At 40.6% G+C, this 72,089-nt stretch overlaps 1 protein-coding gene and 2 pseudogenes across 1 annotated transcript; 2 read left to right on the top strand and 1 right to left on the bottom strand.

The window, feature by feature from the left end:
• Nucleotides 1-14,281: 14,281 nt before the first annotated feature.
• On the top strand, nt 14,282-16,549 carry LOC119532606 (disintegrin and metalloproteinase domain-containing protein 20-like). The gene has a single exon (XM_037835034.1). The coding sequence runs from the start codon at nt 14,282-14,284 to the stop codon at nt 16,547-16,549; it is 2,268 nt and encodes a 755-aa protein (XP_037690962.1).
• Nucleotides 16,550-30,722: 14,173 nt separating this feature from the next.
• Nucleotides 30,723-31,916, bottom strand: LOC119532607 (annotated as a pseudogene).
• Nucleotides 31,917-60,766: 28,850 nt separating this feature from the next.
• Nucleotides 60,767-62,231, top strand: LOC119533263 (annotated as a pseudogene).
• The last annotated feature ends 9,858 nt before the right edge of the window (nt 62,232-72,089 follow it).

Here is a 72,089-nt window from a genome sequence, read left to right on the forward strand (position 1 = left end):
AGGTCATGTTCTTTTAATCCATCCCTGTGGTGCAGACCTATTGTGGGTGGGACTTTTTGGTTCAATTGAGATGTGACCCTGCTCATTCAAGGTGGATCTTAATCCTTTCACTGTGGTCCTCTATGAGAGGATAAGAGAGAAACAAAAGACCCACGGAAGCTGAAAGAGCCACTGAAACCAGATGCTGAAAGCAATGAAATCTGAGAGCAAAACACCAGCAAATGCTGGCCAGGTGCCTTGCTATCTGACAGAGGAAACCTGGATGCTGGCAGCCTTTCTTCAGAGAAGGTATCCTCTTGTTGATACCTTAATGTGGACATTTTAGTAGCCTTAGAATTGTAACTTGTAACTTAATAAATCACCGTTTTTAAAAGCCACCCCATTTCTGGTATACTGCATTCCAGCAGCTTTAGTAAGCTGAAACAGACTTTGGTACCAGAAAAGCAGTGTACTGCTGAACTTGCAAATACCCAAAATGCTGGAATGACTTTATAAAAGATTCTGGAAGAATTGTGAGGAGCTTGATAGAAAAGGTCTAGATTGTTTTGAGGAGACTATTAGTAGAAATATGAACATTAGGCAAGATGGCAGACTGGTGAGCTGTATGTTTTAGTTACTCCTCCAGGAAAGTAGGTAAAAAGCCAGGAACTGCGTGGACTGGACACCACAGAGCAATCTGTCTTTGGGCATACTTCATACAACACTCATGAAAACGTGGAACTGCTGAGATCACCGAAATCTGTAAGTTTTTGCGGCCAGGGGACCCGCGCCCCTCCCTGCCAGGCTCAGTCCCGGGGGAGGAGGGGCTGTCAGCTCCAGGAAGGAGAAGGGAGAATTGCAGTGGCTGCTCTCATCGGAAACTCATTCTACTGATTCAAACTCCAACCATAGATAGACTGAGGCCAGACACCAGAGACTCTGAGAGCAGCCAGCCCAGCAGAGAGGAGACAGGCATAGAAGGAAAACAACACGAGAAGCTCCAAAGTAAAAGCAGAGGATTTTTGGAGTTCTGGTGAACACAGAAAGGGGAAGGGCGGAGATCAGGCCTTGAGGCGCATATGCAAATCCCGAAGCAAGGCTGATCTCTCTGCCCAGGGCACCTTTCCTTAATGGCCCTGGTTGCTTTGTCTATTAGCATTTCAATAACCCATTAGATCTCTGAGGAGGGCCGTTTTTTTTCTAAATCCTTTTTGCTTTTTCTAAAACAATTACTCTAAGAAGCTCAATACAGAAAGCTTCAAAGAATTGAAATTTGGGCACGTCAAGTCAAGAGCAGAAATAAGAGAGCTCTGAGACAAAAGGCAATAATCCAGTGGCTGAGAAAATTCACTAAACAACACAACTTCCCAAGAAAAGGGGGGTGTCCGCTCACAGCCACCATCCTGGTGGACAGGAAACACTCCTGCCCATCGCCAGCCCCATAGCCCAGAGCTGCCCCAGACAACCCAGTGTGACGGAAGTGCTTCAAATAACAGGCACACACCACAAAACTGGGCGTGGACATTAGCCTTCCCTGCAACCTCAGCTGAATGTCCCAGAGCTGGGAAGGGGGAGCAGTGTGAATTAACAGAGCCCCATTCAGCCATCATTTGAGCAGACTGGGAGCCTCCCAACACAGCCCAGCAGCCCAGAACTGCCCTGGGGGGACGGCACTCACCTGTGACATAGCACAGTCATCCCTCAACAGAGGACCCGGGGTGCACAGCCTGGAAGAGGGGCCCACTTGCAAGTCTCAGGAGCCATACGCCAATACCAAAGACTTGTGGGTCAGTGGCAGAGACAAACTGTGGCAGGACTGAACTGAAGGATTAGACTATTGCAGTAGCTTTAAAACTCTAGGATCATCAGGGAGATTTGATTGTTAGGGCCACCCCCCCTCCCCGACTGCCCAGAAACACGCCCCACATACAGGGCAGGCAACACCAACTACACACGCAAGCTTGGGACACCAATTGGGCCCCACAAGACTCACTCCCCCACTCACCAAAAAGGCTAAGCAGGGGAGATCTGGCTTGTGGAGAACAGGTGGCTCGTGGACGCCACCTGCTGGTTAGTTAGAGAAAGTGTACTCCACGAAGCTGTAGATCTGATAAATTAGAGATAAGGACTTCAACTGGTCTACAAACCCTAAAAGAACCCTATCAAGGACAGCAAATGCCACGAGGCCAAAAACAACAGAAAATTATAAAGCATATGAAAAAACCAGACGATATGGATAACCCAAGCCCAAGCACCCAAATCAAAAGACCAGAAGAGACACACCTAGAGCAGCTACTCAAAGAACTAAAGATGAACAATGAGACCCTAGTACGGGATATGAAGGAAATCAAGAAGACCCTAGAAGAGCATAAAGAAGACATTGCAAGACTAAATAAAAAAATGGATGATCTTATGGAAATTAAAGAAACTGTTGACCAAATTAAAAAGATTCTGGACACTCATAGTACAAGACTAGAGGAAGTTGAACAACGAATCAGTGACCTGGAAGATGACAGAATGGAAAATGAAAGCATAAAAGAAAGAATGGGGAAAAAAATTGAAAAACTCGAAATGGACCTCAGGGATATGATAGATAATATGAAGCGTCCTAATATAAGACTTATTGGTGTCCCAGAAGGGGAAGAAAAGGGTAAAGGTCTAGGAAGAGTATTCAAAGAAATTGTTGGGGAAAACTTCCCAAATCTTCTAAACAACATAAATACACAAATCATAAATGCTCAGCGAACTCCAAATAGAATAAATCCAAAAAAACCCACTCCGAGACATATACTGATCACACTGTCAAACATAGAAGAGAAGGAGCAAGTTCTGAAAGCAGCAAGAGAAAAGCAATTCACCACATACAAAGGAAACAGCATAAGACTAAGTAGTGACTACTCAGCAGCCACCATGGAGGCGAGAAGGCAATGGCACGATATATTTAAAATTCTGAGAGAGAGGAATTTCCAGCCAAGAATACTTTATCCAGCAAAGCTCTCCTTCAAATTTGAGGGAGAGCTTAAATTTTTCACAGACAAAGAAATGCTGAGAGAATTTGCTAACAAGAGACCTGCCCTACTGGAGATACTAAAGGGAGCCCTACAGACAGAGAAACAAAGACAGGACAGAGAGACTTGGAGAAAGGTTCAGTACTAAAGAGATTCGGTATGGGTACAATAAAGGATATTAATAGAGAGAGGGAAAAATATGGCAAACATAATCCAAAGGATAAGATGGCCGATTCAAGAAATGCCTTCACGGTTTTAACGTTGAATGTAAATGGATTAAACTCCCCAATTAAAAGATATAGATTCGCAGAATGGATCAAAAAAATGAACCATCAATATGTTGCATACAAGAGACTCATCTTAGACACAGGGACACAAAGAAACTGAAAGTGAAAGGATGGAAAAAAATATTTCATGCAAGCTACAGCCAAAAGAAAGCAGGTGTAGCAATATTAATCTCAGGTAAAATAGACTTCAAATGCAGGGATGTTTTGAGAGACAAAGAAGGCCACTACATACTAAAAAAGGGGCAATTCAGCAAGAAGAAATAACAATCGTAAATGTCTATGCACCCAATCAAGGTGCCACAAAATACATGAGAGAAACATTGGCAAAACTAAAGGAAGCAATTGATGTTTCCACAATAATTGTGGGAGACTTCAACACATCACTCTCTCCTATAGATAGATCAACCAGACAGAAGACCAATAAGGAAATTGAAAACCTAAACAATCTGATAAATGAATTAGATTTAACAGACATCTACAGGACATTACATCCCAAATCACCAGGATACACATACTTTTCTAGTGCTCACGGAACTTTCTCCAGAATAGATCATATGCTGGGACATAAAACAAGCCTCAATAAATTTAAAAAGATTGAAATCATTCAAAGCACATTCTCTGACCACAATGGAATACAATTAGAAGTCAATAACCATCAGAGACTTAGAAAATTCACAAATACCTGGAGGTTAAACAACACACTCCTAAACAATCAGTGGGTTAAAGAAGAAATAGCAAGAGAAATTGCTAAATATATAGAGACGAATGAAAATGAGAACACAACATACCAAAACCTATGGGATGCAGCAAAAGCAGTGCTAAGGGGGAAATTTATAGCACTAAACGCATATATTAAAAAGGAAGAAAGAGCCAAAATCAAAGAACTAATGGATCAACTGAAGAAGCTAGAAAATGAACAGCAAACCAATCCTAAACCAAGTAGAAGAAAAGAAATAACAAGGATTAAAGCAGAAATAAATGACATAGAGAACAAAAAAACAATAGAAAGGATAAATATCACCAAAAGTTGGTTCTTTGAGAAGATCAACAAGATTGACAAGCCCCTAGCTAGACTGACAAAATCAAAAAGAGAGAAGACCCATATAAACAAAATAATGAATGAAAAAGGTGACATAACTGCAGATCCTGAAGAAATTAAAAAAATTATAAGAGGATATTATGAACAACTGTATGGCAACAAACTGGATAATGTAGAAGAAATGGACAATTTCCTGGAAACATATGAACAACCTAGACTGACCAGAGAAGAAATAGAAGACCTCAACCAAACCATCACAAGCAAAGAGATCCAATCAGTCATCAAAAATCTTCCCACAAATAAATGCCCAGGGCCAGATGGCTTCACAGGGGAATTCTACCAAACTTTCCAGAAAGAACTGACACCAATCTTACTCAAACTCTTTCAAAACATTGAAAAAAATGGAACACTACCTAACTCATTTTATGAAGCTAACATCAATCTAATACCAAAACCAGGCAAAGATGCTACAAAAAAGGAAAACTACCGGCCAATCTCCCTAATGAATATAGATGCAAAAATCCTCAACAAAATACTTGCAAATCGAATCCAAAGACACATTAAAAAAATCATACACCATGACCAAGTGGGGTTCATTCCAGGCATGCAAGGATGGTTCAACATCAGAAAAACAATCAATGTATTACAACACATTAAAAACTCGAAAGGGAAAAATCAATTGATCATCTCAATAGATGCTGAAAAAGCATTTGACAAAATCCAACATCCCTTTTTGATAAAAACACTTCAAAAGGTAGGAATTGAAGGAAACTTCCTCAACATGATAAAGAGCATATATGAAAAACCCACAGCCAGCATAGTACTCAATGGTGAGAGACTGAAAGCCTTCCCTCTAAGATCAGGAACAAGACAAGGATGCCCGCTGTCACCACTGTTATTCAACATTGTGCTGGAAGTGCTAGCCAGGGCAATCCGGCAAGACAAAGAAATAAAAGGCATCCAAATTGGAAAAGAAGAAGTAAAACTGTCATTGTTTGCAGATGATATGATCTTATATCTAGAAAACCCTGAGAAATCAACGATACACCTACTAGAGCTAATAAACAAATTTAGCAAAGTAGCGGGATACAAGATTAATGCACATAAGTCAGTAATGTTTCTATATGCTAGAAATGAACAAACTGAAGAGACACTCAAGAAAAAGATACCATTTTCAATAGCAACTAAAAAAATCAAGTACCTAGGAATCAACTTAACCAAAGATGTAAAAGACCTATACAAAGAAAACTACATAACTCTACTAAAAGAAATAGAAGGGGACCTTAAAAGATGGAAAAATATTCCATGTTCATGGATAGGAAGGCTAAATGTCATTAAGATGTCAATTCTACCCAAACTCATCTACAGATTCAATGCAATCCCAATCAAAATTCCAACAACCTACTTTGCAGACTTGGAAAGCTAGTTATCAAATTTATTTGGAAAGGGAAGATGCCTCGAATTGCTAAAGACACTCTAAAAAAGAAAAACGAAGTGGGAGGACTTACACTCCCTGACTTTGAAGCTTATTATAAAGCCACAGTTGCCAAGACAGCATGGTACTGGCACAAAGATAGACATATAGATCAATGGAATCGAATTGAGAATTCAGAGATAGACCCTCAGATCTATGGCCGACTGATCTTTGATAAGGCCCCCAAAGTCACTGAACTGAGCCATAATGGTCTTTTCAACAAATGGGGCTGGGAGAGTTGGATATCCATATCCAAAAGAATGAAAGAGGACCCCTACCTCACCCCCTACACAAAAATTAACTCAAAATGGACCAAAGATCTCAATATAAAAGAAAGTACCATAAAACTCCTAGAAGATAATGTAGGAAAACATCTTCAAGACCTTGTATTAGGAGGCCACTTCCTAGACTTTACACCCAAAGCACAAGCAACAAAAGAGAAAATAGATAAATGGGAACTCCTCAAGCTTAGAAGTTTCTGCACCTCAAAGGAATTTCTCAAAAAGGTAAAGAGGCAGCCAACTCAATGGGAAAAAATTTTTGGAAACCATGTATCTGACAAAAGACTGATATCTTGCATATACAAAGAAATCCTACAACTCAATGACAATAGTACAGACAGCCCAATTATAAAATGGGCAAAAGATATGAAAAGACAGTTCTCTGAAGAGGAAATACAAATGACCAAGAAACACATGAAAAAATGTTCAGCTTCACTAGCTATTAGAGAGATGCAAATTAAGACCACAATGAGATACCATCTAACACCGGTTAGAATGGCTGCCATTAAACAAACAGGAAACTACAACTGCTGGAGGGGATGTGGAGAAATTGGAACTCTTATTCATTGTTGGTGGGACTGTATAATGGTTCAGCCACTCTGGAAGTCAGTCTGGCAGTTCCTTAGAAAACTAGATATAGAGCTACCATTCGATCCAGCGATTGCACTCCTCGGTATATACCCGGAAGATCGGAAAGCAGTGACACGAACAGATATCTGCACGCCAATGTTCATAGCAGCATTATTCACAATTGCCAAGAGATGGAAACAACCCAAATGTCCTTCAACAGATGAGTGGATAAATAAAATGTGGTATATACACACGATGGAATACTACGCGGCAGTAAGAAGGAACGATCTGGTGAAACATATGACAACATGGATGAACCTTGAAGACATAATGCTGAGCGAAATAAGCCAGGCACAAAAGAGAAATATTATATGCTACCACTAATGTGAACTTTGAAAAATGTAAAACAAATGGTTTATAATGTAGAATGTAGGGGAACTAGCAGTAGAGAGCAATTAAGGAAGGGGGAACAATAATCCAGGAAGAACAGATAAGCTATTTAACGTTCTGGGGATGCCCAGAAATGATTATGGTCTGTTAATTTCTGATGGTTGTAGTAGGAACAAGTTCACTGAAATGTTGCTATATTATGTAACTTTCTTGGGGTAAAGTAGGAACATGTTGGAAGTTAAGCAGTTATCTTAGGTTAGTTGTCTTTTTCTTACTCCCTTGCTATGGTCTCTTTGAAATGCTCTTTTATTGTATGTTTGTTTTCTTTTTAACTTTTTTTTTCATACAGGTGATTTGAAAAAAGAAGGGAAAGTTAAAAAAAAAAAAAAAAATGAAAAAAGACAAACAAGGGGAAAAAAAAAAAAAAAAAGATGTAGTGCCCCCTTGAGGAGCCTGTGGAGAATGCAGGGGTATTCGCCTACCCCACCTCCATGGTTGCTAACATGACCACAGACATAGGGGACTGGTGGTTTGATGGGTTGAGCCCTCTACCATAAGTTTTACCCTTGGGAAGACGGTTTGCTGCAAAGGAGAGGCTAGGCCTCCCTGTATTTGTGCCTAAGAGTCTCCTCCTGAATGCCTCTTTGTTGCTCAGATGTGGCCCTCTCTCTCTGGCTAAGCCAACTTGAAAGGTGAAATCACTGCCCTCCCCCCTACGTGGGATCAGACACCCAGGGAAGTGAATCTCCCTGGCAACGTGGAATATGACTCCCAGGGAGGAATGTAGACCTGGCACCGTGGGACGGAGAACATCTTCTTGACCAAAAGGGGGATGTGAAAGGAAATGAAATAAGCTTCAGTGGCAGAGAGATTCCAAAAGGAGCCGAGAGGTCACTCTGGTGGGCACTCTTATGCACACTTTAGACAACCCTTTTTAGGTTCTAAAGAATTGGGGTAGCTGGTGGTGGATACCTGAAACTATCAAACTACAACCCAGAACCCATGAATCTCGAAGACAGTTGTATAAAAATGTAGCTTATGAGGGGTGACAATGGGATTGGGAAAGCCATAAGGACCAAACACCACTTTGTCTAGTTTATGGATGGATGTGTAGAAAAGTAGGGGAGGGAAACAGACAGACAAAGGTACCCAGTGTTCTTTTTTACTTCAATTGCTCTTTTTCACTCTAATTATTATTCTTGTTATTTTTGTGTGTGTGCTAATGAAGGTGTCAGGGATTGATTTAGGTGATGAATGTACAACTATGTAATGGTACTGTAAACAATCGAAAGTACAATTTGTTTTGTATGACTGCATGGTATGTGAATATATCTCAATAAAATGATGATTAAAAAAAAAAAAAAAAAAAAAAAAAAAAGTAAATGACCAGTGGGGGTGGGGGAAGGAAAGGGATGTGTTGGAAATTCTTTTTATTTTAATTTCTTTTTTATTTTTTGGAGCAATGAAAATGTTCAAAGATTGATTGTGGCGACGAATACACAACTATATGACAATACTGTGAACAAATGATTGTACCCTTTGAATGGTTGTGTTATGTGAATATAGCTCAATAAAACTGCATTTAAAAAAAATAAAAAAAAAAAAATAATAAAAAAAAAAAAAAAAAAAAAAAAAAAAAAAAAAGAAATATGAACATTAAATGTACTTCCCGTGAGGTCTGTTCTAGTTTGCCAATGCTGCTGGGATGCAAAATACCAGAAATGGATTGGCTTTTATAAAAGGGGGTTTATTTGGTTATACTGTTACAGTCTTAAGGCCATAAAGCGTCCAGCAACAAAGTGTACCTTCACTGGAGGATGGCCCATGGCATCCGGAAAACCTCTGTTAGCACGTGGCTGGCATCTGCTCCAAGTTCTGATTCCAAAATGGCTTTCTCCAGGACGTTCCTCTCTAGGCCACAGCTCCTCTTCAAAATGTCACTCTTGGTTACTCTTGGGGCATTTTGTCTTCTCTTGGCTTCCCCGGAGCAAGAGTCTGGTTTCAACGGCCGTCTTCACACTGTCTCTCATCTGCAGCTACCCTCTCAGCTTCTGTGCATTCTTCAAAGTGCCCCTCTTGGCCATAGCAAGCTCGCTCCTTCTGTCTGAGCTTATATAGTGCTCCAGTGAACTAATTCAGATGCATGCTGAATGGGTGGGGCCACACTTCCATGGAAATTATCCAATCAGAGTTATCACCCACAGTTGGGTGGGGCACATTTCCATAGAAACAGTCTAATCAAAACATTCCAACTTAATCCCCACTAATATGTCTGCCCCCACAAGATTGCATCAAAGAATATAGCTTTTTTGGGGGGATATAATACATTCAAACTGGCATGAGGCCTTAGACAGAAATGATGAATGGGCCATTGTCAACTGGAAGAAAGGTGATCTTTGTTTTAAAGTAGCAGAGAATTTGGCAAAATTGAGTCCTGGAGTTGGATAGAATATAGAATTTGAAAGCAATTTAGCTTGGATAGTTAGTTGAGGAAATTTCCAAACTAACAGTGGAAAATGCAGCATGGCTTCTCCTTGCAGCTTATAGTAAAATGTGAGAGGAAAGGGATAAGCTGAGAACTGAATTCTTGGGTACAAAGAAACAAGAAATTGATGGTTTGGGAAATTCTGGGCTTCCAGAAAGTGAGTCCTCAGAGAATTGTGCTCCATGTGAGGACTTAAAAGAACATGGAACTAGTCAGCCATTTCAAGACAAGTCAGGATTGGAGATGGAGTTATCCAGAAAGAATTTGTGGAAAATCCTATTGTCTGACATTTGGGACCCCTGTGTGCTGCATGCTAAACCAACAAGTTTGTTATACTAGTCTGTATAAATTCCACCCTTTGAACCCCAAAATACATGTTCTTTCCAAATGCAATATGTGTTCATTCCATCACAATATCACAAAAGCTTAAATCATTTCAGCAACATAAATAAGTATAAAGTCTCATCAAAATCAGTTACAGGAGTGATCTGGCCTAAGGCAAAATTCTTCTCCAGCTGTAAACCTGTGAAACTTAGAACAAGTTACCTGCTTCCTATGTACAAAGGAAGGACAGTCATAGGATAAACATTCACATTTCCATAGGGAGAAATTGAAAGGAAAACAGGGGTCAAATTCCCAAACAGTTCCAAAAAAACTGCAGTGCATGCTTCATCAGATTTCAAAGTCTGTCATCTACAGAAAGACATTTTATCTTCAGGGCTTGAGAGAGCAGCAGTCCCACACCTTCCAAGTGCTTGTGCAGCAGCCTTGCTCTCTTCAAACACTGATGTGGGGACTCCAATATCTCCAAGCATTGAGGAGACCTCCTTGTTCTCTGTTTCACCCTCTTCAAGCATCTGGGTGGCACCCAGGTTTTCTGCCATCTCTGGAGCATAGTTTCAAACCCCTCAGAACAATGAGGTGTTGGCCAGGCTCTCCCCAATCCCCAGGGAATATGCTCCACCCTCTCTGAGGCCTGGGGCAGGAGCACTCTTCCTAAACAATGGGACAGCCAAGCTCACCTCAATCCTCAAGGCATCTGAGAACCCTGGTGGTAACACTTTTCCTGAACAATGGGGAAAATGGCCTGCCCTCCCCAAACTCTGGAGCAAGCTCACCCTCTCCACATGCATGGATGGGTCTGCTCTCCTGGCCTGAAGTTTCTTGATTTCAGACCTCAGCTTCCATGGTTCAGCTTTTGAAGTCATTTTTCCTTCAATCTGTCCCTTTTCTGTCCCTTTTAGTCCAGGCACCCTTTCTTCAGAGAAGGTATCCTCTAGTTGATGTCTTAATTTGGGCATTTTCACAGACTTAGAATTGTAACTTGTAACTTAATAAATCCCCATTTTTGAAAGACCCGTTTCTGGTATATTGCTTTCAGGCAGCTTTAGCAAACCAAAACACCCCATATCCTATAAAAGATTAATATCCAGAATATATAAAAAATCCTCAAACTTAACAATTAAAAGATAAAGAACCCAATTTTAAAAAGGGCAAAAGATATTAACAGAAACCTCTGACAGGAGATATACAAATAGCTATAAAGCACATGAAAAGGTGCTTGTTCTGGTTTGCTAATCCTGCCATTATGCAAAATACCAGAAAAGGATTGGATTTTATAATGGAGGGTTATTTGGTTACAAATTTACAGTCTGAAGGCCATGAAAATGTCCAAATTAAGTCATCAGCACTAGTATACCTTCACCGAAGGAAGGCCAATGGCATCCAGAAAACCTCTGTTAGCTGGGAAGGCACATGGCTGACATCTGCTGATCCCATGTTGTGTTCCAGCTCCTCTCTCATCTCCTGTGCATTCTTCAAAATGTTGCTCTTGGGGCATTTTGTCCTCTCCTAGCTTCTCCGGAGCAAACACTGTCAGCTGCTCTGAGCTCCTTCTGTTTGTGAGCTCTTTTATAGGACTTCAGTGATTAAATCAAGACCCACCCTGAATAGTCAGGGTCCATATCACCACAGAAATAATTTACTCAAGTGTTTCACCCACGGTTGATTGAATCACATCTCCATGGAAACAATCAAAAGATTCCAACCTAATCAACACTAATACATCTGCCCTCACAACATTGCATCAAAGAACATGGTGTTTTGGGGGACACAATACATCCAAACTGGCACAGTGCTCAATATCTTCAGCCATTAGGGAAATGCAAATCAAAACCACAACAAGGTACCATTTCATGTCCATTAGAAGGGGTGCTATAAAAAAAGCTGAAATTCACAAGTGTTGGAGAGGATGTGGAGAATTAGGAACACTTTTTCATTGTTGGTGACAAGGTAAAATAGTGCAGTTCACTGTGGAAGATAGTTTAACAGTTCCTCAGAAAGTTAAGTATAGGACAACCATATGACCCAGCAATCCAACTATTAGGGATATACCCAAAAGGATAAAAAGTACGGACTTGAACAAGTATTTTCACACGAACATTCATAGCAGCATTATTCCCAGCTGCCAAAAGATAGAAGCAACTCAGTGTCCATCAGGTGATGAATGGATAAATAAAATGTGGTATAAACATGCAATGGAATTTCATTCATCCATAAAGTGGAAGAAGTCCTGATAAATGTGACAACATAGCTGAACATTGAAGATATCATTTTGGGTGAAATAAGTCAGATGCAGAAGGACAAACAATGAATAATCTCACTGATATGAAATAATTAGAAGAAACAAATTCATAGGATCAGAAATTTGAATACAGGCTACCAGAGGCCCCAAAGGGAGTACAGAGAAGAGAGTTAATACTTAACTGGTACAGAATTTGTTTGACATTTGTGCCAGTTTGGATATATGATATCCCACCAAAAGCCATATTCTTTAATGCAATCTTCTGGGGGCAGACATATTAGTGTTGATTAGGTTGAAATTCTTTCAGTGTTTCCATGGAGATATGACTCAATCAATTGTGGATGAACCATTTGATTAAATTAGTTCCATGGCGATATGGACTCCAACCCCTCAGGGTGGGTCTTGATTTAATCACTGGCATCCTATAAAAGAGCTCACAAACAGAAGGACCTCAGAGCAGCTGTGCGTGACATTTTGGAGAGCAACTGAGAGAGATATTTTGGAGACGGCCATTGAAAGCAGACTTGTACTAGCCCGGAGTTTGCTCTGGAGAATCTAAGAAAGGACAAAATGCCCCAAGAGAAACATTTTGAAGAACACACAGGAGCTGAGAGAGGAGCTGGAACACAACCTGGGATCAGCAGATGCCAGCCACGTGCCTTCCCAGCTAACAGAGGTTTTCAAAAAGCCATTGGCCTTCCTTTGGTGAAGGTATACTTGTGTTGATGCCTTAATTTGGACATTTTTATGGCCTTCAGTCTGTAAATTTGTAACCAACTAAACCCCCTTTATAAAAGGCACTGCATTTCTGGTATTTTGCGTGACAGCAGCATTAGCAAACCAGAACAACATTATAGAAAAGTTTTGATCATGGATGGTAGTGATGGGAGCACATTGTGCATGTGATTGACATCACTGAATTATATATTTGAATGTGGTTAAAAGTGGAAATTTTGGGTTGCATCTGTTACTAGAATAAAATTTAAAAGAGAAAAAAACATAGGAATGTATGGCACAGCGAACTGTAACGTAAACTATAGACTGTAGTTAATAGCGTAATTATAGTAATATTCTTTTTCATTTGTAACAAAGTTACCACACTCACATTCATAACAGTAGGTAGAACTGGGGAGGGGGGACAGATATATTGAAACTCTATATTTTCTGCAGAGTTTCCTGGAAGCCTCCAATATCAATAAAAAAAACTAGGGAAGCTGTCAGTTAACCAGTTGATCAACTCCTGGTTATTTTATGTTGATGGTTACAGGAATTGTGGTTTGCCTTCCTGGGATGTTTGGTGTGGGTAATGGCCAGCTTCCTAGTTCAATTGTTGCAGGTAGCAGGCCAGACTATCCTAGTCTAGTTACTGCTAATAAGGCTCAGAGTTTCCTGGTCATTGCCCATTTGAATATTCAGTTTCTTATATTACTGAGGGTTATTCCATTGGATGAATAAACCACCAGGTTTTTATCCATTGCCTATAGAGGACAAGTTGTTTATTTCCAGGTCTTATAATAAATTTATGAGTAATGCTGCTATGAATATTCATATACAAAACTATTTGAGCAAATCCTAGGAGTGCATTTCTGGATCCTAAAGTAGGATTAAATATAGCTGCATTAAGAAACTCTTAAATAATTATACATCCATTTTTTTCAATTCATTATGTCTATTTGTATTATTTTTCTATCAATCTCTCTAACTCCACTCTATTTCTATAAGTGTGAGTCAGGCTAACTCTACCTTCAAAACTCCTGCAAGAAGAAGCTTCCTCTCTCCTCACCATTGTTTATATTCCCTTGATTTAATTAGATGCAAACCCATTGCCTCATTATGATTTGAGAAAAAACTCATTATAACTGTCCTAAAATTGCACCAAACACATTTATTCTTCATCGGTGATTTCCCCAAGAGAACATGGGACTTTTTAGCTCCCCTTGTTTTCCATCTTCTCTAGGTCTCTTGCCCTAGGGTCCTCAGCTCACTAAACCTCCCCTAGTGAGCCCTCCATTGTTATGTAATAACCTCACTCCCCCTCCCCCACCCCTGCCCCTTCCCCACTCAGTGGAGGCCAGCACCACTGAAATCCCCTCATGACTGCCCTGCTGGGAAAGATGCTGTTTCAGACTGTCTAGCTTGCCTCCCACTTGATTGCATTTTCTCTGGTCTCAGGCCCCCACACCCATGGGGCCTGCCCGGGCCCGGGCCCGGGCCCTCCTGAGAAGTGTTCCCTTGCTGTGTATATTCTGGGCCCTCCTGTGCTCTGTTTGCTGCTCCAGTGACCCACCAACATGGCGATTCACATCCTCTGAAGTTGTGATCCCCAGGAAGATGCCCCGCAGGGTGGGTGGAGCTGAGATGCCAGGCCAGCTCTCCTACAGCATGCGCTTCCATGGCCGAAGACATGTGGTTCATATGAAGGTAAAAAAGAGACTGCTGCCCAGACATTTTCCTGTTATTACCAATAGTGATCAAGGCACCCTGCAAGAGGACTACCCCTATATCCCCCGAGATTGCTACTACTACAGCTTCCTGGAAGGGGTTCCTGGGTCCATGGCCACACTGGACACCTGCTATGGGGGTCTGCGTGGCATGCTGCAGGTGGATGATTTTACTTATGAAATCAAACCTCTGGAGTCTTCTTCCAAATTTGAGCATGTGGTTTCTCTGCTTGTGTCAGAAGGAACAACAGGACAGGTTGAAAGGTGTAAGAATGAATGGGAAGAAGTAAATCAAGCATTTGAAGAGGCAAACTTTGCTGAAACTCCTAGAGCAGCCCCCGTTTCTCTGTGGTGGCCACATAGGAAATACCTGAACATTCACTATACAGTTTCCAACTCCTTATATCATCAAAACACTAACCAGACCAGTATAGTAGAGAGGGTAATGCTCATAAACAACATAATTCATACCATTTATGGACAAGGTCATCTAGATGTCATGGTACGTATGATGTGCATATGGGCTGACCACGATGCTTATGACCTAACTCGACGCCACAGTGCAGCTGATATTATAAGTGAGTTTGGTTTGTGGAAATATTATGGATTTTGGTCACAATTGATGCATGATGTGTCAATTCTTCTAACAGGACATAAATTAGGAGGAAGCACATATTTTTCAAACCACGAAAGCATGTGCAATCCCAACTGGGGAGCGTTATTTGTACATGTAGCAAGGTATCACATATTTCTGGCTGCAACTATTGCAGCACATGCACTAGGTCATGCGCATGGCTTGCACCATGATAAAGAAAGTTGTCACTGTTTTCGAAGAACCTACTGTATGATGTCGCCTGTGCCTGGTCTTCTAGATATGATGAGCAACTGTTCTTATGAAAACCTGCATAACCGGTTTAATAGCTGGGATCCTTGTCAGAGTATAAGACTTCCTCCATACAATAACTTTCCTTATATAGCTCCTCGTTGTGGAGACAAGATTGTCAATATGCAGGAAGAATGTGACTGTGGCTCCTTAAAAGAGTGTGCTGCAGATAGATGCTGTGGGACCAATTGTGCCCTCAGCCTTGGCAGTGTTTGTGATACAGGAAAGTGCTGCCATAGATGTAAATATGATCCTCCTGGAAGAATTTGCAGAAATATACTTGGTATTTGTGATCTACCAGAATACTGTGATGGGAAAACGTCTGCATGCCCACTTGATTTTTATGTCCAAGATGGAACCCCATGTTCACCATCAGCTGTTTGCATGAAAGGAAACTGCAGTGATCGTGATTTGCAGTGTCAAGCCCTTTTCGGCTATCAGATGAAAGATGCTGTACCATCATGCTATAATAGGTTGAATATAATAGGTGACCGTTTTGGAAACTGTGGGGTGAGGGTGACACAAGGGGGAGGAAAACCTGTTCAATGTGAAGAAGATGATGTTTTTTGTGGAATGCTGCATTGTAGTGGTGTCGACCATTTCCCTGGTGGAGGTGAGCACAGTACATTTCGTCAAATAATAGTGCCAGGTACTAAACAAGACAAATGCACCGGATATGAGGCACACTTTGGAGCAGAGCGGCCTGAAATGGGGCTTGTGGTGGATGGGGCCACATGTGGTCCAGGAAGATACTGTTTAAGACAGAACTGTACTTATTATCAAGACTTGGGTTTTGACTGTGATGTGAAGAAATGCAATTTCAGAGGGGTATGCAACAACAGGAAAAATTGCCACTGTCTGCGTGGTTGGAAACCACCCCTTTGTGATAGTAGAGGAGGAGGTGGCAGTGTAGATAGTGGCCCTCCACCTGACATAGAACGTGGTATTCGAGCCAGAATACTTATTAATATAAACAAGGCACTAGCTGCAATAATGGTTCGCATAAGTCTTTTTCTGTTTGTATTGATCATTGGTGCCCTTTCACAAGTACAAAAATATACACAAAAGTTGATGAAGACAAAAACTGATGATAAAACCAAACCAGCACCCCCAAAACCCAAGACATAACTTTGGCACTTACAAGAAAGTGATCAATAATCACTTTGACGATTACATGATCCTTTAGCTATTCTGACATGCTGATCTTGAAATAAAATAACTTGGCAATTTAAAAAAGGTGTGTGTGATTAAATGTGTCTGGTTTAATCATGTCTGGTCATATTCTGAATACTTTTATAGGTGATAGCAGAAATTCTTGGATTCAGTAAAAAGAGGACCTGTACTTATTTAAGATTTGAATCCTAATTTTTACAAATGTTCTGCTGGCAAATCATATATTCTATGCAATTATTCCAAAAGTTTCCAGGACTTTTTTTTTAATCTCAATTGGTTATGAACTAGATTTTTGTTGGCTTAATTTATTAATAGTGTAACAAATGCACATAAAAATAATACTCGGCAGTGATATCGTAGGAAGATCAAAAGTTTTTGTGTCATGTGGATGTGAATTTAACAGTGGTTCTGCCACCTGCTAACTGTGTGATCTTGGTCAAGTCAATATTTTATATTTGGCAATGAAGTACACTTTTTCAGGGTTTAGTAATAATCAAAAGAAAGCACCTGAAGAGGGCCAGGACCATTTTAGGCATTTAATACATGCCAGATGCTATCGTTCCCCTTATTGGCATTACTGTCCTTGAGTTGTGCTAATCCACAGGAATTGCACATATAATTCTTTGGCCTTTTATCTTTACTCTACTACCATCACATAAGGATACATTGATCACTGCTATATCACTTCTTACTGCCTCTGATTGAGTCATATTATCTCACACTAAAAATCTTGGGAATTAATAATAATTTCAGGGTTCAGCTGACTGATATGTGTACAGAGACAAAAATTCAGGTAAAAGAAATAGGAAGTGATCACATCAGAAACACTGTACTGGAACATGATCTGACCTGCCATTAGACTTATATTTGTGCTGCTTTAAAGCCTCATATCAAATCTCTTTGATCTCAGATCAAATTTGAAGTCAGACTGAGGGTACCAACCAAGGGTAGAAGAAGAATGTAGAAGAAGAGAAACAACAGTATTGCATCGTACAACACTGTAATTTGTCCATATTTTATATAGCTCTCTTGGCCAGCACTTCTTGTCTAGGTGGCTTATTCAATAGAGTAACCCAGATCTTCATCTATGATGATTCTGAGCCCTCTTTACTGCTACTGTGTCTTTGTTGAACCATGGTTGCTGCATTTGCACTTGGCACCAGTGTCTACTAAAATGAGATTGAATGACCATTTACTAATACTGTTATAATTCCTTGCTGATCCAAAGGCATTTGTGGAAGCTGGAATGTGCCTTCCTTGGGGGGGGGGTCATTTTGTTACTGTTTGGGCATCCTGTTAACCAAAGCATGCTAATTGTGGATCCAGTAGCCTTTTTTCTGTTTTTTATTACATTCAATTCCTGCATGTATCCTTTTTGATCTGTTTTGTATTTGCTAAGGATCTTTTGTTTCCCTAGAGCTGTCTAATCTGTAGTATCGTAAGTGTGAGTGTGTGTGGTTTTCTCTTTATCATCTGTCTTCAAAATGTTGAACTAAGTATTGTATCTTGAGGATGACTGTGGTCTTCCACCTATTTATTGCTTCTGAACATCTGATATTTCAGATTTTAGACCATAAATAAAAACAAGTGTGGTTATCAGTATTAAGGCCTAACTCTGAACATTCCTTAAAGTGGTTTCTAATCTGTGCCAGACATCTGAGACAGGTTCACCACGCCCTTGACAACAGGAGTGGATTATTCCTAGTCAACATGAGAGCTGAAATCTGCATGGTTAACTTTTAAAAGTTTTTCTTTTTTTTTTTTTTTTTTTCCCAATCTCTAGGCCCTTAAAAAGTCCAGAGGGATGAAGCTCCAGGTCAAATGGTGAGCAGGACCTGGATAGGGGAGGAGGAGAGGCAAGGGGGAAGAGGAGAAGATAGGAACATAGGTTGGGATCAGGAAAGAGGGAGGTGAGAAAGGAGTGGGTTATAAGAAGCAGAAATAGGGTAGACTGAACAGATAAGGTCTTTGGAAGAGGAAGAATGCTGCAGTTGTTTCAAAGAGGCCTCAAAAGATTAGAGTCTGTTGCAATCATTCTTCTTGGCTTCTTTGAAGTATTGAAAGAAGGTATTTACACTGTGTTAGCTAATTTATTCTTGTTTTCTCCTCTGGTGAGTCACAAATGCACAAGTTTGCCATGCACCAAGCATCCCAGGAGGCCACTGTAATTCAAGATTGTGTTTACTGAAATCATGGCACATAGAAAATTAACAGTTACAACCACTGGGCCATCAAAATATTTAGTGCAGATCTGGCCAAGGGTTTGGGTAGATTGGGAGTTTCCCATAGTAAAAGAAGTCTGATATAGAAGAAAAGAGGAGGGTCTCATCCTACCTTAGGAAAATCACTTAAATCTCTGCATTCATCCTAAGAACTGTAGAAGACAAAAAGAAAATTCTTACTTGAGTCTGACAAAGATCAGCCTAAAAAAGCTTAAAACCCAGGAACAAAGGCTCAAAAGGGCGTTATTGGGACAGGAGAATATTGGAACAAAGACTGTAAGCTTTATATCGATGTAAATGTTCTTGAACATGATAATGGTGCTTGTAGTTGCATAAGTGAATATCCTTGCTCTTAGGAAATGGAGCATGATGTCTATAAACTATTCTCAAATATTTATAAAATAGAAAATAGATAGATAGATGATGGATAGATAGATAGGCAGGCACAAATAGAAAGATGGATGAAAACATATATGAAGGGATGGAAAGTACGATGGATAGATAGAATAATATGTCAAAAATGGCAAAATGTTAAAATTGGTGGACTATGCTGGAGTACTCTGTATAGTTTTTGTGGGGGCTTTTTGCAACTTTTCTGTAAATATGAAATTATTTCAAGATAAAACGTTTAAGAAAAAAAAAATCAAAGCCTGCAATCTCCATTCTACTACAAAAATCAGAGCAGAGGAGCTGCTCAGAACCAAAGGAAGCTTGGGTTTTTGATATGTACTGTCCTTGACCAGAAACACAACAGTGTTCAACATTTGTCCAAATCTGTTCCAAGTCATGGCACCAAAGTGTAAAATAATAATAATAACAGTAATAATAATAGTTAAGTGACTCACAGACATTTCATAGGTTTTATTCAGTTGATGCATATGACTTCACAACTGAATCAGGATCCAGGTTTTTAAAAGACAGGAAGAATCTAAGGGTTCTTTCAGTTTTAGTTTAGGGTGCAGTTTTCAATTTTAAATAAAACTCATGTTTGGAAGTTATTCCCATTTTGCTTCTCCTTGTTTGGAATCCCAATAACTAATAGAACAAATTGTTTTTGCAAGCCTTCCAGTTCATTGTATAGTCCTGAAGTAGTGGAGGTATACAGCAAAAAAGAAAGAGAAGGGGCAAAGTAGATGGTTTGTGATAGCAGTTCTACAGCTTCATTCCTGAGGGCTTTGAGACCATCTGAAGTAAGGATTGCTGCATATGTCTCTTGCACAAGAGAGTTACAAGCGGGTCCCAAGTGCATCACCTAGCTTCCACATATAAACTTCCCTGCCTCTATTAAGGTGCAGCAACCGTAGTTCCTACTGATCAGCCCCAATTAACCGGTCAAAATGGGGACTCCTCAACTGCTAGTCCTTGGTTAAAAAAGTCCAAGGTGCCCTGAGAGCAGCCATAGCTTGCATTTTAAAGGGACTCAAGACTTACAAACCCAGAGATCACAGGTTTGCAGGCAAGGGAAGCAAAAAGCCACCAGTGCAGTAATGACAGTGATGGTAGGTAGAGCCACCCCCTGCCTCTACTCCTTGAATCCAAGACCCATATATTCTAACTATTTCATATACAGCACCATATAGGAGACTCTGTCTAACATATACACTGCATCCTGATGGGTGGCACTCTACCATTTGAGATTACTGCCTCCAAGCTGGTGCTTTGGGTGTGCTTTAATTAGGCCATTTCAGCACTCTTTGAAGACAGCTCCTTCTGGATGTTGTGATACAGGAGGTAAACAATGGGTTACATGGTCATGGGCCCATTCTTGCCCCTCATTCACAGAGAAGTCCTCCAGTCAGATGCTAAGTCATGAGCCATTTCATGCTTGAAGAATAGGCATTTCACAGACCCACAATAGTCATACTAGTTGAGGCTATGCCAGCTGAGGCAGAAAAACCAAACTCAAACACAGAATAGGGATCTATTCTTATGAGGATGAATTGCTGGCCCTTCCAGAATGAAGAGGCCAAGTGTAGTGGACCTTCCACAAAGTAGCTGTTTGGTTTCCTTGAGGGATACTGCCTTATCAAGGATTCAACATTGATTTTTTGGCTGAGAGTGGGACTTCAGAGGCACCAATGTCCACAGTAGCCTTGGCAGGTTGGAGTTGATGTGATTGAGCCCATGTGTACCCTCTACCTCTGCACTATAGCCACTCTGCTCATATGTCCATCATGCTAGTTCCATGGTTGTCAGTGATGAAGTTTCGCTAATTGACTGACCATGTCATTTTGTCTACTTGGTTGTTCATGGCCTTTTCCAGGGTGGATGCTTCTTAGTGGGCATGAATCTATGAAAAATATCTTCACACATCCTGTCCACTGCAATATGCAGTAACGCATCTTTACCATAGACCACATTTTCTTTAATTTTCCAGCCTTTTATTTTCCAGGCCCGACCAGTTGGTGAGACCATTGGCCAGTGAAGTGGTTATTTCATTGGGTAGTTCATTGGAAACCTACCATGGACCAATTAACTTTTCACACAAATTAGATAACCAAGTGTACTGGTCATAGTTCTGCCCACTATGAAGATATTTCCCTTTCCCTTCTTTTTTTAAAGTCACCCATGAATGGGACTTTGTTAGTCAGGGTTCTCCAGGGAAGCAAAACTGTAAATATTATGAGATTTTTTATATGAATTGGCTCACACGATTGTGGGGACAGGCAAGTCCAAATTCTGTATGTCAGGCCACAAGGTGGGAACTCTGATGAAGGCTGTAGATGAATTTTGCAGTAGACATGGATATTCTCTCTTCTGACTGCTGAAATCATTACTTCTTTTAAAGCCTTCAATTGATTGGATGATACTTCTCTCATTGTTGAAGGCAATTTCCACAACTGATTGCAGAAGTAATCAGCCATAGATGCAATCAACTTCTGGATGATTTGAGTCCACAAAATATCCTCACAGTAGCAATCAGGCCCCTGTTTGCTTGACCAAAAACTGGACACCAAAACCTGGCTGTGCTGGTTTGTATATTTATGCCCTCCAGAAAAAAGCCATATTCTTTAATTCATTCTTGTGGGGGCAGACATCTCAGTGTGGATTGGGTTGAAACCTACTGGTTCAGTGTCTGTGGAGATATGATCCACCGAACTGTAGGTGATAACTCTGATTGGATAATTTCCATGGAGGTGTGGCCCTGCCCATTCAGCATGGGCCTTGTTTAGTTTACTGGAGCACTATATAAGCTCAGACAGAAGGAGCTCAGAGCTAGCTGGAGCTGAGACAGACATTTTGAAGACGGCTGTTGGAAGCTGATGCAGACATTTTGGAGAACGCCATTTTGAAACACGACCTGGGATCAAGCAGATGCCAGCCATGTGCCTTCCCACCTTACAGAGGTTTTCCAGATGCCAATGGCCTTTCTCCAGTGAAGGTACCCTCTGTTGATGGACACTTTATGGCCTTAAGACTATAGCTTTGTAACCAAATAAACCCCCTTTATAAAAGCCAGTCCATCTCTGGTGTTTTGCATTCTGGCAGCATTAGCAAACTAGAATACTAGAAACTTAACTGCCACAGGAATAATCATGCTGCCACCATCCATTTTGGGTTTTCACCTACATTCCAAGCCTACCCATCCCTAAACCAAGTTTGAGCATTTTTTCCCTCTCTAAGATGGTCGAACAATACACCATAGGACCACAGATGCAAGCTGGGTGAGGGGCACCATGGTAAGTGACATGATCACCTCAAGTAACTGCTCATACAGCTTACACTTGCCTTCTACTCTTGTATGGTCTTGCAATGGATATACTGTTTTTATCTTACTGAGGACTGACATAAGACTCATCTGACTTTGTAACTTGGCATGTCCAATAGAAGCAATCTTATGCCAGGAAATTCAGGAAACATGCTCATTTGGAGTCCCACGGTCAAAAATTCTATTTCTCCCCAGGATCAAGTAACACATCAGGAACAAATAGGCAGGTGGCATGGCCTTGCTTCAAATCTCCAAAATCCTCTCCATGTTTCTTCATTTTAGGGTTGACACTGAATCCACAGTGCATCTTTTCCCACCGTTAATACCTCTGCAGGGTTAAAGACATAGGTTGTACCTGACATGATGACCTGAATGGTGGCTTATGCTTGCACCACAGGCTGAACCTGCAGCAAGATCATTTCTTGGCTTTGGGCCCCACTGAAAGCTGGTCATCTTCAATATTGCCCAGTATATGGGCAAGAGTGGTATCTATAGGTGTGAAATGCTTACATCAAAATCCAAAGAGATCTGTCAGTTCTATGCATCCTTTGTGCTAGGGAATGAAAGATGAAGCAGTTTGTCTTTTTTTTTTGCAGGATATAACCCAACATGCCCTTAACTGACATATCTCTAAATATTCTAATGAAGTGACAGGCAACTGAATCTTTGTAGGATTTATCTCCCACACTTGGACTTCATGTCTGTTATTAAAACCACCAGTAAATGAACCACTCATGTTTTCTCTGCCTCATCAGCATGATACTGCTGATGCAATGAATATGTGTGAAGTTTTTGGATGTCCAGATAGGCTAGATCCTTTTGGACCACCTATGCCCAGGAGCAGGTGAGTTAACAAATCCCTGGAAACAACTACAAACAAATAATTCTGTCCATCCCACATGAATGCAATCTCTTTCTGATGCTCTATTTTGATCAGAATAGAAAATTAGCCAGTCACCAAATCAATGGCTGCATGCCATGTACCTGTGGCCACTGTAATGCACTTGAGCAGTGATAACACAGCTGACCAAGCATTGGCAATAACAGATCACATTTGGTAGAGTTTGTGGTAGTTTGCAGTCGTTATTTATGATCCATCTAGTTTGTGCAGAGGCCAGATTGGCGAATTAAAGGGAGACCTGGAAGAGACAACCACCACTGCATCCTCTAGTCTTTAATGGTGGCACTTTTGTCCACCATCCCATTCAGGACACAATCTTCTTCTTGATTTAATAATCTGGCCCGGCATAGAGGGACGTTTAAGAAATTTCTCCCTGGCAATCCTCACAATGATATCCCTTATGCAAAGGCCAAGAAACCAAAGAGGAGGTATTCCAACTGCCAAGGATTTCATCTCTGTTATGTACTGGGAGACTGTGAGGTGACCACTGGGGGGACTGCAGTGGAGTACCATAAGCAGGACTTCAGTGAGGATTTCCTTATTGACTGTTTCCATATGCTCCCACTTTAATGATTCTTTGGAGCTCTGATTATGATTGTCAGTGCACCTACTGTGTCTAATTATCCTCACAATATCTAGATATTCCTCTTTCCTTAGTGTATAGAATCCCAAGAAAATTCCTCCAGGCTCCTTTGGGAGAAGGACTGGGAGAATCATTACATCTTATAAATGACATGATGTTCATGCATCCTTCTTTCTCAGAACCCAACAATCTCTTCAGTCAAGGGGTCCTGCATCTGAAAATGCTTTGAGCCAGGAACTAAACAAATGATTTCAACAACGTCCTCAGCTTCTTCCTCCTCCATTTTTGCTTTATTCTAAATTTAGATGTTAAGAGCACTCTCTTAGCTAATCATCTATTTTTCTCCTAGAGATGCTGTGCTGTATTACCATCTCAACAAGTCTTACAGCTCAAACTCCTTCAGCTGCCCATCCAACGCTGACAAATTTTATGATAATTGTGGTCCCCTGGATTCTGGTTGTTTGTTAATTGCTGCCACTTGGCCTATAGTAACTCAGTGGAGGGGAATCACGGTGGCGGAGATTATCCCCATTGCTGTTAAGAAGCACTGATTTGTGACAACCTGTCCTATCACCAACATGGCCTGTGGAAGATAGCACATATAGACACACTGAACAGTGGGTTCTTGATGGTCTTCTGGCTTTGTGTAATTTATCCATGATAGAATGTCCAACTCTTCCAGCCTTTTGATACCTTGTTTTACCAACTTGCATGGAAAAGTCAGCATTTCCACTTTTCTAGGTATCAGCTATGGATTTCTCCCACTTCCAAGAGATGCCCTGGCAGTGGGTAAGTAGGTTGGGGTTCTTGCCAGTGTGAAGAATTGTACATCTCAGAAAGTGCTTCCAAAATCAATGAATTCTTGCTTATGGGGATTTACATTCTGGTTCATTTTATCAAGAAGTTCGACATTGAGTTAGTCCCCTGGAGCAACTAATAAACAACCAGGAACAACTAGTAAATAATCTGGAACAACTGCTAGGGGACAAATGTGACTGTCCACACATCATATACCAACCTGGAACGGGTCGAATGGCTGAGATCACAGCATAAAAGCTGTGAGTAAAAACTGCAGAACTGCACCAGGAGCCCCCTCCCCCTATGGCAGGTTGAGCTGTAGACCTTGCTGTGGGAGAAACCAGCATTCCTGGAGTAAGCGAATATTGCTCAGCCTAGCTCCAACTGAGGTTTTAATTGACAAATGTGGACTGCTGAATATAAGCTACAAACATAGACAAGCAGCAAAGTACTCTGAGGTTGCTCCCAGTGGAGAGGAGGTGGGGCTGATGGAAAAAGAATTAAAGTAAAAAAATTGCAAAGGCTTTTAGAGACAGCTAACTTTAGAGAGCCAGAAAACTCCTGTGTCCTGGGAAAGGGAGCCCAGAAGACCAGGTGCTCTCTCTGGCTGATGGTCAAAACTGGGGGGCTTTGGACTGGCTCTGAAAAGGGGCTTTCTTTCCCTTTTCTCTCATCCTGAGTGGCTCAGTGGAGAAAGCCCCAGCCATTTTCAGTTCACAGTATTCTGACCCCGACAGGGGTGGAGTTAACAGAATCAGAAAGACAAAGGAGTAATTCAAGTGCAGAAGGTAACTCCCTAGGAGGTGTATCTTCCTTAAGAGGAAGGAGATGGAGCCCAGCCCTAGTGCCGGCCTCCCCTTCAGAACTCAGACCCCAGTGCCTGGGGGAAAACAATCAAAACAGAAGCAAGTTAAGCTGAGAATTAAAGGGACCACACCTCTTTATACCAGAGGAGAGCAACAGGCTGACATGTGCCACTTGCTGGGCAGGTTAGGAAAAGCACAGCAGCTACAGACCTCACAGGAAAGTCTGTCAATCTTCCAAGAGACACCCTCAGGGAAATCTGACACTGAATATAGGCCCCTTCTGAGAGCTGAGCCCATTCTGGCCTGGGAAAATCTGATTGGGGTGATCAAGGAAACCAGATGCCTAGACAACAGAAAACTACAAACCACACTAGGAAAAATGAAGATATAGCCCAGTCAAAGGAACAAACTTACACCTCAATTGAGATAATAATTGAGATATTGTTTCACTTTAATGAAATAATTTAAGATTTTAAAATAAATATGCTAAATCAATTAAAAAACCAAGTCAATGAGTTTTGGGAAGATATGGCAAAAGAGATGAAGGATATAAAGCCACTGGGTGAACGTAAGGTAGAAATTGAAAGTTTGAAAAAACAACTGGCAGAATCTATGGACATGAAAGGCATAAGAGATGAAAAACACAATGGAGACATATAACAGCAGGTCTCAAGAGGCAGAAGAAAACAGGAACTGGAAAACAAGACACTGAAATCCTACACACAAAAGACCAGATAGGGAAAAGAATGGAAAAATATGAGCAACATCTCAGGGAACTGAATGACAACATGAAGCTCATAATGTATGTGTCATGGGCATCCCAGAAGGAGAAGAGAAGAGAAAAGGGGCAGAAGCAATAATAGAGGAAATAATCAATGAAAATTTCCCATCTCTTAAGAAAAACAAAAAATTATAGATCCAAGAAGTGCAGTGTACCCCAAACAGAATAGATCTGAATAGGCCTACACCAAGACACTTAATAATCAGATTATCAAATGTCAAAGACAAAGAGAGAATACTGAAAGCAGCAAGAGAAAAGCGAACCCTCATATACATAGGAAGCTTGAAAAGACTATGCATGTATTTCTCAGTAGAACCATGGAGGCATGAAAGAAGTGGTGTGATATATTTAAGAAACTGAAAGAGAAAAACCACCAACCAAGAATCCTTCAAATATGAGGGGGAGCTTAAAATTTTCCCTGACAAACAGACAATGATAGCATTTGTGACAAGATACCTGCTGTACAGGAAATACTAAAGGGAGCACTACAGACAGATAGGAGAAGATAGGAGTGAGAGGTTTGGAACACAATTTTGGGTGATGGTAGCTCAACAATGTAAGTGCACTGAACAAAGATGACTGTAAGTATGGTTGAAAGAGGAAGGTTAGGGACATGTGGGACACTGGAAGAAAAGAGGGAAAATAAAGACTGGGACTGTATAATTTAGTGTAACCTAGAGTGCTCAAAAATTGTGATATAATGTACAAATATGTTTTTACATAAGGAAGAAGGAACAAATTTCAACACTGCAAGAGGTTAAAAACAGGGTGGTATTGGGGAAAAAATACAATCAATGCAAACTGGAGACTATAGTTGGTGGAAACATTGTATTATGCTTCCTTTGATGTGGCAGGGACAATGTACCAAAACTGATGCCTGTGAGAAGGGTATATAAGGGATGGATGTGGGACTCTTGGCATTGGTGATGTTGTCTGATTCTTTTATTATACTTTATTTTAATTCTCTCTTTCCTTTTGTTGCTTTTTAGCTGTCATCTTTTTTTTTCATTCTTTTTCTTTTTTCTCTCCACATTCTTTGACTCTCCCTCTTTCTTTGTGGAAAAAATGGAGATGTCCTTATATGGATAGTGGTGATGGTGGTGAATGTATAAATACATGCTTATGCAGGGAACCACTGATTGTTTACTTAGGATGGAATGTATGGTGTGTGAACAAAACTGTCTTTAAAAAAAACAGGTTGAAGAAGAAACCTTGAGGGCATTATATTGAGTGAAATAAGTCAGACAGAAAAGGGCAAAGATTATATGGTCTCACTGATATGAACTAATTATAATATGTAAACTCATAGACATGAAGAATACTAGGATATAGAATGAGCCTAAAGAATGAGGAGCAGTTGCTTATTATGAGCAGAATGTTTAACTAGGTTGAACTTAAGTATTTGGAAATGGACAGAGGTGATGGTAGCATATTATTGTGAGAATAACTAACAGTGCTGAATGGTGTGTGGTTCTGCTGGAAAGGGGAAGCTTAGAGCCACATTGTCACCAGAAGGAAAGCTGGTGGTTAAAATATGGGAATGTATAAAAGAGTGAATCTTGTGGTGGACAATGTCCATGACTAACTGTACAGATATTAGAAGTTTCTTTCATGAACTAGATCAAATGTATGACACTATGACTAGAAGTTAATAAAAGAGGGGTATATAGGGGATAATATACCTATTGCAAATTATGTACTACAGTTAGTAGTATTTTAACATTCTTTTATCAACAGTAACAAATGTACTTCCCAATATGGTTAGGGGTATGGGAGGATTTGAGTTTTCTTTTTTATTTTTATTTCTTTTCTGAAGTAATGAAAATGTTCTAAAAATTGAAAAAAAATAATTGTGGTGATGAATGCACAGCTATATAATGGTACCATGAACAAATGAATGTATACTTTGGATGATTGTATGGTATGTGAACAATCTCAATAAAATTGAATTCTAAAAAAATTAAAATAAAAAAAAGAACTTCAACATCCAATCCCAGCTGAATTCCTCTGGTTCATGCCACAAAATGCTAACTAATTCTTACAGCTCCTTCAGTATATAATCTTTTTCCTCCATTATCAGGATATGTTCATCTCTAGTCAGGCTATGCTGGGGAAGGCACAAGGGCCCAGGGCTATGGTGGGGGAAACCAGGAAAAGATTCATTTTGGTAGCAGGCTGAAGGATCAGATGTATCTGTCAAGATAAACCCCCCAGGGGCACCATTGCAGGTTTTGTGATCCCAGGTATTCCCAAACTGAGCACTGACAGCATAACACACTTGAGCTGGTTATCCACATCAATGTATCTTGAGTTCTTAAGCTCTAGCAAATTCTTCAATTGCTTCTCAAAAGTCATTGCCAATCCACTGCAGGAGATAAAGGCTTCTTGATAAGCAACCAGAAACACCTTTGGGCTCTCACCCTAGATTTTAACTGTTGGTTAACTGCTCTAGATTCTAATTACTCTCTAAAAGGTATCACTACCACTTAGTGATAACTCAACACTGCTCTCCTTGTAGGCACTGCTGCTTCCATGTCTTTAAAATGTCTGAATTACTGTACATCAAAGGGTATAACCCTACCAATGGACCTTTTTCTGGGTCACCATAGGTAAAGTTTTCAGCAATTTGGACACTACTTTGGGCAAGGGACTGGTCCTTTCTCACATTCCAGTTGGGATACGATCCTTTTTCCCAGTATGGCAATGACTGAATAGGATCTCAAACCCCATCTTGCTGTTTCCTCATACTGCTCTCAGCACCACCAGAGTCACTTCACGTCCCTTGAGAAGCAGATATCAAATGGGATTAGACATTCTGAAGTTTTATTAAGGAAATACCTTTGAAGGATGAAGAATGTGCTAGCAAACAAGGCATGGAGCCCTCAAGCATCAAGGCAGCTCAGAAAACAAGAGAAGGGAGAAATGGAAGGATTGGGTTGGAAGAGTCTCAGGCTACAGAATAAGTCTGAAAAAGTTTCATCCAGGCCAAACTAGTGATACCCTCCCTACATTTATCTCTCTGATAGGACACCATTACAGACAGCTGTGGGTTAAGGCTCCCGGGTTGACAGTCCAACCTTGCCTCCTCTTATTATTACTATACATAAAATTTGCCTTTGATAATTAAATGCCACTAACTGGCTCCTAACATTTTGGAATTCTATCATGCCCAATAAGTCTGTGGAGGCCAGTTCCATAGCAACATCAAACCTAGTCTATAGAGGACAACCACTACTGAGTTCCTTAAGGGTGTCCATGCCCTCCTTCACTAGCTCATCCCTTACAGATTTAGTGAAGAGATGCCCTCCCAGATAATATATATGTTCTCAAATTGTATGAAATGACATAATAAATTCATTCTAACATGTCTACTGTGACCACTAACTAAAGCAGTTATGCTTGTAAATGTAGCCGTTATTTTAGCTTATTTTTTTAGCTTTATTTTGCTTTATCTATCATTATTACTGTTTTAAAGATAAGAATACTAAGACATTTCATGAGAAATGAAATTCATTTGTATAATGTACAATATAGTCAAAGACCTTGAAATAGAAGGTATCTTACTCATCATTTCCCACCTTTAATCAACAAACATTATTCCTCTTTTAAGAGGTGAAAAACTTTCCCATATTATATTAGACATACTGATAATAAACATCTTAAACACCTTTAAATGATGACTAGACCTACATTTCTCTAAATTCTTTGCATTTATTAATTAGCACTTCAGAGTGAAAATAATGGTTTCTGTTAAATTGATAAGTAGCTTCATATTTCATTAAAATATTAACTAAAATAGATTTCAATCTGGGTAACAGATAACACCATTTGGTTTTAAACAGAATTGTATTTTAACCGTCAAAGCTAAAGATATAGCAAGAAAATGACATTATCGCTTGAAGGTTGTTTCAAGTCTATATTCCCACCTAATCAGGCACCCTTAAATTAATTCCAGCAGAAAGTCTATGGAATTCATCATCTACCTGCTAAGCACATCAAGGAAAGTGATAATACTCTGGATAGTTAGAAAAACAAAGACAGTAGGACATCTTATTTGAACTTTTGAGATAATAAAACAATATAAACATGGGAATCACTGCGAAATTTTTCTCATGTTGGTAACAAGAGCATTAATACTTCCTATTGCTGGCATACTGAAAGGTTTAAAGAATAAAATAAGCAAGAGAGCACAATAATTCACTTGAAATAAGAAAGGCTGTGCTATAACTTTTACAGGCATGAAGTTCCTTCAGTTTCAAACAAGTCTGGTCAACTCTCGTTATTCATTAGGACTACTTCAGATATGCCAGTCTGCAAACAAGCAGCCTCTACATATGGCTCTTACCCATGACATAGGACTTAGGATAAACTTGTTTACACTTTGACTGAACAGTCACATAAAGACTATAAAGATGGTGATCGTGAAATTTCTTGCCTTCTTTCATGATTTCTTCAACCTTTTTTTCAGTGGATAAATGTTTTTCTAAATAGTCCAAATCTTCCAAGTAGAGCTCATCACCGGGTAAAAGCTGGAGCAGCCCATTAGCAGTTAACATTGTGATCGGCAGCTATCTTTCCCTTCCTTCTATTGCACGATCCAAACAAAATTTGTGCAAGCCAGAAAGAGAGGCAAAGTTTTCGAGTCTTCTTATTTCATAGAACCGTGGGGGTGCCAATGAAATTTCTTTTGATATGAAATTTTCAGTTGCTTCTGACGGAGATGACCACTGGCAGTCCACCACCTCGGTCAAGTCCGGGCAGATGGACGGTGCCTCCAGCAGGCTGCACAGAAGAAGGCCGTGTGGAAGCGCTGCTGGGTCGCACGAAGGGCGTGAGCCAGGTGCTCCAGTCATGCAGCTCCCAGACGTCGGGCGGGCAGTCCACGTGCGCAGACAGGTGCAGGAAGTGGCGAGGGTCGCTGCGCACGAGGGCGAGCCAATCGGCCAGGCCTGGAGGCGGCTGGAGCATGCAGCCGGCTCCGGCCAGGACCCGGGGGCCGGGGGCGCTAGCTTATTACTCTTACTTGTTATTTTAGATGTTATCTTAACTGAGATTTTTAACACTGCTGTAACCAGATGCTTGTCCCTCATTTATAGTCCATTTGTTTAGTTTATTTCCATTCTTTAATTATTATGGTAGTTGTTATCTTATGCTGAGTGATTTATAACACTGCTTTAACAAGAATCGTGCCCCTGATTTAAAGCCCTCATTTATGGTCAGTTTGTGCTTACCCCAGTTAGCTTTAATCAGTTTTCAAGGGCTTCTCATCTGCATGCTTTTACACTCCCCAATTAACTCTAACAAAAACATAAGCAATCAATAAATACCAACTTAAATAACATCACTATCTCCACATCCCTTTGTTTGAATCCCATAGAACCCCTAAGCTCTTTTTACCTGGGGAGACAGATTTCAGCTTTCCTCCTGTGTCCTTGCTTGGCTTCCTTGCAATAAAATTCTTTCTTTTCTTGAAATCCTGGCATCACAGCATTGACTTCTGGGGCATTGGGCAATGAGCCCATTGCTCCATAACAGTTTGGTCACCCAGCTGGGATGTTGAAAATCCACAGGTCCTTTCTTGCCTGAGGTCCTGTGGTCCCAAGGGATAGGCGGGTCTGGTCAGCCATCCTAAGGGACCACCTATGAGGCAGGATAGAATAGGGCATCAAGGCTGTGGTCCCTGGTCTTCTATTCAGCTTCAAAAGAGGTAATGCAGAGGGAGGAGCTAAGATGGTGGCATAGAGAGGAGTGGAAGACAGTTAGTCCCCCTGGAACAATTCATAAACAACAGAAAAATTAGTAAATAACCTGGAATAACTGCAGGGAGACAAACGTAACTGTCCACTCATCATACACCAACCTGAATTGGGAGGAATGCCGGAGATCACAGCATAAAACCTGTAAGTAAAAACTGCGGACACACGCTGAGAGCCGAGAGCCCCTCCCTCACGGAAGCCTCGCGGTGCTAGAGAATAGCACTATCTGAACAAGCGAGTGTACCTCAGCCCAGCTCCAACTGGGGTTTTAATGTTAACTGCTCAATACAGACTGCAAATCCCCAACAAGCAGACAGAGGCTTTTGGTGATGACTGACCTTGAGAGAGTCAGGGGACATATCTCTCTCAGGATGGGGAGCCCAGAGGATCGGTTGCTATCTCTGGCCAGTGGGTGAATCTAGGAGCTTTCTGTCCCTTTCTCTATCAATTGGTTGGCTCAGTGGAGAAAGCCTTGGCTGTTTTCAGCTCGCAGTGCTTTGTAGTAGAGAAAGCCTTAGCCATTTTTAAATTGCAGCACTCTGACCAGCAAAGTCAGAGAAACAAAGAATCTATTTACATGCAAATGACCTCTCTGGAGGGGGCATACCTTCCCAAGAGGAAAGAGGAGGGTCCCAGCTCTACTACCTGCCTTACATTCAGAACCAGACCCCAGAGCCTGGGGAAGGAGAGCTGTGAGCCACACCACCTTACACCAGCCCGTGACAGGCTCACAAGAGCCACCTGCTGGGCAGAAAAGCATAGGGTGTGTCAATCCTCTAAGGAAAACCATCAGGGAAACTGGGTACTGAATATTTCCTCCTTCTGTGACCTGAGCTTGTTCTCATCTGGGAAAACCTGATTGGGGTGGCCTGGGAGGTCAGATGCCTAGATAACAGAAAGCTACAACCTACACTAAGAAAAATGAAGCTATGGCCTAGTCAAAGAACAAACTTACACTTCTACTGAGATACAGGAATTTAAACAACTAATGCTAAATCAATTTAAAAAGTTTAGAGAAGATATGGCAAAAGAGATAAAGACTATAAAGAAAACACTGGGCATACATAAGGCAGAAATCAAATGTTCAAAAAAAAACAACTAGCAGAATCTATGGAAATGAAAGGCACAACACAAGAGATGAAAGACATAATGGAAACATACAACAGCAGATTTCAAGAGGCAGAAGAAAACACTCAGGAACTGGAGAGCAAAACACCTGAAAGCCTACATGCAAAGGAGCAGATGGAGGAAAGAATGAAAAAATATGAGTGATGTCTCTGGTAACTTAAGGACAAAACAAAATACAAGAACGTACGTATCATTGGTGTCCCAGAAGGAGAAGAGAAGGGAAAAGGGGCAATAATAGAGGAAATAATCAATGGAAATTTCCCATCTCTTATGAAAGACATAAAATTACAGATCCAAGAAGTACAGCATACTCCAAACAGAATAGATCTGAATAGGCCTACGCCAAGACACTTAATAATCAGATTATCAAATGTCAAAGACAAAGAGAGAATCCTGAAAGCAGCAAGAGAAAAGCGATCCATCACATACAAAGGAATTTTAATAGGACTATGTGCAGATCTCTCAGCAGAAACCATGGAGGCAAGAAGGAAGTGGTGTAACATATTTAAGAAACTGAAAGAGAAAAACCGCCAACCAAGAATCCTATATCTGGCAAAACTGTCCTTCAAATATGAGAGAAAGCTCAAAATATTTTCTGACAAACAGACAATGAGAGATTTTGTGAACAAGACACCCACCCTACAGGAAATACTAAAGGGAGCACTACAGAGTGATAGAAGAAAACAGGACTGACAGGTTTGGAACACAATTTTGGGAGATGGTAGCACAGCAATGTAAGTACACTGAACAAAGATAACTATGATATGTTTGAGAGAGGAAGGTTGGGAGCATGTGAGACACCAGAAGAAAGGAGGAAAGATAAAGACTGGGACTGTGTAACTCGGTGAAATCTAGAGTGTTCAACAATTGTGTTAAAATGTACAAATATGTTCTTTCATGAGGGAGAACAAGCGAATGTCAACCTTGTAAGGTGTTAGAAATGGGGAGGCATTGGGGGAGGGATGCAATCAACGTAAACTAGAGACTATAAGTAACAGAATCATTGTATTATGCTCCCTTTAATGTAACAAAGGTGATATACCAAGGTAAATGAAGATAAGTGGGGGGATAGGGGAGGGGTGTGAGACACTTGACATTGGTGGTGGTGTCTGACTCTTTATTCTACTTTGATTTTAGGTTATCTTTCCTTTTGTTGCTTCCTAGCTGTCATTTTTTCCCCTTCTTTCTTTTCTCTTTTTCTTTTGCCTCTCTACCTTCTCTGCCTCCTGCTTTGTGGAAGAAATGTAAATGCCCTTATATAGATAGTGGTGAGGGTGGTGGACACATAAATATGTGACTATACAGGGAACCATCAATTGTTTACTTAGGATGGAATGTATGGGGTGTGAACAAAACAATCTTAAAAAAAAATGGGTTGATGATGAAATCTTGAGGGCAATATACTGAGTGAAATAAACCAGACACATAAGGACAAATATTGCAGGGTCTCACTGATAGGAACTAATTATAATATGAAAACTCATAGACATGAAATATAAGGTATCAAGATATAGAACAAGGCTAAAGAATGGGGAGCGGTGGCTTAGTATGAGCAGAATGTTCAACTAGGATGAACTTAAATGTTTGGAAATGAACAGAGGTGTCAGTAGAAGTTGTGAGAATAACTAACAGTCCTGAATGGTGCATGAATGAGGTGGAATGGGGAAGCTCAGAGTCATATATGTCACCAGAAGGAAAGTTGGAGGTCAAAAGATGGGAATGTATAAAACTGAATCCTATGGTGGGCAATGTCCATGATTAACTGTACAAATATTAGAAATCTCTTCCATGAACCAGAACAAATGTATAACAATACAACTAGAAGTTAGTAATAGAGGGGCATATAGGGAAAAACTATATACCTATTGCAAACTATCTACTACAGTTAGTAGTATTTCAACATTCTTTCATAAACAGTAACAAATGTATTATACCAATATTACAAGTCAACAGTGGAGGGGGGCTGGTTAGGGGCATTGGTTAGGGATATGGGAGGATTTGAGTTTCCTTTTTTCTTCTTTTTTTTTTTGCTTTATTTCTTGTCTGGAGTAATGAAAAGCTTCTAAAAATGGAACAAAAATTAAGTGTGGTGATGGATGCACAGCTGTATGAGGGTACCAGGGGCAACTGATTGTACACTTTGGATCTTTGGATAATTGTATGGTATGTGAACAATCTCAATAAAAATTTAAAAAACAATTTAAAAAAAAAGAGTTAATGCAGCGCTGCAAAGCTTCAACTGCAGACTTCCTGGAGCTGAAATTTCCCCTAGAGTTCTGAAGCCTCCCCAAACCATTAGCACTTGTAAAATCATGGGCCCAAAGCAAATTCTTAGTTAATGACAAAAAGCATGGGTCATAAAAGTTGTTAAATATCTGCCCAAAGACAAATTTAAGGTATGCAAGGACAGGCCACAAGTTCTGATAGCCATCTCCTTCTAGAACAAAGAAGACACCTAGTTAATGCAAAACATGGTTGATACAAACCTTTTAAGCCTGTTGTTAAAGTTTACCATGGAAACCTACCACCAGCAAGGCTTTCCTGTATAACAAGGAAACCCACTCCCAGTCAATGCATGCTTCTCCTTGGAGATGCCTAAGATATCTCTTTAGTGTGTCTTCTTGCTCTTTTTCTTTAATGAACTTTACTACTTCTTTCTACTGGACCCTCTTATCTCTGAATTCTTTCCAAGGCAAGAGTCCTGAAGCTGGAACCAATTCTACCTGGCACTGCTGACAACAGGGCACCAGTTATACCTAGACCTCCTTGTCTACAAGTTCAACAATCTTCATCCCATTCCTGCCAGCATCAGAGCCCCATATTGCAATCTAATTTTGAGAAAAGAAACCGTTTCAGGTTCTGGCTGTCTAATCAGTGAGTAAAGGGGTAAATAGAGTTGAGGCCAGGAAGCTTACCTGAAGTTTGAGTTTCCAAGTGGAGTTAAAGTCTGTAAATTCCTCCTAACTCAGAGACCTCCTCTGCCCCTACCCATGTATTTCATCTGGTTCTGATCTGCTATTGGGTTACCTGGTTCTCATCTGGTTATTAGGTTATTTGGATCTTTGTAAAGTACTGGTATTGTGCTTGTAATATTACTTGTTAATTCTGTAAAATTAGTTATTGTTTTTGCATATTCCTGGGAAATGTTAAGAGTGTATCTGATTTCAGTCCTTCAAAATGCCTTCTGGATAACTGGTCTATGTTTAGTTCAATGAAAAAGAAAGAAGTGTTGTTCTTTTATAACATAGTTTGGCCCCAGATTCTAGGGAACACTTGCCTGAAAATGCATTTTTAAATTATAATACTATCTTAAAATTAATTTATATCTTAAAAGGGAAGAGAAATTAGGCAAAATCCCATATGCATGCCCAGTCTTTTATGTCTTTTTGCAGAAAAGGTACAAAATTATGCTTCATAGTAGTTTTATATTTCTGTGTTTCTGTGTTTTTGTGTCTGATTTTCTATTTCTGTCTGTTTGTTTGATGTATATTTTTCTACTTCCAATTGGTAATACCAAATAAACAAATAAGAAAATTCTTTTTAAAAGTGCTGTATTCAAATTGCTTAAAGGTAAATAAGCATTTATATGTTTGTGTAAATTAATGCTCCTACCATTCAGGAAAGTAATGAAACTGAACTTCTACCACTTCCAGTGTAAAAACATTTTCATAGAATTAAAATCAAATGTTTTAAAAATTCAAATGCATTATTAAACTTGAAAAATTATCTGGAACTCCTCACTCTAACTGTTCTAACCCTTTAGACACCAGAGTTCAGGGCACTGGTACTTGTAATTATTGTAAACAATTTGAACATTGGAAAAGAGATTGCCCAAAACTTCCTGAAAACAGCAGCCAATTTCCTCCTTCCATGCTCTTTGGCCTCTAGGAAAGCAAAATGCCTTTCAATGTAACTGCTGAGGTTGTCCTAGGAAATTGCAGATGTTATTCCAATTTTCCACTTCACATCTTTAGGTGAAATCAACCTGATAAATGGAAACAATTAGAAATGAGGGCATATAAGCTCTAATAAATAATGGGGCCACCCACCTTATCTGCCTTGTGTCCAACCACCACATCATTATCCCTCCCCTGAGTAGAAAAACAATTCAATGTTGGGTGTATGTATCAGTTGCAGCAGCTGAGGGAAGGGCTGAATAAAGGAAAATGATGTGGGGGGGGCACATATTTGATATAGAGCTCTTTGTACTGAGCCTGAGGATTGAGGGTGATGGGCACAGAGGGAATGTTGCCAAATGGGCCATGTTGGTTCCTCAGTTACTGTGGAATTTCAAAGTAACTCCCCAATTTAGAATTAATTTTTCTGACAATGCACTTGCAACAGTACCTGAAATAGATAAGTCTTTACCAAAGTTTGTTTGTAGACATGTGATAGAGATAGTTAAGTGAAGTCTAGTTGCAAAATTTCAAAAAGTCCCACAGGTAAAGGAAAATATCCTTGAGAGCTATGAAAAGATTTTCCAGGATTATGCTTGGGACAAATTAAACAAGTGTGGTATATTTCCTTTGCCTGTTAGCCAGTATAATTTTAAGGTAGTTCATAATTTTACAATGTTAGGAAAACAAAGAGTTTTTTTTTAAATTCAATTTTATTGAGATATATTCACAAACTATACAATAATCCACAGTGTACAATCAATTGTTCACAGTACCATTATATAGTTGTGCATGCATCACCACACTCAATTTCTTGAATATTTTCACTACCATGCACAAAAACGGAGTGTGAATAAAAATTAAAGTAAAAAAGAATGCCCACAACATCCCATACCTCCCCTTCTCTCCCTATTATTCATTTACTTTTTTCTCCTCATTTTTCCACTCATCTATCCATACACTGGATAAAAGGAGTAGGAGCCACAAGATTTTCACAATCACATGGTCACACAGTGTAAGCTATATAGTTATACAATCATCTTCAAGAATCAAGACTACTGGATTGCAGTTCAACAGTTTCAGGTATTTCCTTCTAGCTATTTCAATACACTAAACTAAAAAGGGATATCTATAAAATGCATATGAATAACCTCCAGAATGACCTCTCGACTATATTTGAAGTCTCTCAGCCACTGAAACTTTATTTTGTTTCATTTCTCTTCACCCTTTTGGTCCAAGAAGGCTTTCTCAATCCCATGATACCAGGGCCAAGCTCATCCCCATGAGTCATGTCCACCCCTGGAAGTCATCTACCATGTAGGGGAGAGGGCAGTGAGTTTACCTGCAGTGTTGGCTTAGAGAATGAGGCCACATTTGAGCAACAAAAGAGGTTCTCTGGGGGTGACTCTTAGGCACAGTTATTAGTGGGCTTACTGTCTCCTTTGCAGTAACAAACTTCATAAGGACAAGCTCCAAGACAGAGTGCTTAGCCTTCTAAATTGTTAGCCCCCAGTGCTTGTGAGAATATCATTAATTCCCCAAGTGGGGAAGTTCAATATTTCCACATTTCTCCCCAGTCCCTCAAGAGGGCTTTGCAAATACATTTTTATTCTTTGTCCAAATTACTCTGGGATGTTATCAGGCTTCACACTAACCTGTACAAAAACCAGATTTCACCCCTATTCAAAGTTCCATGTAATTATGGTGCTTGAATAAACTGACCATACAAGTTAAATTATATAATGAGTTAGAAAAAAATTAAAGATTTTGCACCTAATAAACATCTCTTCCTTTGGTGTCACACAGAAGTTGAAGTTTTAAAACACCATCAATATTGTCCTTTACCCCTTAGTCTGATTTACCTTAGTCCTAACCAAGTCCATTTCATTGATGTCTCTAATTGAAGTCTGATCTCTTTTTCAGCTTTTTAAACGTTTGCTGTATGGGGTAATGCTGAAATTCATACCTTCCAGACTCTAGCTCTGAGTCTCAGGTGTCACACAGATACCAAAAGTTCCAGGAATCAACCAGGTTATACACAGAGGCCAGCATCTCAGAACTTAGAAATAGCTCTTACAGATGAGGAATAAATGTAACTGCTGTAAGAGCTTACAATCTAGGAGGAAGCTTTACAATAAGCCTTCTCCTGATAACTTATGCTCTCAGATTCAATTCTTGGAGTTTGTACATTATAGTTAGTCCATATTAGTGAGGCATTATAATGTTTTTCTTTCTATTGCTGGTTTACTTCACTCAACATACTGTCATCAATATCCATTCACCTCACAACTTCATTCCTTCTTGTAGCAGCTCAATATTTCATTGTCTGTATACACCAAAGCAAGCCATTCCTTTTATCAATCAATGTACCCTTAGGCCACTTTCATCTACGGCAAATCATGAATAATGCTGCCATAAACCCCACTGTGCAAATGTCCATTAATGTCCCTCTTTTTAGTTCTTCCAAGTTTGTACCCAATAACAGGGTTGCAGGACCATATGGCAAGCACATGCTTAGCTTCTGGTGGAACCACCACACTGCCCTCCACTTGGGCTGCACCATTCTACTTCCCCCAAAACAGTGATTAGTTACATCCCTTTCTCCACATTTTCTCCAGCACTTGTACCCCTCTGTTTATTTTTTAGGTGGTTTTATTCACACACCATATATTCTGTCCTAAGTAAAAAAATAAGTGGTTCCCTGTAAAATCACACAGTTATGCATTCACCACCACTATGTATATAAGGACATTTCCATTTCTTCCACAAACAAAAGAGGAAGTGTTGCAAAAAGAAAAAAGAATAAAAGGTAAAAAACAAAAACTAAAAATCAACAAAAGAGAAAATAAATTTAAAATAAAATACAATTAAAAAGTCAGACAGCAAGACCAATGCCAAGAATCCTATACCTCTCCCTTATATCCCCCTCTAACAGACATTTAACTTTGGTATATTGCCTTTGTTACAATTATTGGATGCATATTACAATGTTACTGTTAACTATAGACTCTAATTTGCATTGATTGTATTTTTCCCCAATATCATCCCATTTTTAACAACTTGCAAAGTTCACATTCATTTGTTCTCCCTCATGTAAAAACATTCTTATATTTGTACATTTAATCACAATCATTGACCACTCCAGGTTTCACTAAGTTATACTGTCCCAGTCTTTAACTTCTACCTTTCCTTCTCATGTCCTACATGCCCCTAACCTTCCTCTTTCAACCATACTCACAGTCATCTTTGTTCAGAGTACTTACAGTATTGTGCTACCATCACCCAATATTGTGCTTTCCATTTCTGGATCTATACAATCAATCCTGTCAAACATTCTGTACTCCTTAAGTCTCAAATACCCAATCTTTACTCTCTTTCTATCTCCTGGTATCTTCATTTCTACACTCTTCTCCAAACCTCTCTTTCCTGTATTTTCCTATCTGTCTGTAGCACTCCCTTTAGTATTTCTTGAAGAGGAGGTCTTCTGTTCATGAAATTTCTCAGTGTCTGTTTATCTGTAAATATTTTAAACTCATTTTTGAAGGACAGTTTTGCTGGATATAGGATTCTTCATTGGCAGTTTTTCTCTTTCAGTATCTTGAATATATCATGCCACTGCCTTCTCACCTCCATGGTTTCTAGTGAGAAATCCACACTTAGTCTTATTGAGCTTCCCTTGTAAGTGATGAATTGCTTTTATCTTGCTGCTTTCAGAATTCTCCCTTTGTCTTTGACATTTGATAATCTGATTAGTGTCTTGGAGTAGGTCTGTTTGGATCCATTCTGTTTGGAGTATGCTGCACTTCTTGGACCTGTAACTTTATGTCTTTCATAAGAGTTGGGAAATTTTCATGGATTATTTCCTCTATTATTCTTTCTGCCTATTTCCCCTTCTTTTCTCCTTCTGGGACATCCATAACACATATATTCATGTGCTTCATGTTGTCATTAAGTTCCCTGAGACTCTGCTCATATTTTTCCATTCTTTTCCCTATCCGTTCTTTTTTGTGTAAGATTTAAGATGCCCTGCCCTCTAGTTCAGTAATCCTTTCTTCTGCCTCTCCAAGTCTGTTGTTGTATGTCTCCACTGTGTTTTGCATCTCTTTTATTGTGCCTTTAAATCCTGAGTTCTGCCATTTGTTTTTTTAAGCTTAAAAATTCTTCTTTATGGTCATCCAGTGTCTTCTTTATATCCTTCATATCTTTTGTTATATTTTCTTTAAACTTGTTGAATTGATTTAGAATATTTGTTTGAACATCTTTAATTAGCTGTTTCAAATCTTGAATCTCAGTTGAGGTGTTAGTTTGTTCCTTTGACTGGGCACATCTTCATGTTTCCTGGTGTAGCTCATGAATTTTTGCTGTCTAGGCATCGGACTTTATTGATTAATTTATTCTGGAGGTTGTTTTCTCTCTTTTGCCTTGGGTTTTCTTGTTGGTTTTCTTTGATCTCTATATTTATTTGTTTCTCTCACTGGCAAGTTGTCAGATTGGCTCTACGCCCCAGTATTACCCACAAATCAGGCACCCATTGTGGCCTGCCACAGGGTTGGGAGGTGGGCACTGGGCACCCCAGCAAGATCACTGTGTGTGGTAATATAGATCTGCTGGCTTCCAGTATTGCTCTGTTTTCTGCCAGTCAGCAAAACCTGGGTTTGTTTTAGATCCCTGCTTTGATGGTTCTGTTGTCTGTATTTCTCAGCAAAAACCAGGCTGGGTTTCTGTGCAGGGTGTGTAGACCAGATCCTGTGGTCCTAATAAAGGGTCTGAAGCATCTTTTTAAAAGAGTTTCTCTTCCTTTGTATTTTCCAGATTATCCACCAGATGATGCTGTTCAATAACTTAATTATCCTCAGAGGCTGCTTTGCCTCTGAGCACAGGCTGCATCTACACAGGTGAGCTGAAACTGCAGGATTCCTATGCCCTCACTTTGCCAGTCAAAATCTGGCTCAATGTGGGGCTACACCTGTAGCAGTGTACTCCCTTAGCTGACCCAGTAATCTAGAGTATCAAACAATTCAAAGGCAAGGAAATGGCCACTGACTACTGCTTCCCTCAAGGGTAGGGGAAGAGTTTTCAGATCTAGGGCTGGAAATGCAGTTTCTGTCCATGTTTTCTCAGTCTCTTTGTCTCTCACTGACTTGGGCCTTGAAATATCCTCCCTTGTCCCCTGAATCTTCAAACAGTGGGGGTAGGTCTCACTGCTGTGAGAGATTTTAAAATCTGTATCCCTGGTGGGAGGGTTCCTGTCTGCTGTTTCTTTGCCTTTCTTGCACTGAACCTGAGTGAGGGGTAGGAGAGAGGATTGGCTAGTCTGGGATGGAAGATTCCTACCAGAGATTTCTTCTCTTTCTTCAATTTGGCATCTGTAGGGTCCTTCTCCAGTCTATATCCTCCTCCAGAGTTTCAAACAATTCAGAATTGTCATTTTTTTCATTGAATCTCTGGAGAGGAGTTTTCAGTAGCTGTTTAGGTTGCAATATTGATGACATCACCTCAAGAGTTTTTTAACCTGCCATGGGAGGAAAAAATGGAAAATGACTCTTGTGTAAGAAATTTCTAGATGCTATACCATTTCAAAGGTTTTGTCTATAATTACAATCCGGGTCATTTTTTAGGTGTATATGGAGGCAAGAACTGGCAGACACTCCTAAGAAATTGCAGCAACAATTTCTAGTCCAATTTCTGTTTCTCTAATAAATTTGAAACAAAAAACTATATTAAAGAAAAAAATTAGAAAAGTGTTAGTCTATTGCTAAACCACCTCTCCCTACTTGCCTCCAAAAAAACTGCTTTAGAAATTATTCATAATATATCTCACTGAAATACTAATGAGATAGTAAACTGATGAAAGCAATATTTTTAGAAAACTTCCCCTTAAATAGCTGTCTTCTGAGCTATCAATGTTAAGTACAAGTGTAAACATACAATTTTATCCTACTTCGTTATATTGTTCCTAAATTTATACAAGTTTGCTGATAAAATAAGCTAGCATTATAACTGTTAGACATATAAGATGTTAAAAAATATAAATTTGTGTTTAACAAAATTGAGCTATTATTTTGATAAACTTTATGTTAAGAATAACTGTGTTTTGTAGGATGTTTGAGGACAGTTCAAAAAACCCATTTAGTAACTTAAGGTTTACAGGTATATAAAGTATGCAGGATGTGATTTGTTAAGGAAAAGTGGTGTAGTTTTGTCCCTAAGTAAAATGACTGGTTTTCACAGGATGAAAAGCAGAGATATTAGGGAAAAAACTAAATGAATATAGGAAATTATATAAAGTTTGTGAAAGTGAATTTTATTTCTCATGGTCACTGCTAAGATTTGATAAGTTTATTTAAAAAATTTTAAGAGCTTTTGTATCCAGCAATGTATTCATGCAAAACCAGAGTTCAGTTTTCTTTCTGTTAAAATGATGAAGTGTTTTCAGATTATTAGTCTGCTCTTAATGAAAGGATATAAAATGTTTTTCTTAGCCTTCTGAGTATTCTGCCTAGAATACAAAAATTCTGTCATATCAGAATATTATCCTCATTTATGTTTATGTTGATCTTATCATCCTTTATTGTTTAGGGAAAAAAAGCAAGTATTCTCACTTTTAAAAAACTGTCTTTTTATTAATTTTGGTTAAATAGGGAACGAACCATTGTTTCTTAGTGACACAATTTCATGTTTTGACCTAATGTTCAAACATGACAAACTTTGACATTTTGCCTTCTCAAGGTCATACCCTAAAGAAAGTCTTTTTTCATTTCAAACTGTCTCTGAGACCCCTGGAAAATCACAGAGGATTTGTTCTTTCATCTTGTAAAAAGGGGTGCTAGAAACAGTTAGGTTCATTTTACATATTATAAGTTGCATGAGAAGTGTCAAATAATAAGGGATTTTCTAACCTTCTTTTGGTTGAATTTCTATGGCTGAAATGTTATTCATGTAAATATTTAGAGATTGTATAGAATTTCTAGATATTTAGCATTGTTCTCGCTGTCCATGATATATCCTGATACTGATCTGAATATTAGACAACAGTGCAGTGATATTGGTCATGGATTTAGTTATCATGAGAAAAATAATACGTCACAGAAACAAAAAAAATTTCCTTATCATTTGCATTATTATACGCAAAGATTCTCTGAAAGAGCAAGTGATCAGCTGCAAGGCAGAGCTTCATCTTCAGCAAAAAGGGACTTTGAACAAAAAACAAGGCAAATATAAAAGTATGTCCTACATGTCAATTAAGTAACCCTGATAGAAATGTAACATTGGGACAGAATCAGGTGCTTTGACTGACAGGGCCCTTTTGGACATCTTCAAATGGACTTTATACAGCTACACAATTCTGTAAGATATGAATCTGCCCTTGTCATATGTGTGTTTTCAGGATGGATAGGTGTTTTTTTTCATACTTATAAAGCTATTAAACTTCCTCACCTAGAGAATTCCCACTATTTTTTCAAGCATTAAAGACTCTCAGTTTACTGAAAATGATCAGGAAGCTTGTGGAATCTCATCCATCACCCAGGGGCTTTCCTGTCCCTACCATCCTCAATTGTCAAAAAAGGTAAAATAAATGGGTGGTATAATTAATACACAATTTGCTAAATTTAAAATGTCTCTCAATGTATCAGGGCCAAAAGCTTTGCCCACAGTCTTATTAAATCTAAAATCCACTCTTTTGAAAACCATTTAAACTTATAACAGGGAGTCTTGTAAAAATAAACTGTGGAATGTATGAGCCTTATCTCATAAAAAAATTATGCTAAAGAGCCAAGCCCTCAACCATAAACCTTGAACTTACAAAATGTATTGCTATGATGATGAAACTAAGCTTAAATATACTTGGTGCCTAATGGTCACACTGTGAAGCTTTCTTGTAGCTGAAATATGGACTGTCTTTAAGCCAAACTCTGCAAATAAACTCACTACCATCCCCTATGTGGGATATGACTCCCAGGGATGAAACTTCCTGGCACCAACGGATGAGTACCAAATATTGATCAGCAATGCTTTCAGAAAATATATTGATTCAAAGGAAGGAATATTAAAAGAAATAAAACAAAATAGAGTTCCTATGGCTAAGAGGGGTTGGGATATCATTCTGGAAGTGACTCCTATGCAGGGCTCAGCCAGATATCACAGACTGCCACAGGGGTACAAGTTCATCCAAGAACAACAGCCAGGAACTCATGAGTACTCAAGTACAAGCAAAACAATTTCATTATTCTTCCCTGTAATATCCATGCCCCTCCAAAGTCTAAAGCAGCCAGAACATTCATCACCCCAAATCCCACCAGACTGAGGAATGAACAAAAATAAGGGAGAATGTATCCAGTGGCTACAGTGGGTATACTTGTAATTGTAGTTGTAATTTTAGCCTATTTCTTTTACTTATTATTGTAGTTGTTATCTTATTTTAACTGAGCGATTTTTAACACTGCTGTAACCAGACGTTTGCAGCTCATTAACAGCCCTCTTTTACAGCCAGTTTGTGCTTACCCTTTCTATTTAATCAGTTTTCAAGGGCTTCTCAGGCACACTTACTATTAACTGTTACTGAAACATAAGTGTTCCGGTTTGTTAATGCTGCCATTATGCAAAATATCAGAAATGGGTTGGCTTTCATAAAGGGAGTTTATTTGGTTACACATACAGTTCTGAGGCCACAAAAGTGTCCAAACTAAGGCATCAACAAGAGGATACCTTCACTGAAGAATGGTCAATGGTATTCAGAACACCTGTCAGCCAGGGAGGCATGTGGCTGGTATCTGCTGGTCCCTGGTTCTGTTTCAAAATGGTTTTCTCCAAAATATCTCTTTCAGCTGCTCTTTGAACATTTGATCATCCCTTAGCTTCTCTGGAGCAAACTCTGGGCTAGCATCTCAAAGCCGCAGCAAGCATCTCGGTCAGCTCCTAGCTTAGCATATCTTGGGGCACTTCATCTCTCTGTTCCTTGTAAGCTCTGTTTAAAGGACTCCAGTAAACTAAATAAGACCTGCTTGAGTGGGTGGGGTCAAATCTCCATGGAAACATTCAATCAGGAGGTGACACCCTAATCAAAAAGATTAATAACTCTGTCCCCCACAAAGTTGCATTAAAGTTTGGCTTTTGGGGAGAATATAATATATTCAAACTGGCACAATAAGCAATCAATATATGTGTACTTAAATGTCACTATCTCCAACTCCCTTTGTTTCAATCTCATAAAAACCCTAAGCTCTTTCTACTCAGGGAGACAGACTTGACTTTCCTCTTGTATACTTGCTTGTCTCCCCTGCAATAAAACCCTTTCTTTTCTTGAAATCCTGGTGTCACAGCATTGAGTTCTGTGAGCATTAGACAATGAATAGAGCCCATTGCTCAGTAACCCTACTTCTCTGAGCTTTAGGACTTATTTTCACCATAATCTAACTTCTAGCTGCAAGAGATGAGGGTCTCTTTAAATGGAGGCATTTTGGCTTTCATAACAGCTCCATCCTAATAGCTAGCTGACCTAAACCTCCATCCAGGGATTCTATGGAAATTAAAATTAGACATAAAAATTTTATAATTCTTATAATTACCAATGTTCCATATCTTTCAAAAAGTAGAGCTAGACTTACAGGAAGATGGTGGGATAAGGAGATGGGGAAGTCACTCCTCCACCAAGAATACCTACAGAACAGGCATAAACTGTCCAAAATAGAGGTTCTGGGACTTGGGAGGCCAAGTAAGGATCTCTGCAACATGTAAGGAAGAGCTGGATGAAGAAACAGAGAAACTACAATAGAGAAATTTCAGTGAGTGAATTTGGCCATGGCTCCTGGTAGCCATCCTCCACTCTTGAGACTGGCACTTCAGGTTAGACCGGTTCTGACCTGGCTGGCTAGTGCAGTCTGGGAGTGACAGGGACACCCACCTTGGGAAAAGAGTGGAATACGGCACAGTCCTGATCCAACAATTGGTCAGCAAAGTTGAACCTCTGGCTCCTGCAGTCTTGAACCCGTCTATGCCAGAGACTCTTTCACCGATGGCTTTATTATTTCCAAACACAAAGAAACTGTGGTGAGTGACTGAATTCCACTGAGGTTCATGGTGCCCATCCATCTCTGAGGCTGGCAACTTTGGGTCAGCCTAGTTCTTGCCTAGCTGGCAGCTGTGGACTGGGAGAGATGGGGAGGCCTCCACCCTGGGGAAAGATGGGGATGTGGCATAGTCCTGATCCAACTCTTGGCCATTGAAGTTGATCATTTGGGTCCCATAGCCTTGATCCCTTCCAGGCAGGAGCCCTTAGTGCCTGCAGCACCATTGTTTCCACACACAGAGAAACTGCAGTGAGTGACTCAACTCCACCACAGCTTCTGCTGGACATCCCTCACACTTGAGGCTGACAGCTTCTCATCAGCCTGTTTCTCACACTGCTGAGTGCTAAAAACTGGGAAAGACAGGGAAGCCATCTTCCAGTGTCAGAGGGGTATGTAGCATAGCTGTGATCCAACTGTTGGCTGGTGAAGTTGACACTCTGAGTGCTTTCCATGCAGGAGCCTGGAACACTTGTTACGCCAATGTTTCCACACACAGAAACTGCACTGGATGACTCAACCACACCATGGCTCCCATGCCTACACCCCACCTTTGAGGCCAGCAGATTCTTGTTGGCCCAAACCCTGCCCAGTTGACTGCTGTAGATTGGGAGAGTCAGGGTCATTTAAAACTGGTATGCACCCCCTGAGTGAGGCCTTGGCCCTGTTTTGTCTGGGTAATACTGATGAACCAAATGCAAGGGAAGACTTCTAACACAAAACCAATCAACAAAAAAATCTCAGACAAGAGGGGGAAACCAACTTTCAAAATAATCTTATCAAGATAATCAGATGCCCAGATACCAGAAAAAATTACAAGAAATACTAAGAAACAAGAAGATATGGTCAAGCCAAATTATCAAATTAAAAAATTGGAGAAGATACAGAATTTGGAACAACTAATAAATGTTGTTCAAACAAATCTCCTAAGTTTCAATGAGATGGCTAATGAAATAAAGAATATTAAGAAGACACTAGGAGAACATAAAGAAGAATTTGAAACAATACTTTAAAAATAATACATCTCACAGAAATGAAAGAATGGTGTAGATAAAATTTAAAATATACTAGAGACAGACACAGAAGATGTGAAGAGGTAGAAGAAAATATCAGCAAACTAAAAGACAGAGCAACCAAGTTTGGGACACATGAAAGAACAAATGGAGAAAAAAAATGGACAAATTTGAGCAGGGCCTCAGGGAAATGATTGACAACAGGAAGCATAGAAATATACACATCATAGGTGTCCCAGAAGAAGAGAAGGCAAAAGGGCCAGGAAGGATATTTGAGGAAACAATGGGAGAAAATTTCCCAATTAAAGAAGACCAACATACTCCAATAGGATAAATCTGAGTAGATCCACTCCAAGACATATACTAATCAGACTATCAGATATCAAATAGAAGGAGAGAATTCTGAAAGCAAGAGAAAAGCAGTCCGTCACATATAAAGGAGGCAATGCAAGGCTAAGTGCTGACTTCTCAGAGACTAAGAAGGCAAGAAGACAGTAGTACAATATCTTTAAGATACTGAAAGAGAAAAAGACCCTTGATGGAAGCATAGGGAGTTCTAGGATTCAGTCTGTCCTCCAGGACAGCTAGTAAATACCCAGAACTCTCTGAAACAATTGTTTGGGGGTTCCAGAGACCAGAAGCACATTGTACACCAGACAGGAATGAGTGGAAGAAAGAGACTGATAAATTGTTGTGAGTAGATCTTTCCACTCTGGGAAGGCTGGTACCCATAACCAACTGGCATGGCAGGATGACTCAGGAGTCACTCCCTGGCTGAAAATAGAAGCCCTCTCTCCTAGGATCAGGGAGAGGGGATTTTGGCCATGTACCAATTGTGGCTTTTAATTAGTGAATTTGGACTGCTGGATGCCAGCTGCAAGCACAGATAAATTGACAACTCACCCAAGAAAGAAAGGACCTAGCAGGTTCTTTTTCAACCCCACTTCCAGCAGGGGAGAAATCTGTGTGGGTTTCTCAACATGGTGGTCAGTTTGCCCCAAGAAAAGTTGGAGATAGGGCTGGACAATAATTCTGGCTCTTGATTAGTGAATTTTGGGTGCTGGACTCCAGCTCTGAAAACAGCTACATCTTGTAAGCAGTCCAATAAAGAAAGCAGCTGACAGTCTCCATTTTAGTCCTGCACTGGCAGGGTTTGAAGCAGGGTTGAATGAGAGGCCCAGGAACCTCTCTGGCAGCAGAGACATGGCACTGAAGGGCAGCCCTTCCCCAAGAAAACAGGAAAGCAGAGCTAAGTGCAGGTGGCAGCTGTTTGTAGAGAATTCAGCTCCCAGGGGCTGGGATACAGGCAACAGTTTCAATCCACAAAAAGTACTGGCAGCCTTTGTCTCAACTATGCATGGCAAGGGAAGAAGTGGGGCTGCTTAAGAGACACTGTAACCTTTCTGGCCAAGGAAGAAGGTGCTTCTTGGCAGTTCTGAAGAAAAACAGGGACGAAGGCAAGGCCCAGTGTAGGCAGTGGCTATTATTTAGAGAATTCAGACCCCAGAAGCTGGGAAACCAGCAAGAGTCAAGCTGCTTTGGAGCAGACTCTGTCTCCACCTGCCAGCAGCAGGAGCAGGAGTAGTGGGGAAAACTTGGCTGAAGAGCACCATCTGCTGGGCAGGAAAGAAACAGCACAGAATCAGGAGACTTCATAGAAAAGATTGGGACCCTACCAGGTCTCCTCCAGAGGGACCCTTGGTACTCAACTACACCATTTTTGTGAGTACGGGACTGGTATTGTCTGGGAAAAACTGTCTGGAGTAGGTCCTCTCGGCGGGGGGTGGGGGGAGGTCTCTCATCCCAGATTTGGTCCCTAGGTAAAGTAGCTAGATATTTTTAAAAGGACTGTTAAAAATATATAGAGGCTGAAACTATGGCACTGTAACTCATAACATTTTTGGAAGTTTCCTATATAACTACTTGTTAAATCATGCTTTGAAAGATATTACCTTTTTGTATATATGTTCTATTCCACAATAAGGAAATAATTGAAACTGTGGAACTGTAACCCATTACCTTCTCTAAAATTTTCTCTCTAACTACTTGTAAAATTGTACTTGGAAAGTTACACTTCTATGCATACATATTATTCTATAATAAAAATATGATTTAAAAATAAAAAAAAAAAACTTATAGAGGCAAATGAAGAACCAACAGAACAAATCACAACTCCCTGAGGAGGGAGAGGAAAAAGAAAGCTTTTTCCTAGGGGTAAAATAATTGCACAAATAGGGTAATCTCAAAAATCATGCCTTATATGCAGGGCAGCATCAGATAAATAAAAGCTGAAAAAAAATGCTAGAATAAGTTGAACCAAGTGTCAAAGAAGAGTTATAGCCCAAGGCCAACCAACAAGAAAACCCTAGGCAAGAGAGAGAAAATGACATCCAGAATAAACTAATCAAAGAAATAAGATGCTTAGACACAAAGTCACAATTAACACTGAGGAATATAAAGATATGGTGCAGTCAAAGACATAAACTAAAATTTCAGATGACATACAGGAGTTGAAACGACTAAATAAGGAAGTTCAAGCAAACAATTCAATGAGATGAAGGAAAATGTGGCAAAAGAGATGAAGGATATAAAGAAGACACTGGTTGAGCATAAAGAAGAACTTGGAAGCATGCAATAAAAATAACAGAACTAATTGAAAAGAAAGGCACAACAGAAGACATAAAAAATACAATGGAGACATACACCAGCAGATTTGAAGACACAAAGAAAGGATCAGTGAACTAGAGGATAAGATATCTGAAATTTTAGGCACAAAAGAACAGATAGGGAAAAGAATGGAAGAATTTGAGCAAGGTCTGAGGGAACTGAATGACAGCACAAAGCACACAAATATACACATCATGCATACCAGAAGAGAGGGGAAAGGCACAAAAAGAATATTTGAGGAGGGTCGGGCAAGATGGCGGCATAGAGAGGAGTGGAAGCTAAGTAGTCCCCCTGGAACAACTACAAAAAACCAGAAACAACTAGTAAATAATCCAGAATAACTGCGGGGGGACATACGAGACCATCCACTCATCATACACCAACCTGAATTGGGAGGAATGCCCAAGAACACAGCATAAAATCTGTAAGTAAAACCTGCGGAACCAAGTCATGAGACCCCTCCCCCATAGCCCAAGCTGCAAAGCCTCATGGTGCCAAAGAGAAGCTCTCTCCCAGCAAGCAAATATAGCTCAGCTGAGCTCCACCTGGGGTTTTAAGTAGCGAGTGTGAACTGCTCACTACAGGTATGCATCCCCCAAAACAGACAGAGGCTTTGGGTGATGACTGACCTGGGAGAGCCGGAGGGTCGCCTTGGACTGGGTCTGAAGGGGACTGTTTCTTTTTTGGCTCAGTGGAGAAAGCCCCAGTCATTTTCAGTTTCCAGGGCTGTGACTCCATTTTCAGTTTCCAGGGCTGTGACTCGGGGAAGGGCGGAGACAGCACAAGCAGAGAGTGAGACCATTGAAATGCTAATGACCGCCACCTGGGGGGTCTGTCTTCTCTAGGAGGAAAGGGGTGGGGCCCTTTCCATTCAGAACCAGACCCCAGAGCCTGGGGGAACACGGCCATACTTCCTCACACCAGTCAAGAATTATAGGCTGACAGGCGCCACCTGCTGGGCAGAAAAGCACAGTGACCCGAGGCATCAAAGGGTGGAGCAATTTTCTAAGACACACCCGCAGGGAAACCAGATACTGAATATTTCTTCTCTCTGGGACCTGAGCCTGTTCTGGTCTGGGAAAACCTGATTTGGATAACCAAGGAAACCATGCCTAGACAACAGAAAATTAAAACCTACGCTAAGAAAAACAAAGTTATGGCCCAGTCAAAGGAACAAACGTACACTTCAACTGAGATACAGGAATTTAAACAACTAATGCTAAATCAGTTCAAAAAGTTTAGAGAAGATATTGCAAAAGAGATAGAGGCTGTAAAGGAAGCACTGGACATGTATACGGCAGAAATCAAAAGTTCAAAAAAACAACTAGTAGAATCTATGGAAATGAAAGGCACAACACAAGAGATGAAACACACAATGGAAACATGCAACAGCAGATCTCAAGAGGCAGAAGAAAACACCCAGGAACTGAAGAACAAAACACCTGAAAGCCTACACGCAAAGGAGCAGATGGAGAAAAGAATGAAAAAATATGAGCAACGTCTCCGGGAACTCAAGGATGAAACAAAGTACAATAATGTATGTATCATTGGTGTCCCAGAAGGAGAAGAGAAGGGAAAGGGGGCAGAAGCAATAATAGAGGAAATAATTAATGAAAATTTCCCATCTCTTATGAAAGACATAAAATTACAGATCCAAGAAGCGCAACATACTCCAAACAGAAGAGATATGAATAGGCCTATGCCAAGACACTTAATAATCAGATTATCAAATGTCAAAGACAAAGAGAGAATCCTGAAAGCAGCAAGAGAAAAGCGATCCATTACATACAAAGGAAGCTTCATAAGACTATGTGCGGATCTCTCAGCAGAAACCATGGAGGCAAGAAGGAAGTGGTGTGATATATTTAAGATACTGAAAGAGAAAAACCGCCAACCAAGAATCCTGTATCCAGCAAAGCTGTCCTTCAAATATGAGGGAGAGCTCAAAATATTTTCTGACAAACAGACAATGAGAGACTTTGTGAACAAGACACCTGTCCTACAGGAAATACTAAAGGGAGCACTACAGGGTGATAGAAGACAAGAGTGTGTGGTTTGGAACACAATTTTGGGAGATGGTAGCACAACAATGTAAGTACACTGAACAAAGGTAACTATGAATACGGTTGAGAGAGGAAAGTGGGGAGCATGTGAGACACCACAAGAAAGGAGGAAAGATAAAGACTGGGACTGTGTAACTTGGTGAAATCTAGAGTATTCACCAATTGTGAAAAAATGTACAAATATATTCTTTTACGAGGGAGAACAAGCAAATGTCAACCTTGCAACGTGTTAAAAATGGGGAGGGATGCAATCAGCATAAACTAGAGACTGTAACTAATAAAAAAAATTAAAAAAAAAGAATATTTGAGGAAATAATGGCCCAGAATTTCCCAATTCAGTAAAGACATCAATACACAGGTCCAGGAAGTGCAATATACCTCAAACAGAATAAATCTGAATAGACCTACTCCAAGATATTCACTTAATCAGACTGTGAAATTTGAAAGAGAAAGAGAGAATTCTGAGAAGAGCAAGAGAAAAGTGATTCATCACATACAAGGGAAGCTCAATAAGACCAAGTGTGGCTTTCTCATCAGAAACCATGGCTACAAGAAGGCAGGGTATGATATAGTTAAGATACTGAAAGAGAAAAACTGCAGGCCAAGAATTCTGTATCTGGCAGAATTCTATATCTTGAAAAATGATGAAGCGTTTAAAATATCCACCATTAAATAGAACCTAAGAGAGTTTTTTAACAAAAGATCTGCCTTACAAGAAATACCAAAGATAATTGGGGAGTTTTAAATTCTTGGGGCAGGACTGTCCAGCAGAACTGCCTCTTTTGCTGGGTGTCTGGGTCTTGCCATTCAAAGGCAAGTAACTACTGTGACTCCTGGGCTGGAGGGATGCAGAAAAAGGCATCCTCGAGATCTAGTACTGAGTACTAAGTGTTCTCAGAGGGTAGGGAAGCTAGCAAAGTTTAAGGATTTGGAACTACAGGGTGGTTGTCTTAGGTAACTTTATTAAACGCTCTTAAATCTTGCACTATCTGATACTCCCCTTTGGGTTTCCTAATGGGAAGGATTGGGGTGTTGCAGGCTAATCTGCAGGGCTGAATGTTTCCTTGACTTGGAAGGTTTTTTTTATTATGGGGATGAGCACTTTCAAGGCTTCCTGCTTGGGGGTATTGTCTCCTTTTGGGGCAGGTGTGCACTGGACTTAGCTTTACTACTACTGGTTGGGCTTCCTTGGTCTGTCCCTTTATCCCTTGTGTCCAAACAGGGTCCAAACGGGGTCCACTCCAGGCAAGTCTGTTAAAAGTGTGATGGTTCATGTGTCAACTTGGCCAGGTACTGGTGCCCAGTTGTCTGGTCAAGGAGGCACTGTCCTTTTACTATGAGGACATTTTGTGGACTTAAATCATCAGTAAGTTGCTTATATCTATGGATGATTATGTCTACAATCAACTAAGGGGAGTATCTTCCACAATGAGAGACATTTAATCCAATCATTTGAAGGCTTTAAAAGGAGCAGTGATGACTTCAGGAGTCAGAAGTGAGAACTTCCATCTCTACTTCAGCCAGCCAGCTTTTCCTGGGAAAGTCATTAAAAACCTTCACTAGAGTTGCCAGCTTGCAGCCTGCCCAATGGAATTTGTACTCATGCATCTCCACAGTAGTATGAGACACTTTTATAAAATCTTATAATATTTATAGATATCTCCTGTTGGTTCTGTTTCCCCAGAGAGCCCTAACAAATACAACCACGTCTATTTCTTTTTCCTCTTTGGTCATTAGCTTGATAATGAAAGAGGAATATTTATTTCTAACTTATTTCTTTGTGCTGTCCCTAACTTGTATAAGAAATCTCTTCTTAATAGAGGTATGGGGCACTCTGGGACGTCCAAGAAGGCATGTGACAGAGCTTGTTCACTTAATTTGTATTTTGGTATTCTATAAATGATTTACTCTTAGCATTTCCCGAAACACCAATATATTGTATTTTTTGTTGGGTCAGTTTGCCAGGTTTGGTGTTCAACATCAGGTATGTGGCTCCAGTGTTGATTAAGAATCTGACAGGCTTACCCCTACATCCAGTGTCAGCCGGGGCTTTTCAGGGGTTATGCTGATATGTCCAGGAGCCTAGTGAGGAGCCCCTTGGCACTGACATTCCTCATCTATCTGGACCATCCTTTGACCCCCTTCAGAGGTGAAAGGAGAATCCTTTCATCAGTGCCCTTCCCACCTGCACATTGTACACTGGTTGTGCCCTAGTCTTCTTGGTCCTCCATTCTTCCTGGGCAATGGGGGCTCACTCCCCAATGTTGATTGTCTCCATTGGTTAAATGCCCTTCCCAATTTACCCATCTGACACTGGAGGGTAACAGCCATCAGGGCAGCATTCTCTTCTCCTCTGAATCTTGGCTGTTGAACTCTTTATTGGCAACTTCTACCAGCCTAGATATTGGGGGTCAGGTTCTAACTCTAACTCCTATAGCTTGCACCAGATGCCTGGGGAGCTTTGTGAAATAATGTGTGCTAATGGGACTGCACTGGCTTCAGCTTTCAGGGGAGTCTGGGCCTAGGGTAGTATAGAACCTTAGATCCTCTCTTAGTCTCACAAGAAAGACTGAAAGCTTTCCTTGGGGTGTCTGGTCTGTGTTTTTGATCCCCTTCCAATTATAAGCTTTTACACAGTGGCTTTCAGTACCCTCAGGGGCATACTCATATTCCAGTAGTGTTCTAGCTTCTGTTTGCCCTGATCATCTGGATAGTTCCACCGAGGATCATGGTCAGGGAAGGCTAAGATATTTGGTCTCTTTATTAGGTGACAGGCATGGTCCTGATTTTCTTTCTCTGCTTCCTCCCTTGCTTTTGTTAAGACAGGAGACTTTTCCTCTCCCATCAGTAAAATGCTTAGGAGGGATTGTATGTCAATCCAGGTTGGATTGTGAGTGAGGAAAATATTTCTCATTAAGTTTTATGTTAAGGAAAACTAAGTTAGGTTGTCTAAATATATTGACTAGACAGGTTGAATCAAAACCATGGAAAATATAGATTTTGTATAAAATAAACCTCTGCTCCTTGGTCCCATGTAAGAATTAAAGTTCCAAAATATAGATGATATCACTTTTTCCTTGTATTCTGATTCACCTTAGTTGCAATCAGATCAGTGTCATTGAAGCTTGGTGTTTTCTTTAGCTTTTTCAATAGTGGCTAAATGGAGTCATTTTCTAGAATTAATGCAGCTCCTTTAGTGTTTGCAGAGCTGGGGAACTTGAATTCTGATACTCAGAGTTCCAGGGAATTACTAGGTTATACAAAAAGAGCAAAGCATTTTAGAATTTAGAGTTAGAAAGTAAAACCCAGGAACAAATGTGACTGTTTTAAGAGCTTACAGTCTAGGCCTTAATTCTTTTATGAGTATCTTCCATATGAAGCTATTTCCAGAAACAAAACATTTGTCAGTGACTTAAATCAAGGTTATTCACCACAGACTATAGCAAAAGTTTTATCTCAAGTTTTTCCTTCATATTTTTACTGGGGTTATGATAATTAACAGGTAGAACATAATTATAGTTTGAAATAACTTTTTTTTTTTTTTTTTTGCTGGATAGGAAACTTTGCCTAGCTTTTGAGGTAAGCACTTTGAGAGAAGCCTTAGAGTAAAATAATGTAACTGATAAAGTAGGTTGGTTGCTTCTGTGACATATAACATCTTTAAAATAACTGAAATATGACTAGCAACATTATATTATTGTCTAACATCATGATTAATATTAGGATGTAGCATGGAGAGTGAGAACATTTTTAAGTTTTTAGAAATTTTATGTAGTCTTTAAATATTTATATGAACAATATTTTATTAATATAAACTTGACCAACAGATTAGAAAATCCCTTTAATTTTTATAATATTTCTTAAAAAATTCTCATGCAACTCATAACATATTAAATCAACTTAATTATTTTTAGCACCTCAATTTTATAAGTTGAAGCAACAATTTTTTTGTGATAGCTTGAAATAAAAACATCTTTTTAGGGTTTGTCTTGAGAAAGTAAAACATCAAAAGTTATCAGATTTGAACATTACATTAAACAGGAAAATAGGTTACTGTGACATCATTTTTGTAAACTTCTACTTTGTTATAAGGCCATAAAGAATTGAACACAGGGATCTCATCCCAAATTTTGGTCCTTTGGCAAAACAAGACCAAGTGAAGGATCATATTCAAAAGATTTCCAGGGTTTTAGAATACATCCCAATGGCCTCTCCTCTGGAATCAAAGTTGACACCTGATTTCCCATACCAGAGAGGTGGGTTTCTTTATGTGAGACCAACAGCCCAACAGCAGTTTCCAATGATTAGTAGGGACCCAAATTCCATGGGGCCTGATTCAGATAAGGTTTTGTGCCAGTTCCATGTATTATGTCCCATAAATGCCATTATCTTTGATGCAATCTTGTGGGGCAGACATATTAGTGGGGACTAAGTTGGAACGTTTGGATTAAGTTGTTTCCATGGAAATGCGCCCCACCCAACTGTGGGTGATAACTCTGAATGGATAATTTCCATGGAGGTATTGCCCCACCCATTCATGGTGGGACTGAATTAAATTACTGGAGCACTATATAAGCTCAGACAGAAGGAGCGAGTTTGCTACAGCCAAGAGGAACACTTTGAAGAATGCACAGGAGCTGAGAGAGGAGCTGCAGATGAGAGACTGTTTGAAGACGGCGGTTGAAAGCAGACTCTTGCTCTGGAGAAGCTAAGAGAGGACAAAACACCCCGAGAGCAACTAAGAGTGACATTTTTGAGGAACTGCAGCCTAGAGAGGAATGTCCTGGGAGAAAGCCATTTTGAAGCCAGAACTTTGGAGCAGACACCAGCCAGGTGCCTTCCCAGCTAACAGAGATTTTCTGGACACCATTGGCCATCCTCCAGTGAAGGTACCCTTTGTTGATGGACACTTTATGGCCTTAAGACTGTAACTTGGTAACCAAATAAACCCCCTTTTATAAAAGCCAATCCATTTCTGGTGTTTTGCATTCTGGCAGCATTAGCAAACTGGAACAGGTTTCCTAATTTTCTCAGTTGTTCCTACAATCAGGCCACTATGGGATGGATTGGATAGCCAGCTCCTAGTGGGCCTTGGAGGTTCAAGATTTTGAATGCTTCTGCCTTAATCTCCATGACAGTTAATCTCTCCTTTCCCAAGGACTCCTCCAACACCAGAGAAGGGACAAGTCCTGGATTACTTTCTTTTAACCATAGGAGCTCTTGTATGATAAGGCTGGACACCCTCTAAGAAGCTGGAGAAGTGAGGGGATGGGCCGAATTTCTCTGTGAGGTTCCCCAGGGTGTAGGGGGGTCTCAGCCAACTCCCAGTGGTATAGAACATAAATGATAAGGGGCTCACAGGGACTATTCATGATGTCCTCTAGCACTCAGATAGTTCCTGCCACCACCAGCCAGATAGCTTCAAGAGAATCTATGGTGCTGAGAATGGCTCCCAGAGCTCCCTGGGTTAAGCAAAGAGGAAAGGGTCAAGTGTGAGCTCGGCACTTGTAAAGGGGCAGGAAGGCCAGAGCGGTGAGTGAGGGATAGGGGGTCAAAATCCAAAAAAGGAGAGACATGGGGTGGGGGTGTAGGTGAAGGAGAGAAAGAGAGAGAGGGAGGGAGGGGGGATTCCGGGCCTAGCCATGGTGCTATAGAACCTTTAAGACAGCTGTCTCCTACCTTTTGTCCTGGGTCCCTGCAGTTGGGGCTGAGAGTCCTGTGGCCAGGCATTCCTGAACAACTCACCCTCACCGCACATCCTCAAGTGTGTTTACCTTGAATCTCTCTACCTTGAATGTCTTTAAGCTTGAATTTACCCTAGTTCTGTTGCTAAACTGGAAGTAAATTAACAGCAATCCCCGTCTTGTCTACCTGGGTCCACATGGGATAAAACTCAGCAAGGACTGAGTGTGGCTGGTATCTGTTTGTGGCTGCAGGAGTCAGGGAGAGGCACTCTGGTGGCTGGGCAAAAAACAGGACAGCGTCAGTCCTTCCTCTGTCTTTTGGGGACACAGAAAACCAAAACAGTTCTGGCGGAGTTGCCAAAATTTGTTACTGACCCTCTTTGGGTTTGTCCCCCAAAATGGGTCTCCTGCCCATGTGATTTCATCACACCAATAGAATGAAACCAGATTCAATAAGAAGAAAAGAGCTTTATTCTTTGGCCACTGAATGGGGAAGGGTGGTCTCGTGTGCGTAAGGCAACTTCTCCCCAAAGGTAGATGAGTGGGATTCTTGCATAGCGGGACAGGGTATATGGGCTCACAGTGTTTGGGTAAGTGGGCAACAGGAATTCTAAAGAATTCAGGTGGTTATTTTAAGAATTGGTTTTGAGCCTATGCAGTCGCTGGTCATCCTGAAGAACATGCTTCTACATATATCGCAGGTTCAGAAAATGTCGTCTAAGTTCCACCTAGAGGCAGAGGATTTACCATTATAATGGGCAAAGGTAAAGAAGGGTCAGCATTGGGGGCTTAGTGTGTATGCTCCCAGAAGGGGGCATTCCTGGCTGCCATAAGGCAGGAACTTGAGGTTAGCATTGAGATGGGGTCTTGCTTTTTCATTAACTGGGGACTTTGTGGCTCATCCCAGGGCAAGGAGGCGATGGCTGCAGGAGCTGGAGTTTTGAACAGCTTAGGTGTTTGGAGTTACATTTCTCTAAAAATCAGCACAACTTACCCAGAAATGAAATTGAGATGGAATAGCCTTTGGTTAGACTTCATCTGGTGACCCTGTCAGGTAGCCACAGCAGCGAAACAACAAACCAGTTTACATCTCCTTTCCAAACTTCATACTTTTAATTTCTTTTTCCTGTCTTTTTTTCACTGCCAATAACTCAGTAAAATGTTGACTAGATGTCATCTCTGATGACATCTCTTACCGTTCCCAATCTCAGAAAGAAGGCATTCAATATATCACCTTTACTATGAAGATAGATGTTTGTTAGCTTGTTTTCAGTGTCCTCATAAAATTGAGGACACTCTCTTCTACTCCAAACTTGCTGAATTCTTCTTTTAATCATGAATAGTACTGAAATTTGTCACACACTTTTACTGTATTTAAGAATGTCATAGGAATTTTTCTCCTTCATGGATTCTCAATTATAATTAACAATGCCCACTCCATGCAAAATGTAGGAAAATTACAACAATAAGATTTCCTTTAACTACTGTCACCTGTATGATTATGGGCAAATATTTTACTTCTTCATACTTTATAAGTCCTACAATATGTTATTAATAGTTCTTCAAATACTCAGATGACTTGAAAAGAATTTTAAAACACAAAGCCGTCTTATTTACCATTTCTTATCCACTCTATTAATTCCTGGTTATCATTTCACTTCTATCATTTCACTACATATCTTGTAGTGCTGGTTTGCTAGTGACAGTTACCTAGTTAATATTTATCTAATAATCAAACTCTTATTTTACCCTGAGTTTTAATGTGTGGTATAAACCTAGCTATCATGAAATTCATCCATTTACATATACAGTTCAATAAATTTGGACTACACCCACTACCACAATTAAAATACAGAATATTTGCATCACCACGAAAACTTCCCTGGTGTCCTGCAACACACTGCACAATGGCCGACTACTGCCACTACCCACGCCTGAGGGGTCCCACGGAGGCAGAGGGCTGCTCAGCCGCAGGGCGGGGCCCTAAGCTTGGGATGAGACTGTTTCTGAATGCTGCTTTGGAGGCTGACTGAACAGAGATCCTGTGTGGAGCTGATTGGGAGGCTTTCTGGATAGCATGGCCCTTTGCATTAGCTGTGCCATGAACGTATTTTTCACCAGCATCAACCCCTAGATTCAAGATGCAAAGCAGGAGGAGGAAGTGTTATGGAAACTAGTTCCCAGGCCTTGGGTTGGAAGGCAGAGTCAAGTGAGGTGCCAGTGTGAAATCTCAGGGACATACTTCTCAAATGGGGAGAAGCTGAGGCCTCACCACCTCCCCCAACCAGAGCAGAAACCATATAGTTGCCTTTAGCTGCACTCTGGCAAGGCTTTTGTCCCCAAGTTCAAGCTGGTTAGGCACATGGCCAACTACTTGGCTCAGATACCTCACCACTACAGGTACTGTGATAAGATATTTCATTGCAAGCACCATCTGCAGAACCACCTGCAGACCCATGACCCCAGCAAAGAGGACTTCCACTGTTCTGAGTGCAGTAAGACTTACAATACAAAGCTAGGCTACCAGGACCATCTGGGCATGCACTCCACCAGCAGCTGAAATCTCAGTTGCAAGGTGTGCCTGCAGACCTTTGAGAGTACCCTAGGTCCAGCTAGAGCACCTGAAAGCCTGCTTATGCCAGGTAACAGGTGGTGCCAAGAAGAATCACCCGTGACCACTGGGACTGGTGGTTCTATATTCGCAAGGATGTGTGATGGCAAATAGTAGAACACACAGGCGAGAAGGACTTCCTGTGTCAGTACTATGCTGAGTGGTTCCACTGTAAGGACCACCTGATGCGGCCTGTCAAGAAGAGCTACTCACAAGAGTTGCTCAAAGTGATGACAGAGCCAGTGGACATCTTAGGCCTGCTTAGCTGCAGTCCCACAGTCAGTGTAATGATACTGTTGAGTCCCATGCTGTGCATGGCCTCTATAGACATGATGCAGGCCAAGGCTTTCCCTGACTTATTGCCCATGGGCATGTATGGTGCCCACATCCCTACCATGCCCAGCGTGTGCGTGCCACATGTCCTAGTGCACAACACACTCCAATGGGTGTAAGCTACCCTCTGGAATCCTCACCTCTCTCTTCCCCAGCTCAGCTCCCTCCAAAATACCAGCTTGGATCTACTTTATACATGCCCAATGAACTGCCAAAAGTGGAGGTTGATAGATTTTTGGTGTAGCTTCCTGGAAGCCTGTCTCTCTCTCTTCTGCTGAACCCCAGCCCACCTCACCTCACCTCGTGGTAGCTACATGCTTCCAAGATGAAAAATGCTCACTAAGTGCCCAGACATCCTTCTAGGGCTCCACCAATATTGCTCAAATGGACTTCTCTCACTGAGTCTTCTTCCACTCAACTTGCCCTCATGTAAACCACCTGGGGGCAGATGAGGCCTGGTCAAGGGCTATTCCCAAGCCAAAGCACAGTCCCTGGTCACCTCTTTGCAAGTTCAGCCTCAGTGTTCCCTGGGGGCTGGAGGTCCATGGAGCTCCAGGCCTCTGTCTTTACCTCTGGCCTGCATACCACTACCCTGCCTCTTTCCCACCAGGCATTCCAGTAGCCTTCAAGAAGGTTGCCAGCTCACTGCTCAACTCTGTCAGGTAAGCTCAGTACCCACCCCATCTGAATCCCCTGTGAAGGCAGCTGAGCTTTCAGAGCTGGGTGCAAAGAGAAAAATGTCCAGTGCCTGTATTTTCGGTTTGGGGGTTCAGGCTCCAGGATTCATTCCAGGAAGAGCCTTGAGCCTCAACCCCTTGAAAAGATCACATACCAAAGGACTTCAGGTACCTTATTTTATTTTATTTTACTTTATTTTATTTTATCTGAATCAGGAGCAAAACTTCACCCTCTCCAAAGCATCAGAAGTTCTTTCTCTTTGGGGAAGAGGGAGGTCTCTTGGAGATCCAGAAACCATGAGGTTTTCACCTTGGATGATCTTCGGAGATATAGCCTAAGAAGCCCATGTTCTGGTGCTGACCTTCAGATCTGACATAAGTCAGTTTGTCAGGTGCTGCTGCAGAGGGACACTTGGCTCCGTGACCTGCCTCCAGAGGGCTGGAGAGAGGGCTTCTCCTCTTCCCTACCATCCCTGTCCTTCCTGTACCAACACCTCCATTTTCAGTCAGTGTTGTCCAGCAATGGCACCATTTACACAGTCATCTCAGACACACCATTTCACCTCCCTTGTGCAGCTGTTAGCTTTAGAATGATCACAGTGAGCATTGTTTACGCACTGTGAATCCATTCCCACCAGTCCATTTCAGTTGTCGCCAGCCTGAACCATTCAGTACCTGGTTTTAACTGGAGCCCTGTTTACGAAGTGGAGTTGGGTCTCACTGACTTCTCTTCATGTGAGGTCACATTTTCCCCCTGTGGGGAAATAAATTGACTTTGGACTGCTTCGGTCTCTGCAATCTTCCATGACTGTGTCTGTTCCTGCTTTCCTCAGCAGTGTCTACAAGAGACAAGCAAGAAGAAGGAAACAGTTCTCTCATAGGTGTGCAAATCTATTTTTCTTCAAATATATAATGACCCCCTCATACTTCTTTTGAACTGGAAAGAAGAAATGAAAGGCATGCCCCTTACCAGCACTCCCCTCTTCCCTGACTCCACACTGCACATCACAAGCTATTATAACTAGTCTTGTTAGGAGGGACTCTGGGTTCTAGGCTGGTGTGGATAGCAAAGGAGAGCGTGTGACCACCTCACTGTCTCTCTTCTATCTGTCCCTTATCCAAGAAGTTGGAATTGTTGGAAGAAGAGTTTTCAGCAAGTTAGGACTCGGCAGCTAGTTGAGTTCTAACCTATGGGAGCATTGCTGCGTCCAATACTAAACTTTTTCTTATCCATCATGTCCCTTCTATTTCCTCCACTTTGCAGTCCCATGGACTCAGGGCTACTGTTGTAGGCTCTTCTCCACTCTCCATCAAAAAACTTCCACCTTCCTCTTGTGGCCCCTCCTTGGTTTTGACCCCCAGTACCCATCAAGGTGTCTTGCACCAAATCTTTGGTTCTCTTCGGACATCTGGGGCTCTCCTGCCAGGGACAGCAGAGCCTTTGCCCAGAACCCAGCCCAACCCCATCCCTGCCTCATCTCAGTTCTGCATGGGATTTGCTATTCAAATTCATGGGAGGGACCTCAGGGTCACCTCTTGAGACCTCTGATTCAGAAACACATGTCTACCTCTTTACTGTCAACTCCTACAAATGCAGCCAGCAGTTTCTGGGCACTTTTGGCAGCAGAAGACTCATGCTTGCTTCTCCACTAGGATTTGATACAAACTACCAAGGAATTGCCTTGTCATTCAAGCCTCGATTTCCTCCCAGACTCCTCCCCCTTCTGTCTGCAAATCACTCTGGTTTATTGTCAGGAACTGAGCAGGTAGGTCCAAGCCTCAGACTTCTTTTCCAGCCCAGGCCAGTACTCCTTGTCGGAGGTGAAAGCCTTAAAATTTAGCTCCCCTGGCTCCTGATTGGAAGCAATGGAGTGAATAAGCATGTCTTGATTTAAGCAAGGTAGCTTGGTATACCTTTTTAAAAAAGATTTAAAAATGTCTGGCAAGTTTAGAATCATACTAGGCTATTTGCTTCTAAAAATTAATTTCAGTGGGTCCAAAGGACTAACTAAGGTTTATTTTTTAAAAAGCATTCACCTTGGTACACGGCCATCTCCTGCATGCTGTGCTTGTTATTGGGACTCATTTTAAAGGAAATGGTATGGCAAAATCCAAGAGGGATTCCCTGCTGTCATTTTCCTTATTGTATCTGGTCTTCATCACTAGACCCAGCAACCTTCACCAGTTTCCTGACTCCTCCCTGAATCCTTAGTTGACAGAGGCAAATGGGCCTCTGGCTACATACTATAAGGTCCCAGAAAGCAATTAGAGGAGTCCTCTCCCCTCTGCCTGCTCTTTATCATTGCTTCCTTGAATTCTTTTCCCACATTAGTGATGCTGATAAATCCATAGGATATACAAAGCAATCATTTAAAACCTCCTAACAGGGGCCTGTGGTCCCCTCCACCCCAGTCCTCTTTTCTCTTTGCCTTCCCTTCTCCTAAATCCCCCCTTCTATACTGTCTCTCCCTTCTTTTCCCCTCAATTTCCTCACCACCAACCAGAAATTTCCTTCTTACTGTGAACTTTGTTGGGGCAGAAGAACATCTGCCTTCATCTTTTTTTAATTAAATTCAGTTTTATCGAGATGTATTCACATACCATACAATCATCCATTGTGTACAATAAGCTGTTCAGAGTACCATCATATAGCTATGCATTCATCACCCCAATCTGTCTTTGAATATTTTCCTTACAGCAGAAAGAATAAGAATACAAATTAAAAATAGAAGTAAAAAAGAACACCCAAGGGAGGCGGGGCAAGATGGCAGACTGGTGAGCTGTATGTTTTAGTTACTCCTCCAGGAAAGTAGGTAAAAAGCCAGGAACTGCGTGGACTGGACACCACAGAGCAATCTGTCTTTGGGCATACTTCATACAACACTCATGAAAACGTGGAACTGCTGAGATCACCGAAATCTGTAAGTTTTTGCGGCCAGGGGACCCGCGCCCCTCCCTGCCAGGCTCAGTCCCGGGGGAGGAGGGGCTGTCAGCTCCAGGAAGGAGAAGGGAGAATTGCAGTGGCTGCTCTCATCGGAAACTCATTCTACTGATTCAAACTCCAACCATAGATAGACTGAGGCCAGACACCAGAGACTCTGAGAGCAGCCAGCCCAGCAGAGAGGAGACGGGCATAGAAGGAAAACAACACGAGAAGCTCCAAAGTAAAAGCAGAGGATTTTTGGAGTTCTGGTGAACACAGAAAGGGGAAGGGCGGAGATCAGGCCTTGAGGCGCATATGCAAATCCCGAAGCAAGGCTGATCTCTCTGCCCAGGGCACCTTTCCTTAATGGCCCTGGTTGCTTTGTCTATTAGCATTTCAATAACCCATTAGATCTCTGAGGAGGGCCGTTTTTTTTTTTTTTTTTTTTAAATCCTTTTTGCTTTTTCTAAAACAATTACTCTAAGAAGCTCAATACAGAAAGCTTCAAAGAATTGAAATTTGGGCACGTCAAGTCAAGAGCAGAAATAAGAGAGCTCTGAGACAAAAGGCAATAATCCAGTGGCTGAGAAAATTCACTAAACAACACAACTTCCCAAGAAAAGGGGGGTGTCCGCTCACAGCCACCATCCTGGTGGACAGGAAACACTCCTGCCCATCGCCAGCCCCATAGCCCAGAGCTGCCCCAGACAACCCAGTGTGACGGAAGTGCTTCAAATAACAGGCACACACCACAAAACTGGGCGTGGACATTAGCCTTCCCTGCAACCTCAGCTGAATGTCCCAGAGCTGGGAAGGGGGAGCAGTGTGAATTAACAGAGCCCCATTCAGCCATCATTTGAGCAGACTGGGAGCCTCCCAACACAGCCCAGCAGCCCAGAACTGCCCTGGGGGGACGGCACTCACCTGTGACATAGCACAGTCATCCCTCAACAGAGGACCCGGGGTGCACAGCCTGGAAGAGGGGCCCACTTGCAAGTCTCAGGAGCCATACGCCAATACCAAAGACTTGTGGGTCAGTGGCAGAGACAAACTGTGGCAGGACTGAACTGAAGGATTAGACTATTGCAGTAGCTTTAAAACTCTAGGATCATCAGGGAGATTTGATTGTTAGGGCCACCCCCCCTCCCCGACTGCCCAGAAACACGCCCCACATACAGGGCAGGCAACACCAACTACACACGCAAGCTTGGGACACCAATTGGGCCCCACAAGACTCACTCCCCCACTCACCAAAAAGGCTAAGCAGGGGAGATCTGGCTTGTGGAGAACAGGTGGCTCGTGGACGCCACCTGCTGGTTAGTTAGAGAAAGTGTACTCCACGAAGCTGTAGATCTGATAAATTAGAGATAAGGACTTCAACTGGTCTACAAACCCTAAAAGAACCCTATCAAGGACAGCAAATGCCACGAGGCCAAAAACAACAGAAAATTATAAAGCATATGAAAAAACCAGACGATATGGATAACCCAAGCCCAAGCACCCAAATCAAAAGACCAGAAGAGACACACCTAGAGCAGCTACTCAAAGAACTAAAGATGAACAATGAGACCCTAGTACGGGATATGAAGGAAATCAAGAAGACCCTAGAAGAGCATAAAGAAGACATTGCAAGACTAAATAAAAAAATGGATGATCTTATGGAAATTAAAGAAACTGTTGACCAAATTAAAAAGATTCTGGACACTCATAGTACAAGACTAGAGGAAGTTGAACAACGAATCAGTGACCTGGAAGATGACAGAATGGAAAATGAAAGCATAAAAGAAAGAATGGGGAAAAAAATTGAAAAACTCGAAATGGACCTCAGGGATATGATAGATAATATGAAGCGTCCGAATATAAGACTCATTGGTGTCCCAGAAGGGGAAGAAAAGGGTAAAGGTCTAGGAAGAGTATTCAAAGAAATTGTTGGGGAAAACTTCCCAAATCTTCTAAACAACATAAATACACAAATCATAAATGCTCAGCGAACTCCAAATAGAATAAATCCAAAAAAACCCACTCCGAGACATATACTGATCACACTGTCAAACATAGAAGAGAAGGAGCAAGTTCTGAAAGCAGCAAGAGAAAAGCAATTCACCACATACAAAGGAAACAGCATAAGACTAAGTAGTGACTACTCAGCAGCCACCATGGAGGCGAGAAGGCAATGGCACGATATATTTAAAATTCTGAGAGAGAGGAATTTCCAGCCAAGAATACTTTATCCAGCAAAGCTCTCCTTCAAATTTGAGGGAGAGCTTAAATTTTTCACAGACAAAGAAATGCTGAGAGAATTTGCTAACAAGAGACCTGCCCTACTGGAGATACTAAAGGGAGCCCTACAGACAGAGAAACAAAGACAGGACAGAGAGACTTGGAGAAAGGTTCAGTACTAAAGAGATTCGGTATGGGTACAATAAAGGATATTAATAGAGAGAGGGAAAAATATGGCAAACATAATCCAAAGGATAAGATGGCCGATTCAAGAAATGCCTTCACGGTTTTAACGTTGAATGTAAATGGATTAAACTCCCCAATTAAAAGATATAGATTCGCAGAATGGATCAAAAAAAATGAACCATCAATATGTTGCATACAAGAGACTCATCTTAGACACAGGGACACAAAGAAATTGAAAGTGAAAGGATGGAAAAAAATATTTCATGCAAGCTACAGCCAAAAGAAAGCAGGTGTAGCAATATTAATCTCAGATAAAATAGACTTCAAATGCAGGGATGTTTTGAGAGACAAAGAAGGCCACTACATACTAATAAAAGGGGCAATTCAGCAAGAAGAAATAACAATCGTAAATGTCTATGCACCCAATCAAGGTGCCACAAAATACATGAGAGAAACATTGGCAAAACTAAAGGAAGCAATTGATGTTTCCACAATAATTGTGGGAGACTTCAACACATCACTCTCTCCTATAGATAGATCAACCAGACAGAAGACCAATAAGGAAATTGAAAACCTAAACAATCTGATAAATGAATTAGATTTAACAGACATCTACAGGACATTACATCCCAAATCACCAGGATACACATACTTTTCTAGTGCTCATGGAACTTTCTCCAGAATAGATCATATGCTGGGACATAAAACAAGCCTCAATAAATTTAAAAAGATTGAAATCATTCAAAGCACATTCTCTGACCACAATGGAATACAATTAGAAGTCAATAACCATCAGAGACTTAGAAAATTCACAAATACCTGGAGGTTAAACAACACACTCCTAAACAATCAGTGGGTTAAAGAAGAAATAGCAAGAGAAATTGCTAAATATATAGAGACGAATGAAAATGAGAACACAACATACCAAAACCTATGGGATGCAGCAAAAGCAGTGCTAAGGGGGAAATTTATAGCACTAAACGCATATATTAAAAAGGAAGAAAGAGCCAAAATCAAAGAACTAATGGATCAACTGAAGAAGCTAGAAAATGAACAGCAAACCAATCCTAAACCAAGTAGAAGAAAAGAAATAACAAGGATTAAAGCAGAAATAAATGACATAGAGAACAAAAAAACAATAGAAAGGATAAATATCACCAAAAGTTGGTTCTTTGAGAAGATCAACAAGATTGACAAGCCCCTAGCTAGACTGACAAAATCAAAAAGAGAGAAGACCCATATAAACAAAATAATGAATGAAAAAGGTGACATAACTGCAGATCCTGAAGAAATTAAAAAAATTATAAGAGGATATTATGAACAACTGTATGGCAACAAACTGGATAACGTAGAAGAAATGGACAATTTCCTGGAAACATATGAACAACCTAGACTGACCAGAGAAGAAATAGAAGACCTCAACCAACCCATCACAAGCAAAGAGATCCAATCAGTCATCAAAAATCTTCCCACAAATAAATGCCCAGGGCCAGATGGCTTCACAGGGGAATTCTACCAAACTTTCCAGAAAGAACTGACACCAATCTTACTCAAACTCTTTCAAAACATTGAAAAAAATGGAACACTACCTAACTCATTTTATGAAGCTAACATCAATCTAATACCAAAACCAGGCAAAGATGCTACAAAAAAGGAAAACTACCGGCCAATCTCCCTAATGAATATAGATGCAAAAATCCTCAACAAAATACTTGCAAATCGAATCCAAAGACACATTAAAAAAATCATACACCATGACCAAGTGGGGTTCATTCCAGGCATGCAAGGATGGTTCAACATCAGAAAAACAATCAATGTATTACAACACATTAAAAACTCGAAAGGGAAAAATCAATTGATCATCTCAATAGATGCTGAAAAAGCATTTGACAAAATCCAACATCCCTTTTTGATAAAAACACTTCAAAAGGTAGGAATTGAAGGAAACTTCCTCAACATGATAAAGAGCATATATGAAAAACCCACAGCCAGCATAGTACTCAATGGTGAGAGACTGAAAGCCTTCCCTCTAAGATCAGGAACAAGACAAGGATGCCCGCTGTCACCACTGTTATTCAACATTGTGCTGGAAGTGCTAGCCAGGGCAATCCGGCAAGACAAAGAAATAAAAGGCATCCAAATTGGAAAAGAAGAAGTAAAACTGTCATTGTTTGCAGATGATATGATCTTATATCTAGAAAACCCTGAGAAATCAACGATACACCTACTAGAGCTAATAAACAAATTTAGCAAAGTAGCGGGATACAAGATTAATGCACATAAGTCAGTAATGTTTCTATATGCTAGAAATGAACAAACTGAAGAGACACTCAAGAAAAAGATACCATTTTCAATAGCAACTAAAAAAATCAAGTACCTAGGAATAAACTTAACCAAAGATGTAAAAGACCTATACAAAGAAAACTACATAACTCTACTAAAAGAAATAGAAGGGGACCTTAAAAGATGGAAAAATATTCCATGTTCATGGATAGGAAGGCTAAATGTCATTAAGATGTCAATTCTACCCAAACTCATCTACAGATTCAATGCAATCCCAATCAAAATTCCAACAACCTACTTTGCAGACTTGGAAAAGCTAGTTATCAAATTTATTTGGAAAGGGAAGATGCCTCGAATTGCTAAAGACACTCTAAAAAAGAAAAACGAAGTGGGAGGACTTACACTCCCTGACTTTGAAGCTTATTATAAAGCCACAGTTGCCAAGACAGCATGGTACTGGCACAAAGATAGACATATAGATCAATGGAATCGAATTGAGAATTCAGAGATAGACCCTCAGATCTATGGCCGACTGATCTTTGATAAGGCCCCCAAAGTCACTGAACTGAGCCATAATGGTCTTTTCAACAAATGGGGCTGGGAGAGTTGGATATCCATATCCAAAAGAATGAAAGAGGACCCCTACCTCACACCCTACACAAAAATTAACTCAAAATGGACCAAAGATCTCAATATAAAAGAAAGTACCATAAAACTCCTAGAAGATAATGTAGGAAAACATCTTCAAGACCTTGTATTAGGAGGCCACTTCCTAGACTTTACACCCAAAGCACAAGCAACAAAAGAGAAAACAGATAAATGGGAACTCCTCAAGCTTAGAAGTTTCTGCACCTCAAAGGAATTTCTCAAAAAGGTAAAGAGGCAGCCAACTCAATGGGAAAAAATTTTTGGAAACCATGTATCTGACAAAAGACTGATATCTTGCATATACAAAGAAATCCTACAACTCAATGACAATAGTACAGACAGCCCAATTATAAAATGGGCAAAAGATATGAAAAGACAGTTCTCTGAAGAGGAAATACAAATGACCAAGAAACACATGAAAAAATGTTCAGCTTCACTAGCTATTAGAGAGATGCAAATTAAGACCACAATGAGATACCATCTAACACCGGTTAGAATGGCTGCCATTAAACAAACAGGAAACTACAAATGCTGGAGGGGATGTGGAGAAATTGGAACTCTTATTCATTGTTGGTGGGACTGTATAATGGTTCAGCCACTCTGGAAGTCAGTCTGGCAGTTCCTTAGAAAACTAGATATAGAGCTACCATTCGATCCAGCGATTGCACTCCTCGGTATATACCCGGAAGATCGGAAAGCAGTGACACGAACAGATATCTGCACGCCAATGTTCATAGCAGCATTATTCACAATTGCCAAGAGATGGAAACAACCCAAATGTCCTTCAACAGATGAGTGGATAAATAAAATGTGGTATATACACACGATGGAATACTACGCGGCAGTAAGAAGGAACGATCTGGTGAAACATATGACAACATGGATGAACCTTGAAGACATAATGCTGAGCGAAATAAGCCAGGCACAAAAAGAGAAATATTATATGCTACCACTAATGTGAACTTTGAAAAATGTAAAACAAATGGTTTATAATGTAGAATGTAGGGGAACTAGCAGTAGAGAGCAATTAAGGAAGGGGGAACAATAATCCAGGAAGAACAGATAAGCTATTTAACGTTCTGGGGATGCCCAGAAATGACTATGGTCTGTTAATTTCTGATGGTTGTAGTAGGAACAAGTTCACTGAAATGTTGCTATATTATGTAACTTTCTTGGGGTAAAGTAGGAACATGTTGGAAGTTAAGCAGTTATCTTAGGTTAGTTGTCTTTTTCTTACTCCCTTGCTATGGTCTCTTTGAAATGCTCTTTTATTGTATGTTTGTTTTCTTTTTAACTTTTTTTTTCATACAGGTGATTTGAAAAAAGAAGGGAAAGTTAAAAAAAAAAAAAAAAAAGAAAAAAGAAAAAAGACAAACAAGGGGAAAAAAAAAAAAAAAAGGTGTAGTGCCCCCTTGAGGAGCCTGTGGAGAATGCAGGGATATTCGCCTACCCCACCTCCATGGTTGCTAACATGACCACAGACATAGGGGACTGGTGGTTTGATGGGTTGAGCCCTCTACCATAAGTTTTACCCTTGGGAAGA

Source organism: Choloepus didactylus, chromosome 4 (genome assembly GCF_015220235.1).
Source record: "Choloepus didactylus isolate mChoDid1 chromosome 4, mChoDid1.pri, whole genome shotgun sequence".
Taxonomy (NCBI): domain Eukaryota; kingdom Metazoa; phylum Chordata; class Mammalia; order Pilosa; family Megalonychidae; genus Choloepus; species Choloepus didactylus.

Excerpts from the sequence above, each read along its gene's own strand:
- LOC119532606 (XM_037835034.1), top strand. The coding sequence starts at position 14,282 with ATGGGGCCTGCCCGGGCCCGGGCCCGGGCCCTCCTGAGAAGTGTTCCC.